Source organism: Scardinius erythrophthalmus (genome assembly GCF_964197995.2).
Source record: "Scardinius erythrophthalmus genome assembly, chromosome: 11".
Taxonomy (NCBI): Eukaryota; Metazoa; Chordata; class Actinopteri; order Cypriniformes; family Leuciscidae; genus Scardinius; species Scardinius erythrophthalmus.
Genome location: NC_138231.1, coordinates 28,833,976 through 28,906,064, shown reverse-complemented (window position 1 = coordinate 28,906,064; position 72,089 = coordinate 28,833,976).

Here is a 72,089-nt window from a genome sequence, read left to right as displayed (position 1 = left end):
AGTATGAATTGAGAGCGTGAAAAGCCTCTTATTTGTTCAAAAACATTTTTTTTTTCATTTTTTTTTTTCAAAATGAACATTTGAATAGTGCGTCAATACATCATCAATCCTTATTCCAAAACGTTATTTTGTCTTACCCTGATTCACTATGGTAAGGCCGTTATAAGTGTTTATATGTTAGACCAAGTGGGATGCTTTTCGTGCAAAACTGTGTACATACGTCACTTGTCTGTGCGTGTCTCGTCATATCTAGGCTATATATAGAGAAAAGTTTATCCATCTATTTTGAAGCTTGTATGGTGTGGGAGTAGCAGAGGTTTGGTTTCACAACTAGCAATAAAGACAGGGAGAAGCTAAATCTGCAAACTCCAGGGAATCCGAAAAACGAGACAGAGCTCGTAATAAAACAAGAATCAACATAGACTTGGCTTTTCGGAGATGATGGAACTGAGGGATTTATAAGGTTGTAATAGCAGGAGATGTTGTTTTGATTACTCAACAGATGAGTTGAGTAACCTGCAAATGACTTAAATGCACATCTATTAAAAAGCTTTATTTAAATTTTGAATTAAAATTTGTTTTGATATATTTGCGAGCATTACAGTTTTTTTCAATTGCTTACACACTAAAATTAAAACTTTCCCACAATTAGCAAAACCTTACACTCACGGAGCAAAACACTGGCCTAGATTTGCACGATTGTAAGCACATGGTCAGCTTCACACTTTTTGCAAAACATTACACACAGTGATTTGCAAAACAATAAACACACTTGTATACATTTGACATAGAAATGTTTGGTGATGTAATTTCCTTGCAATTTCAAAGCAAAGGCTTTCAAATTAACACACCCATGAACCAATTGGTTAAGCACAGCCACCAGGAGTGCACACACTGGTGCTTAATTGTAGACACACCAATCAGGTTAACGCACTATAAAAAGGCAACATTCGGTATTACTGTATGAAAACTGGAAAATGTTTTGTTATGAATGTTTTGCTGAAATGTTCAGTATTGGCTAACTTGAGTACATGAAAATAAATAAATATTTTCATTGGTCTGCACAATTGGTGTCTTGTGGTGTTTACATTCTGTCTGTGTAAATGCTAAAAGTGTTTTAGGTTCAGCACAGGAGTGTTTAACTGATTCAAACAGAATTAGACCATATGATGGTTGTGTTTATGGTATGACAACAAAATAAGGTTTTATAAGACATTGTATAGTTTTGACGAAAGTGTTCCATTTTGCAAATGATCTAAGGTGTTGTGCTACTTTGGTGTAGTGTTGTGCTAATTGTGTGAAGGGGTTTGAAAAACCGGGCCCTGTTTTCAAAATTGTGCTTAAGCAATTGAAAAAAACTAGCCTAGAAATGTAGACACACCCTACCGGCAACAGAATTTATTTTGCAGCCAGGGTAGTCTAGCAACTCTCCATTGACTTTTGGAGCTGTAAAAACCTAAATTGGGTCAGGCCAATCACATCGTGTATAGAGTAGGCGGGGCGGGCTTAACATTATGACGGCAGAGTTGCGACGGTTCCCTGCTACTTGAAAACAAAGAATGGCTGCTGCTGCTGGCGAACAGTCTTTTGAATCGGCTTTGGCCGCGACTCTGGAGGACTTGGAGTTAAGTTTTTCTTTGAGAAAAGAGCAAAGAACGGCACTTAAGTCATTCTTAAAATAGGAAGATGTGTCCGTAGTTTTGCCGGCCAGATTCAAAAGTTGAATCTATAAACTAATGTTAGCTCCGCTGTTGGGAAAACGCTCTGGTTGGTTGAAGTGCTGTCCTATTGCGTGCAGAGGGAATTTGAAAGACAGCCATTTATCCCGCCCCTCGGATTGAGCTGTGTCTATGGTGATTTGCCAGACCTAACATCTTGATGTAGGTCTGGCTTGCCAGGCTAGAAAAAAACTGTAAGTAGAACAAAAATTAATTTTAACTAATATTTTAACACAGTATATTTAACACTTTTAACATCTATAGGGCCAGATTTACTAACAGCTGTCACCAGCACAAACCCTCTTTTGGCATTAAAAAATTACTGTCAGGATTGACTAAATACATGCAGTGAAAAATTAGGGCTGAAAATCCATGGACAGGGTTATTTTTTGGCTCAACTTATTACATATTCATTTGTTGGAGTTTCCCTTTCAGATGCAAAATTTAAATGAATCATGCAAGGTGATTTACGAAGGTTTGCGCTCGTCAATTTATTGGTCTTTTCGACATTGTTTACCGCCCCAAAAAGCACGTCTTAAACCAGACACTAACTGGTAGATTGCGTTGGTCATTATGGAAATGATCCGGCTGCGTCTGTGTTCTTTAATTTGAGTGTCGTCAATAGATCACGCGCTGAACTTTACACTTCCATCAGTGCTTTTTTGGAATTGCGCTTTGATGCTAATTTGCACTGTTTAGTAAATCTGGCCCATAATATTTTAATAAAACTGCATATTTTGTCCAACAAATCATACTTTTTACCTTGAAAAGAAGATTTGAGATGTGCACACTCACATGTTCAAGGTGTTAGGAAACATTATATGTATATTATTGCTTTTACTTGATGGTATATCACATTTTTGACATTTTGATGGTATATGAGTCATTTAATTGAAACTTTTCTTGACAATGGTATATATTTGTGTTGTTATTGTTCAAAACCACATGAAACCAACACAAATACAAATATATATATATATATAAATATATATATATTAGGACATATATATATATATATATATATATATTTCTAATGAATTTTCACATATGAGTTTTCTTATTGTGGACACTCCTATTTGTGATTGAAACAGAAATGGCTGGATGCTTGGTTTAAAATGAACATTCCACAATCATTTCAGACTTGTGTAGCTCCACATTTCTGCTGGTCACGGGTGCTGTCAGCTCTGGCATCCTGTCCATTCTTTCTGTCCATGATAAAGAGCTTGTTTTCTCTGAACATGTGCTCTGCACGCCATAATCCTCAGCAGACATGCTGGGCTGTGTGTTTTATCCAGGGCTCATCGCCGTGTGATGGTGTGAGACAGTGGGACGTGTCCTGCTGACCTCAGCCTTGCAGGGATGGTTGATATTGTGATCCTGTCATCAGTGCTTTTATTCCACAGCCGTCGTGTAGACGTCCATCAGGGACCATGTTGACTGCATGGAAAGCGATTCATTTATCTTCAGATGCTCACAGAGAGAAAACTGCCTGCAAAACATTTTTGAAGCAGAAGCATATTCGTATTAGCATTTTATTGCACAGATCAGAATCGAGTATTCAGACATACCATAGTGTAGTTAAATTGAATTTTTTGGAAGAATAATCTAAATAAATATGAAGACAAGGACAGTTTGTCAAACGAATGTCAGACAGACAGACAGACAGACAGACAGACAGACAGACAGATAGATAGATAGATACATAGATAGATAGATAGATAGATAGATAGATAGATAGATAGATAGATAGATAGATAGATAGATAGATAGATAGATAGATAGATAGATAGATGACAGACAGATACTGTAGATAGATGATACAGACAGACAGACAGATAGATATATGATACAGACAGATAAATATTCAAATAAAAGCTTTTTCAAACTATTAATATAATACTAAATAAATAATACTAAATGATAATTACACTAATAATTGGCACATTTATTCAAGTAATGGAGACAGACCCAATATAGGTTTGCTAAAATGATGCTAACATCCAATTATCCAATAGCACAAAATTACATGAGCAAACAGGGATTTTAAATCAACAAGAAGTTATTACATTTTGGTTTGAGAATAAAGTTAATATGGTTAATTTTCATGTCGACTTTAGGTTAGTAGCACTGCTACTTAGTTAACTTGTACTGAACACAGAATGTTAATTCGTTTAAAGCACGACGTTTCTCTTTTCTTTACAACTACTCACTAGATGCCTCATCAGGTCTCCACACACAGTCTAAACTATCTCATGGGATAAAAGGACTGCTGGCTCCAGGTGTCTGAAAGTAAGGAATCAATCTCAGTCTTTTCTAAGAACCGTTTCCCCTGATTTCACTGCAGAACTCAAGAGGTCACTGTAAGACAAAGGGGTTAAATCCCTGCCAGTGTTTTTTTTTTTTTTTTTTTTTGATCAGTTCACAATTTGTCAACTGCAAGTCTGTGGATGCCGGTGTGTGCGGATACAGCTGGGGATCATTAGGAGAGAAACGGAGACCCACAGTGGAGACGCCCATTTATCTTCTCCTTTTCCTGCTCAAACACAGGAGCCAAACTCCAGTCCAGCTCAGCCTGAGACGGACTGACAAAGACCTGCGCCTCACAACTCAGGAGGAACCTTCTGCTCTTCATCAGAACAAAACCCAATCCTTTTCATCACTGTCACAGTCTTTCAGTGCTCTCTCATCACAGCCGTCAATGGGGAATCTGTAACCGTGTGGTTCCTGAGGCCCTACAGAGCGTTGATTTTCTGCTTGTCTGAGTTCTATCTATCATGTGTCTTCTTTCTTCTTATTGTAATGTGTGTTTTTTTCTTTTCTTCTCCAGTTTTTCATATGTGAGACTATTCCGGTGAAGTGTCAAATGAAATGTTCTCAGAAATTCACAGCCCTATAATATGCAGCAGCAGAAAACAGGAATAAAGCGAGTTTTTGCTTTATAGGGCAAACCTGAGAAAATGGCACCATTTGGTAATTAAAAAAAAATAAAAATAAATCTTGGCCTTGCCAAGAGAGTGAATGCCTATTAACAAAGACTGTATCCTTTTATTGTTAAATGGCCCTGGGATAAAAGAAAATGCAGTTTAAATGGGTTTCAATGGGAACATATTTTTTTGTCCTTATGGTCCTAAGTGTAACTATTTTGTGTTAGTGTAAAATAGATTTATTAAAGGAAATGGGGGTGAAATTGTAAAAGTTCAATAAAAACACAGTTGCGCCAAAATGTATGCAGCTGATTCACACAGGGAAAATGATAAAAAAAATAAAAAAATAAATAAAATAAAAAAACCTGACAAAGAGAAAGGTTGCACAAGGATTGAGCAAGTATGCATTAGATTGCAGTAAAAATTACTGGGTCAAACTCTCACTGTTAACTATGAATTTTGCCTCAATAAACTCCTAATTACTGCTTATTATGGTTGTTAAGTTTAGGTATTGGGTAGGATTAAGGGATGTGGAATATGGTCATGCAGAATAAGGCATTAATATGCAATTTATAAGTACTCATAAACAGCCAATACCCTAATATGCATGCTAATAACCAATACAGGAGGCAAGGGAGGCAGTGCCTCCTCAAAAAAAAAAAAAAAAAAAAAAAGGATGAGAATATAATCCATATTACATAATGGATGGAATGATAATAATCCAAAAAATAACACAAATATTACAAATTGTGACATTTAAATGTAATGATCATGTATAAAAATTTATAAATCACTTTTTTTTCTTTTTTTTTCCTCTAAAATAACATCAGTGTCATGATTCCTGTCTTGCGTTCCACTTGTTTTGTGTGTACTTTTGTCATTTCCTGTCTTGTGCTGAGTCTTGTAGTCCTATGTAGTTTGTCATGTTGATTAGTCTCCCCAGGTGTATCTTGTTTCCTCATTTCCTAGTTAAGCTTGTTTGCCCCTGTGTATTTATAGCCCTTGTGTTTCACTTGTGTTACTTGGTCAGTTGTTGTACATGTATGGTTGCTTCTAGTTCAGTCATTCTCGTGGTTCTGTTTCTTTATCCCTGGAGTTCTTTATTATTTGTTCGGTCCCACTTTATATTAAGTGGCGTTAAGTACTTAACGTACTTACATAAAAAAATAAGTACAATGTACTTATTGTGTTCATGTTGTATTGTAAAACACTTTTGCTGCTATTGAGGTGTGATACGGGTAAGGTTAGGGACAGGTGTGGTGGATTGGGTAGGTTTAAGGTGTAAGGGAAGGGTCAACTGTGTAATTACAAATGTAATTACATAAATAAATTACAGCTGTAATTACATGCAGGATTTTTTAAAATGTAAGTACAATGTAAAAACATGTAGTTATACAATAAGTACATTGTATCAAATTATTAATTTCAATGTAAGTACATGTAAGTACATAGTACTTAAAGCCACTTAATATAAAGTGGGACCATTTGTTCTATGTGTTATTTCATTAAAACCCTGCAGATAGATCCTCGCCTTTGCCTGCTTTCTCCAGCACGTTACTATCAGCCACACCAGCCGGTAAAATTACAGCGGGACGCAGCGCGTGTCTTGCCTCCCCTATATGTTAGAGGTTTCGTATGGCTGAGTGAGGGTGATGGATGACAATCATCACATGGTCTCATTCTTTGAAGTACAAGTATGAGTGAGATGTGATGTAATGATCCTAGATCTTGTGAGAGGCTTTTTAATGTAGTTCCCACAGAGCCTAATACAAGAATCTTCTATCAGTCACATGCAGCTACAGGATGAAAAGGCCTGGGTGAACAGATGTGCTAACTTTATACACACTAAAACTATTATTATTATTATTAATAAAAATGCTTTTATATGCCATATTTATTTGGCCTCATCTAAAAATATGGTAAAAAAAATGATTAAAGAAATCTGTGCAACACTCAAATGAAATCATTACAGAGAAACAATGGTAGGTGTAATACTATACACTCGTGAGATTGCTTTCCTTTGTGACGTTTTTGAAATGAAGCCCTAATGAAAACCAAAACTGATTACATAGCAGAATGAAATATATTTACACCCTGTAATGTAATACACTCTGTTATATTGCACTCTTTACAATATTAAACACATAATCACATATCTACAGATGGCACAATTGTTTGCATACTAATTTCAGTCTAAACAGTAAAGAAATTGAGTACAAGACAAATTATTTTTCATACAAACTAAAAGGAGACATTTATAAACTATTGAACATAAAGGTTAAAGAGATTTGATAATACATATATTTGGCTGATCCCTACTGTGACTCTTAACTTTTTTTTTTTTTTTTTTTTTTTTAGAATTTTACAAGATAATCTTTCATCCATAAATCTCTGAGAGTGTGAGTTACAGCCTTAGAGTATATTTTATAATTATTATAAACTAATGATATTAAATACTAAATGTGTATATTTGTTTTTTATTTGGTCAGTTAAGTTTCTGGCCGGTGTTGTATAATATCAGTGAAAATACACATCAGTGAGTGACAGATATTTTCACAGTACTTTGGCATTTTCTATTAACCAAAGTGTATTAATAAACCCCGCAGTCTGACCTTCCCCATCTGGATCTTATAAATCAGCCACTGGAACCAGCCATCAGTCCATATTTGATTAATGACATAAAAACTCTCAAATTACTATATTTCAGACTGTAATCTTGTTCAATTTAGCCAATTTGCACCGAGGTTCACTGCTGTGGCTGCTGAGATGCACCACAGGGCAAGAATTATTTAATGGTTTAATGATCATTTGGTAATTGTGAAAAGTGCCTTCCTGCTATCACCATAGGGATGATAAATGTGAAAGATCACTGTATTCATCACTCAAGCAAAGGGGACATGGGTAGGCTACATCTTTGTCACAGCGGATATATTGCTCTCTTTACCTCTCTCTTCCTTACTCTTATTGGACTTGGCATTATTTATGTGGCTTGGATTGCAACAAATGTAGTCATAGATTCCCACTACTATAACACCACCATTCAAACACCATAAGCAAACGTGTAAATGTCAATGCTTTGAATTTCTGGGTGTGAAAAGAAAATCCATTGGATGGGTATCAATCTCTCTATTAATGACTGTTCAAAATGGATACAGAAGGACTTATATTGGCCAGTAACAGAGGTCAGTGATTAACTGAAATGGAATGAATGAATGAACTTAAATAAATGAACTGAACTGAACTGAAATGAATGAATAAATTAATCAATTATTTGGAATTGAATAAATGAATGAATTGAACGAATTAATGAATGAATTAATGAATGAATGAAATACATCGTCATTAATACACACTGATCTTCACAGTTAGAGTATTTAATTTATTTATTGCACTTGTAAAAATCATTAATCCAATTTTCTCTACATTTCATTGTAGAAAAAGAAAACTCTATTAAAGGAGCCAGTGATTTCAATTTATAAATTCAAAATGATTATTGTTTCAAGGACTATTTATTTATATCACCATGTGATCATAAGACTTCCTCTATCCCTGTAAATTCCAATTTTTTAATATCATGTCCCAGCTCATTTAAATGTCTAGCTACACGAGAGGTTATGTCTTGATGTCTAATACTTGATTTAAGTTCATTATGTTAATTCATTTCAATTGTCGTGATGATTTTCCATATATTGGCAAGGATACTTTAGCATTTAGATCACATTGCGAGTAGTACAGATTAGTACAGATACAAGATTTAATTTTTTTCCCACTGGGCATACAATTTGATTACATTTTATCATGATCTCTTAAAGGTAAATAATGGGCGATACTGAAATTGATAATTTAAAGCAACAACATGTAACTTTTCAACCTTCATAATATATTTCCAAGACCCTTGTGATAGTACATCGACTTACAATAGGTTGAATGAGACGTCTGCCAGAGCCTGACGGGGTCTGTATCGCTTTTACTGGCACTATGTAACTTCAGGGTGCGGGTAGTAACCAGCGCTCAAAAAGAACTACAAAATTCGACTGCTTTACGGCATACGTCACTTTGCCCACCACTTCCTCAAATGTGGCCAACCAGCGCGTTTGTTTTCGTACGTCTGTTTTCGTCATGGCTGAAGCAGCAGCGAAACGTAAGAAGTCCAAGGTTTTGTCGGAGTAGAGTCGAAAGAGGAAAAGGGAGAGTGATAAACTGAAAGGCAGGACGAGGATCAATATGGGTCGAGCGTTTGCTCGCTGGCGTTAGCTTATGGAGGAGGAGAGTTACCAGACCGATGCTGACTTGGCCGTCATGCTGTTGAACTAGTAAGTAACTGTAAATTGCTTGCATACTATCTTTAGTTTTTCTAATCTGTTGTCTGCCTGGCTACGTTATGGAAACTATCTGGTCCTCCATTTATTTATCTTCATGAATCAGCTAGTAGATGAGCGAATTATCAATCTGGTAGCTAGTAAACACTAACATGGTAGTTTTAGATGGTTAGGATGCTATCGCTATCATTCTCGTTCAGATTTGAGCATTGCAATCGACATGCAAATCGCAAATGTTTGAGTTAAAATGTTTAGTCTACTAAACATGTATAAATTATGAAAGGGGGAAGATTAATAATATTATCATTGCCCATATGAAAAAAAACCTGCATGCTTCATATACAGTAACCGTAAATCATTTTACGACAGCGGTAATGGACAATTCCGCTTCCAACCTGTAGGGCGACTGCAGAGGAAAAGTTCCATGTTGTTGCTTTAATAATTCATCAGATGATAGAGACTGCCTTCGTCACGCTGTTGTGACGCAATGTGGCCTTAGAAGGATTCATTTTCAAGTAGTTTGCTGAGATCTTTGAGGATGGTATTTCAGCTCTAAATATGCTGTCTGATATCATAAATGGGTGGAACAAGTATTTTGAGATTTTTTATTAATTAAAAGAATTAATAACACCAAAAGTGTCATTACAAGGTTCAGCAAAGGTCAACTTTGTGAACTCGTGCAAAGGGTATAATATTTCCTTGTTACTAGGCAATGCCTTATTTTGAGAGCATATAGGCGAATGTTCAGGATATGAGACATACAGGACACATGAATTATAGGGTGTAAGAGGGTCAAATACAACCTGAGGTAAAAAGGTCCTTTTGATGTGATGTTTTGTCCTCAGAACACTAATAGCAAACAAACGCAACACTCACCTGTTTCTAACTATACACCTTTTTCTTGATCCATGAGTTCATTGAATGCAATGACAAAAGGTGTTTTTATGAGGTTGATTAAATCAAGTTTCTAAGTAATTAAAAGGTGAAACAAGCAATAATGGCAAAAAGCCAATGACTGCTGCAATAGATCAAATTTACATTGTCCATTTCCTAAAAGTAGAATACATTTTGTCAATATTTAATGTAATATTTTTTTTAAATAATATAATATAATTTAATAAATGAAGAATAAAAAGTGATTGAAGCACCATTTGCTCAAGTGAAGTAATTAAATGCTACTTAAAATATGTTGCTATATCCAAAAGTATTTGTATATGGTGACAAATTTAGCCATATCACTATTGCTTGTATATTAACTCTATATCACTTCTCCAGCCTCGGGGACCCTTTACCCCACAATTTTGTTTACATGATTTTTAATCAAAACAAACATCTTTTACCATTTAGTTTTACACAAATTATGTTGCTCCATCAATTTTCAATAAAAATACACTATATATAAATGATGTTGCTCCATCAATATTCAAAGCGAATGCAATTAAATGTAGTCCTTACGTTTTTATTTTTATTATTTATGTTTTTAGCACATTTCTAACCTACTTTATATGATTAAAATAAAGACGACAAGCTTAGATGGGTCTCTGCTGGAAATACATGTTGCCAAGATACAGTAATTAGACTGAAACTGCACATGGGGTGAATGTCTATTAGATCTATTAGATTACATATTGAATTCAAGGAACAGTTTGAGGCTTATTTGAGCAGATGAGCTGTCATTCCTATCCCCTGACACCGGTGTAAATATGCCTCCAAGTCAGCGTGTTTTGCATATCTAAAGCAAGAGTCCACATCTTAAGAACTCAGACTATGGTGAAAAGTCCAATGTAAATATGAATTATTCTATTCCATTAATGTGAGTCAACATTAAATCAATCCACGTAACACACTGTCTTAATGAGGGAAGTCTGTGCAGGCTTAACTTGTTCTGCTTTGATTAGAAATGCTGGTCAAAAGAATGGGTTTCCAGCCTCCAAACCGGCACAATAAACTTTAATTGCAATCACTGAAACCAGGAATGAGGCTATAATCTACTTATGAGCAAAACAAAAATGTGTGGATGTAAATTCAATTAGCTGCGGCCTGTTGTCAGACTCGATATTGAACATTTTGTAAGACAAACAACAAATCGTGTTTTAATTGATTTCTCCATTGGGGGCAAACTTTGCCCCCTCATTACAGGGCAGGGGAAACAAATGGGAACAAACAGTGGCACTTTTGTTTCAAATTGTGCAGTTTCATTAACACCCATTGTATAGAAAGATGCTCCCTGACTACTGTTTTCACACCGCCAACTGTTTCTTATTGACATCAATGTAGGAGGTTAAACAGAAGGCTTATGGGTGAGAATGAAGTGTTGCATAATATGCACTAGTCCAGTGCATCAGTGCATAGCATTGTAAATTTACACTTGAACAAACAGTATGCAAAAAATAAAACACGTAAAAGTCATGTAAACAATATTTGGGTCAACAGCATACAATAAATAAAATGTCTAAAATACCATTTTTAGTTCATGTTGGTTTCATGTGGTATTGAAAAAAAAAAAAAAAAAAAACCTAAAAAAACTAAAAACTAAAATGAATGACTCTAAAATGTCATGGTGTAACCATTAAGTAAAAAAAAAAAAAAAAAAAAAAAAAAATGAGCATCATTAAATCCACTTATGTGTAATGGTTTACATAAAAAATAAAATAAAAATAAAAATAAAAAAATAAGGTAAAAAGTTTTTTTATTTTTTTATTTGAATGATTAATTCATAAATATCACCACACAACATTTTACAACCCAAATACTAGCCTATTGTATTGTCATAAAAATGATTAGTTATTTTAAGTGATTTTTGCTATATTATCCTTTCTATATTATTCCCTGCATACAACTTTACTGTGGTGGACAAAATTATTCAAAATTAAAAATATCTAAATTGATTTTAATACAGAAATTAAAAACATGCTCATAATTATTCTCATTCCTCACGCTAAACATCCTCATAAGTATTTGTGTTAAAGTCATTGTGGCAATTGCATTTCAATGTATTTTTGAACTGAACTCTTTCCCCATCAGCGTAAAAAAAAAAAGAAAGAAAAAAAAGTTGCCAGCCACCGCCAGTGTTTTTGACCGTTTTCACTAAAATGGCATGGCCCCCAGAATATTTTGTTGTATGAATATCTGAACATGCAATATATCAAAAGAAAGAACAGACCTAAAAAAGCTTCATGCATTACTTATTTACCAACGCTTGAAAGTTTCATAAAAAAAAGCACATTTTAAAAATAATTTTCTAAAACCCATATGCAGAGCAATTGGACATCAGGATTGTGTTTTTCTGTTACATATGGACATCTCAGCCTTGAAAAGGACAGAATGTCTCTGAATATGACCTTGACTGCCTGGTGTTTTTTTCACTAGCAGAGAAGCTTGTGATGTCATTGTGTTCTTCAGCCATGAAAGGCTCTTTCTCTCATCTGTGCTGATGGAGGGAGATTGAAGGTGGGAAGGTTTGTGTCCTGGGTCTCTTTGCTCAGATGGGATGCCTCCACCTGCTGTTTTATCCATTACATGTGTTCTTCTGTAATCAGTGGTAGAGCGGGTTCTGAGCTCAAATTGAAGCTAACAAGAGCGGGGCATTGATGGGGTGGTGAAGGATTCAATGGTCAATGTGCCTTGATTTATAGGTCTCCAGCAACATGTGGTGCAGCTCATGAGGCTAATGTAATTTCCATGCTATATCTGAGCACAAAAAAAAAAAAAAAAAAAACGTAGTTTTGAGAATAATTTTTTGGTTGTAGTTTTTCCATTAATATTCAAATAGTCTACCCACAGTGGCTGCTTATGACAGGTACATTTTATATCTGTCATTCTGATACTTTATCTTAAAAAACAAAACAAAACAAAAACAAACTCACTAAAATTGAAAATTAAGGGCCAGATTTACTAACAACTTGCGCCAGCGCAAACCCTCTTTTAGCGTTAAAAAGGATTTACTAAAGACACGCAGTGAAAAATGAGTGCTGAAAAGGCGTGTATATAGTTATGTTTGTGGCTGACCTTATTACATGCATTTGTAGGAGTTTCCCTTTCAGACACAAAATGTATGGGAGGAGAGTATTTAAATTAATCTCTCAAGGTGATTTACTATGGTTTGCGGTAGTCACTTACTGGTAAAAAGAAGTCACTTTCCCAAAAAAAGAAGAAGCATGTCTTAAACCAGACGTTAATCTACGCTGCTCTTGGTAGATTGTGTTGGTCGGAAATGATCCGGCTGGTTCTGTGTTCTTTAATTTGGGTGTTGTCAGTAGATCACGCACAGAACTTTACACTCCCATCAGCGCTTTCTTTTAATTGCGCTCTCATGCTAATTTGCCCTGTTTAGTAAATCTGGCCCTAAAAGTGATAGTTCAAAAACTGAAAATTTTGTTAATTGTGTTATAATTTACTCAGTCTTGCCATCTTTCTTTCTTTCTTTCTTTCTTTCTTTCTTTCTTTCTTTCTTTCTTTCTTTCTTTCTTTCTTTCTTTCTTTCTTTCTTTCTTTCTTTCTTTCTTTCTTTCTTTCTTTCTTTCTTTCTTTCTTTCTTTCTTTCTTTCTTTCTTTCTTTCTTTCTTTCTTTCTTTCTTTCTTTCTTTCTTTCTTTCTTTCTTTCCATACCATGAAAGTAAATGGGGTCCAATGTGGTTTTGGACCCCACTGACTTTCACTGTATGGACAAAAACAATTGAAACATTCTCAAAATGTATACATAATTTTGTGTTGGCAGAAAAAACAAAGTAAGACATGTTTGGAACAGTATGAAGGTGAGAAAATGAGGACCGAATATTCATTTTTGGGTGAACTATCCCTTTATGTTGTATGTGAAATCAAAGTAGATACTTTGGAAAAGTTGCAGTGGTAAGTTCACTTCTTTTCCACTTTAAATTGGCTTAGTTTTAAAGAACATTGAGCTTAAACTAGGCTAAATAAAAAATAAATAAAATAAAATAAAAATAATAATTACAAGTTAAACAAAGACACAAAGAAAATTTTACGTTTAATTGAAAGAAAATACAGTGATTTGTTTGTTTTACTAAGAGTAAAATTTCAGGTGTCTGTATATAAAGTCAACTTTCTTGGAATGTGTTATGGCAACTAAATGCATTGTTTCTCTGTAAATCCTTACACTTGGACAATAAAATGAAACCACAAACACAGTTGTGGAAAATATAAGTGGGCTACAAAAAAAAAATAAAAATACAAAAAAATAAAGAGAATGAAAGAAAAAAAAGCAGGCAGAAAAGTAGAGAGAGCAAAGGCAAGATGAAAGTCTTAGATCTTCAGTGACCCGCTTTGCATATAAAAGAAATGGGGATGCGAATAGAAAGATGATTCATCTTCATGTGTGTATATGTGAGAACTAACACAGCAGATCTGTGATCATGCGTAGATAGAAGAGGCTTTGTACTGTTGCTTCATTATACTTCACAGTAAGTACAGAGTTAAAAAGTAGTGCTATGATGCAGAAGCAGTTTTTCTAACACCCTTCTTTTTAATGTTGCTAAATTTGTGAGATAATGTTAAGTGCACACATTAAGTCAACCAGTAAGCCGATAATGCCTATAAATCAAACAAATGTCAGTCGTGTTTCATAAGTCTTGTCTAAAAAAATGTAATCAGTCACTGGCATATCATGATTCATCCACTCCAATCGTTTCATGTCAACTAATCAACTGGTGTCATGTCATCTGTTGTTCATTCAATAGTCACCATGTTTCATTCCTAGAGTGATGTCTTCAGTCATTCAGCTGTCCAGCAATATTTAGATTATCGTGTTCATTCTAGGAATCTCATCTATTGTTTGTCAGTTGCTTGTCATAGAGCTATAAAGCTTGAATGTCTGCCCTCTCTTGTGTCAAAAACAGTATCCCAGGGGAGATTTCACTGTCAATGAATTTTATTACAAACTTCACGATTGTACAGCATCACTCCACTTGGACTGGCCCTTTTAAAACGTCAATTTTCTTACACTGCTTCAGCACATTCTTCTACAAATGGGAGGTTTCATTAACGTTCTATTGACTGGGACTTGTCTGTTGTTGCCCAAGTGGAACTGTTTTTTTTTTTATTTATAATGTCAATCAAATGCTCAGACCGTTGAAAAAAACAAAAACAAAAACAAAAAAACTGAAGGATATCTGGAATACAGAGGATAAAAAGAGAGGCCGAGGAGGAAAGCATGACATGGTTGGTAAAAGCTTTTAAATTGATCTTGGAGGTTTTCTTGAAAAGGTAAGTGGACTATTTGTGAAAGGTCAGGAAATGACATTTCTAAGTGCTCACTACAATTAATGACATCATGGACAATTTATGTCATAATATGGGGTCTGTCGTAATATGAACTGCTCAGGCCGTCTGAAATATTTCTAATGAAAACTACATTAATAAACTAATAAAAAAAAAAAAAAAAAAAAAAAAAACCTTCTATACCAATTTAGCATGTTCAAACCTGCTTTTAAAATCTTTTTTTTTTTTTTCCCGACACACACTTTGAAGCTTCAGTGTCAAATGTAACATCACTACCCTTTGGACTCCACTACCCTGCTCACCTCATCACATCCTTTGTATTCAATAAATATCACCATTCACCATCATTCTTCCTCTCATGTGTCTCCATACCGTAACACTAACATTTACATAACTTTTAAAGAACACTAGTGAAAATTATGAACGTTCCTTGTTAGCTGATTGAACCTAATGCATTATACCAATAAATCAGGACTTTAAACTTACAGCATTTCATCTGATTCTGAAATAAATGATCTTATTGTCTTTCTACTACTCACAGCTCTGCACGTGTTCCATTCCACGCCATTTTTAAACCAAACATCTTTGTCTGTTACACTCTTAGGTCTCTCTTCAGCCTGAAACATCACCGTAAAATGGCAATGTTTGAAACTCCGTATGAAACAATTTTGGGGTGTTTTCTTTTTCTATTGTGTTGTTTTCCACATGTCTTGTTAGATTTGACTTGTGTGCTGTCTAGTTGTATGATTGAATTTGTGTTCTTTGTCCCCCTTGTTTAACTTGGTGGGGGTTGTGTTTTTGGTTAGAAAATGTAAGCTTTTCTCTTTATGATTCCATGTTTTGGACTGTGATCTTCCCAGAGATTTACACAGTTTAGTGTACAACTACAGTAAAAATTTGAATCTTAAAGTAAAGTCTTATCTGTTATTTTTGTATTCAAATATTTAATGCACTTACTTAATACTCTGGAAAAATCTGTCTTAACAGTTTTTTTTTTGTACTTAAAAATTCTGTGGCTGTAAGAAATTAATTGCTTACATTTAATATATTTTTATCACTTGAATTTATATAAACATAAATATAAACAGGGATAACAACCGTATCATTTTCAAAAACTTGCACTTTGAAACCAGTTTTCATTTTCAGGCCCCTAAAATGCTGTTGTTGTGTATATGTACGGCAGAAATGCCTTAAAGGCTGTCTGTTTTTAGTTGAAAACAGAGTCGTGTAAACGGCCCCTAATAACTGTGCCCACTTCTTCACATAAAAATCCACATAATTAACCAATTCTTATTCAGATATCAGCCTAAGAATAGCTTACTTATAATTGTCTCTTCACATTAAGTCTCAGATACGAGAATGTCAATACAACAGAGACAAAATAAGCACATCAGCTCTAAGGACTTTTAGAATCAAAATTTATGCTAGCACTAAGGCATTCGATTGACTTCAGTCATGATGAATTCAATGTTCCAGAAGCATTCACATTAGCTTAAAATGTGAATGCCTCCTTTGTAGAGATGGATGGCAGCCATTATCATTTATTTGTGCCCCTTTGAATTTGTTTGTAGCAATTGTAAAATGGAAATTGTGAAAGTCTCTCTAAAAGCAAATTGTGTTTTACATGATGCCTTCAGTAATTCAAGTCTTCAGAATGCAACAAACAAGGAATCAATGAAAAAAAAAAAAGTGTATCTTTTTGCTCTGTAGCTTTGTCTATTTTATACTTCGTTAATGCCTGGTTACACATTTTATGTTTTTGAGCTGTCCCAGATGAAATATGACCAATCGTGGTGATTTCTGTGGTCGAGGCTCGGTGGTCCTACGTCGTACACTGAGAGTGGTTCAGAGACGGCTGTTGTCATGGTCTTGCGACCAAAGATAGCCTGCAATAATTTTCTGACAGTGTCAGAAATGTATCATGATCATCTCTCAGTGTGTTTGTTTACTGCTACGACCAACGTCTACTGACTAGCCAATAAAAATAAAACATTAAAAGGCGTATTGATCAACACGAGATGATGCTAAAACTTAAAACTACTTTCCTTGAGCTCCATTTACAAAATTGGTATGCCAAGATGGCCTCTTTTCCTTAGCCATGACATTGTCCATATTCTCTTCTTTTTCACTTCTCCTCTTTTTTCAGCACACATAAAAAACACAATTGCCAGAGTGTGATTCATATATTTGTTTACCACTAGCACATGCTGATGACGTTTAATTCTTTATACTAACTTGCATCATAGCCTACAATTCAATAGTTGTCATCATCGTACCGTACCGTCTACATACGTGCCCAAGTTTATTAGATCCATGTCGTACAGTGTGATTTGCAATGATCTTATAGGATAGCTGAAATCACACAGTCTGTAGCAGGCATACGAGGCTTATCAATTATATGATATTTATACATTTTATATCAGTGTTTCTTTGTTTTATATATTTTTATTTGTTTATTTCCAGGTTTAAATTAGATTTTTATTAAGGTCTCAAACTTTCAGGCCCCACTAAATACAGTTCAATACAATAGGAATAAGTGATTACAGCTTTGATTACAAGTGAAACATGATTTATTTTAGTACAATGTGTTGCCCTTAGACTGTCATTGAGTCTCCTTTTATATTTTGCAAAAATATGATAATGTTGCAGGCTACAACTTTTTCCTCAAAATGATGTCTAAATGCTCTAGCTCATGGAGTCTGAATGTACTGTAGTTACTTCATTCAATACAGAATCTGCTGGCTCAACCTCAGTATGAGTTCAGACATTCTCTTCTTTTATGCTGGATCAACTGGTGTCCTGCAGAAGTCATTTTAAAAACAGCTCTGCTGAATGTGGTAGGGAGATAGATATGTCGTAATACATCCCAATGAGAAGATAATAATAAATAATAGCGAGTTTCTTTTCTCTAGCATCCAGAGCAAGTATTATGTGTCATGTCTGCTTTTGGTTTATTGTTCTAGTTTAATGTGGGACTGAGAAACTGCTCTCAGACCAGTTCAAAAGTTTAACTCTAATTGAGAGTGGAGCCATTGTTTGGACAATTTATCAGAGTAAGAATAAAAAGGTAATTTGATCTAATATTTAATTGGTTTTAAAATGTTATAAGGTGTATCATCTATTGAAGATCCCTACAATTTGCATTTGTTACAACCTACACTCTTAAAAGAAACCTAAACCTTTATAGACCCGGTCAGACACTTTATATATAGAACCTCTCAGGGGTTCCCATCATGGGATAATTTTATGGATTTAATTTCAACCCTCAAATGCATTAATTGTTTGCCAATCATTATTACAAATTTTTCGGGTCTTTAACGACCCATATCTATATCTAACAAGGATGGATCTCTACTTGTCGCAATAATATCAAACTCTCCTGATATTAGAGTAGCAATTACAGAATAATAAAATAAAGCATATTTTGTTAACTTTTGGAGCTTGGAATAGTTCAGTTTGAGTAGATGTTTTATACCATCATTACTGTCCTCGTCAGAGCTCATTTCCCAGTGCATTTAGCATCTGGCTCATTTTCGCAATCTCAAACATATTCTCAAAACTATCGTTTTCAACATCTTCAAAATCAATATTTGGATTGCTGTCAGTTTCTTCACCAGATCCACCATCAAGTGACAGTGACAGTAATATTTGATTGTGTTCAGTACTTGCTCTTCAGTAAATCAATGAGCCATTTCAAGTTTTGCTGATGATCGTTCCTATTCTTTTGTTTTCTGCCTGCAGTAACTATGAGTGAAACGTCACTACATCATTGTGTATTAGACATTGACGCCTTGTGGAATAAAGATTGAAGTCATTGAAGATTCAATTATTGATGTGCAGAAAAAAAAAAAAAAAAACTGTTACTGTTACACACCTTGGGTCATTGGGTCATTAGCGACCCATACAATTTTTTTTACAAAAAATAAATAAATAAATAAATAAATAAATAAATAAATAAATAAATAAATAAATAAATAAATAAATAAATAAATAAATAAATAATTATAATAATAATAATAGGAAAACAGGCATTATTTTATAATTTTTAATTATATTGTTTATAATGAATTGATTGAGGAAACCAATAAGGTTGATGTCTAACTTTGATATATATAATATTAAACATTTCATATATAGTTCATAGCTCATATATAGTTCTCTTTATAAAAAAAAAGAAAACTATCATAGATTATACCAAAATTACCATAGTGCATGATTTGTAAACTAATAATTTCCACGCTTGCATCATATAACTAAAATTTTAAATCTAAAATAAAATTGATCATCATTTTAGAATATCACACATTTTGGGATATAATGCTTCTCTAACTTATTTTAAATTTTCATGATTTTTTTTATCAAATCCAATTTTTCCTTGAGGGAGACTTTTAGCACCTTTGTACTCCTACTTTACGCTTCCACAGCAGCTAGTCAAGTTATAGCCTTATTTTCATCACATCCACACAGACAATTCAGCATGACAGGCTTGAAATAGTGTTCAGAATAGTGTGAAGGAGGAATTAAAATTCAACTTCCTGCATTCCATTTCTTTTATCCACCTAGGTTGTTAACATACTCGGTCCTCCTCAACAAGAGCCAGCAAGTGATGTGGTAATTCCATCCTAATGAACAGAATAACATGTCAAGATTTATTTACACCTCTGATACTGTATCTTGTACATAATCTTCAGATATGACAAACACATTTTTTGTCTGTATACCTTACTCTTCTATATTGTCTCTTTTAATAAATAACTGGATTGCCATAAGAAAAAAAAGGTTTCTAATCAGTGGCATGTTGCAGTTCTCCTTGATTATCTATATGTCTGTTTCAAAGAATTGAGGAAACCATATTGAAGTTCACTTGAAAATATAGCACAGAAGTATATCCATAGCCCATTTTCTTTCATTTGTTTTCCGTCATGGTAAATACACAACATCTGAGGCAGAGAAGAAGAGCATAGTATAATTATAGAGTTCATTATTAAGATACAATTTAGGGATGTTCTCGAAGCTGAATACTATGTTCATAAAGGAAATGACGTACGGAGCCGTGGTGATGGAAAAAAAATACTGGCCTATTTCAATGCCCTTGCATTCTCTCGCAATTATATAGTTGGGTAATTATATTGTATATAGGCCTAATTTGCAGACATCAGGGAGCCGCTATCAATATGGAGGGAATTGAAACTGCTTTTGAATGCAAGCTCGCTTTATAACCCACTTCCGCTTTCAAATTCGTGATCACATCTGTGTATAGGGAGCGGCGGTATTGACCAACATTTTACAGTCCAAGATGAGATATTTATCAATGATCCTCGGGATCTGTTGTGCAATTCCTCCGCCATCCTCCCGTCAGTCATCTCTCCTTACTATCTTCATGTGATAAGTGAAATCGGATATACTGTAATGTAGCCGACTACCTCGGCAAGCCTAACCAGGTCCCTTTAGGGACTCCTTAGAATGCGCTATTCATTTTCCTTGCCTTATGTAGTTCAGAATAAGCTTTGGGAACATCCCTAATCTCATTTATAAGAAATTTTATCTCCACAAAATATGATGCAATGCAATAATCAGCAATAAAAAAAAAAAAAAATATATATATATATATATATATATATATATATATATATATATATATATATATATATATATATATATATATATAGTTATTGACATTAACACCAAATACAATGAAACTCAACCTTCAAAATTTCAACCTTGCATTATGTAACCTAATGCAAGCAGAGGAACTCTGGGCTTGCCATAATCACATGTTATCTAGACACTAAATTATAGACAGACAGCAGTGGCTTCTAGGATCATTCTGAATCACATCGTAATGATTCATAAAACATTTGATGTATTGAACAACTGATTGAATGGAATTTTACGAGGCTCTTTTTCTTATTTTGTTTCTTCCCTTTGTGGTTTTTGCAGTCTTCTAACAGGATTACATCTACCTTCCATATGAACAGGTTTGTATTTTCATCCCTGCTTAATTAAAATAGCTCATCAGTGTTTGATGCCAAAGGTTTTGTTCAGGTTAACTCTGGTAATTTCAAAGCACCATCCAATGCAAATCACAATGGGCTTCCTGAAGTCTACCATTTCTTTTATATCCGACTTATCCAGGTTCACCATATACCCCAAAGAGGAAATTCACCACAAATAAATTGTGCTCACTAATATCATTGTTTATTTGCATGCACATCTGTCTGCATTGTTTTAGCACCTGATCCACTAAAGGAATTATGTAAATCAGGTAATTAGTGTGGAATGCAATTTGCTTGGTGCAATTCCCTAGCTTGCAGGCAGGTTCTGATTATCAGGCTGTGAAGGATGCACCAGACTCCCATAATCTGGCATACTTTAATTGAAGTGTAAAGCATCGATATATTGGTGACCTCTGAATCAGCTCTTCGACATGCTGAAAGTGCACTCTAAACACTACAGTTTAAAAGTTTGGGGTCAGTATTTTTTATTTTATTTACTATTTTCATTCTGCAAAAGTGATAGTAAAGTCAAAAATGTCTATTTCAAATACATGCTTTTCTTTTGAACCTTCGATTCTCCAAAGAAAGAATCCTGAAAAAAAGTAGCACGCTCCACAAAAATACTAAAAAAAAATTCAACGAAAAAGCAAAAAACAAAACAAAAACAAAAACAAAAACCAGCTTTGCCATCATACACTATATCACATATAATTTAAATAGGATTTTTTATTTTATTTTATACTGTAATTGTAACGTATTGGTCATTGTTGAAAGCACACACGATGACGACGAGAGTAAAACACAAAATTTACTGGTTAAGTTCAGGTAGAACAGAAACAACCACATCTAACATTAACGGAAAACAAAACAGGGCACAAATAGCATTAAATTACTTGCTATGAAAAAAATAATGCTTTTTAATGACATCAAGTTGTTTAAATATTATGAAATAACATTTACTGAACAAAATCAATTTTATGGTGTGAGTAATACACTGATGAGTCAAAACATAGAAAGGCCACATATCAAGAACTGGGCAGATTAGATGGTAAGCAAACAATTAGTTCCCATAATCAACGTGTTGGATACAGGAGAAATGGGCAAGAATAGAAATCTGGGTGACTTTGACAAGAGCCAAATTGTTATGGCAAGGGTCAGAGTGTCTCTGAAATGGCGAGGCTCGTGGGTTGATCCCAGTCAGCAGTGGTGAGAATTTGCCAACAGTGGTCCGAGGAGGGACAAACCACAAACCGGCAACAGGGTGTTGGGCATCCAAGCCTCATCGATGCACAATAACAACAGTTACTAACTAACTAACTAACTATAACAGATAGATAACATCCAACAACAGCATTAATTGCTTTGTAACCGGTTGCAGAGAGTATGTTTGAGCCGCGTGTCTTGCAGCCTCGGCAGCTCGTAAAAAGCAGAATGCTGTATGAAAGCAGCAGTATTAAGCACAAAATATGGGACTGACAACCATAGTGCTGTGTAAAAAAATCACTATAATAGTTTCGTTTTGAGGTAGGAAAGCCTCGGGATGTCTTCTTTTTAGATGTTCTTGCGAGTGTGCAGAGCACCATTCACATCATTCAGTCTCTGTTGTAAAAATGTCCACACTTTAGATCAGGCTTTTTGTAATAACCGCTGAGTTTCAGCATGCCAGGGAGCCGAATCAACGCATTCCAAGCAAATCGACAAATTTACGTAATTCAAGTCAAGTCACAGAAAACTTTAATGGTTTTAAACACAATGCATCACACTCTGCTGCGTATGGGGCTGTGGGTACATGTGTAGGCCTGTCACGATAACAAATTTTGCTGGACGATAAATTGTCCAAGAAATTATCGCGATAAACGATAATATTGCCGTTCTGAGACCATTTTCATTTAATATAATTATAATGGCATAATAATGCAGGTACACCTTTTCAACGATCTATAAACTTTTATTTCTAAAGAATATTAAACATTGAAAACGGAAAACATTTTAAATATCCAAAAAAATGAACAAAACAACCAAAAACAATGAAAGCAATGGACTCTTAGTGTCTGTTAACAAAATAAATGTCTGTTAATAAATAAAATTGATGTAAACAAAATTGCACTTCAAAAAATATTAAACATTAGGCTTTAGACATTAGGCTTAAATAGTGATACATTCCATAACAGGCAAAACTTACAGTTAGGACCTTTGTAAACAAATAAAAAAAAAGCCTCAACAAGCCATATCGCACAATTTTGCACTGTTACTCCTGTTACTTTGTCCTCCTGTTACTTTGTCAAGTGATTGTGTACTGTCGGGAAGACGGAGACGCACTTTATTGCGTGTATGATACGCACTGAAAATACTTGGTTAGGATTAGGGGTGAGGAGTGTGTGCGTATTACACGCCATAAAGAGCGTATCATATGCACGCAAAAACTAGTTTTGGCGTATAAATGGCACGAGAAATAACATTCGTGGTATAGATACGCATTTTCATGTGATAGGGCTCGCTGTCGCAACTCACAACTAGCGTCTTCTCTCTCTCCCGGCAGTAGCCGCAAACACTCCCGCCGGCGCTTTCCCATACAAAGACCATGTGACTGACAAGCGCCGCGGCGCCGCCTCCCCACACAAAGACCATGCAACTGACAACAAGAGGGTTCATTCCTCCTATACGCTAAAGAACCGAGCGAGAGTGGTCATCCAGTCTCTTTGGTAGAGAGAGAGAGAGACGAGGAAAACAAACAAGCATGCAAATGGAATTATCGCGGCCGGAAAAATTATCGAGCTCATTTTTTTTATCGTGCGATTAATCGACTTATCGACTATCGCGACAGGCCTATACATGTGCACTGTTTAACTGGGGAAGTGATGGAGCCAGGATAAACTGTGGGACGACGACAAGCCGTTGATGTGATGCTCTGGGCAATGTTCTGCTGGGAAACCATGGGTCTGGCCATTCATGTGGACATGAATTTGATAAGTGCCACATACCTAAACATTGTTGCAGACCAGGCACACCCCTTCATGACACTGGTGTTCCCTGCTGGAAGTGACCTCTTTCAGCAGGATCATACACCAGACACACTGTTTACATTGTTTAGGAATGGTTTGAGGAACATGATGTAGATTTCAAGGTGTTGCCCTGACCTCCAAATTCCCCAGATCTCAATCCAATTGAGCATCTGGGGGATGTGCTGGTCCAACAAGTTCGATCCATGGCGGCTCCACCTCACAACCTACAGGACTTGAAGGATCTACTACTAATGTCTTGGTGACAGATACCACAGGACACCTTCAGGGGTCTTGTAGAGTCCATGCCTCGGCAGGTCGGCTCATTATTGACGGCATGCGGAGGACCAACAGCATATAACAGGCCTGCCCCAACTAAAATTTTTCTAGTCGACGATTCATTTGAGCCATAGTCACCTGCCTATAACCACACGTTTATATAATTATTTAAAATATACTGGGGGGTGGAATATATAGTCTATTCTGTGGTCAAGCACACGCATAATCTTGCCATTAAGCACTGGAAAAGTATGAATTATGGATGTGTCTGGAAAAAATTATAATAGATAATAGATATATAAAGAGATAATTTTAGAGTTTTCTGAGTCAGTGTTGGCTGCAAAGATGAAGTTGACGATGCTGACTCACCATCTTCAGTATAGTGAACACACCTTTTGAGAGAAATGCACCTTTCATACGGATTTACATAATACGAGTATTTGTTTTCAAATTGGTTCATTTAAAAGTAGACATTTCAAGCTTTTATATATATATATATTTGTTTGTCTGTGAGGCAAGTAGCCTGTACGTTGAGTTTCGATTCATTTTTGTGACTTGCTCCAGTTCACTGAGGCTGAGACAGCAGAACGTGCAACCTGTTTGTTTTCTTTATTTTACAAAAGCACAATGCTGTTATTGTGCATTTACATAAATACAAGTAGACCCTGTAAACCCTAGACCCTGTTTCAAATGGTGTATTACTCTTGTCTGTGTGACCAAAAATGATGGAGTATTTTAAGTTGTTTCTGCTGTTATCAGGAAGTGATTGCACCAGTGTCTTCAAGTCCTGCAGTAAGTATGCTAATAATTTAGCTTATACATGGAGTGAATTCTTGGATATGTGCCTAATAATAGCCCACATTTATATAGGTTAATGTTAGAGTGAGCGGCCAAGTAAAGTTGCTACTAATTACGTTTCAAATTATAAGCCATATTTGAGGCCGATGGATGATAGGTGAACATTTGGATCTGTCTATCACGGACTGCATGATTTTGCCACTTCCTGTGGAGTTTTTTTTTTCTTTTTTTTTCTGAGACTAACCGACTAATACAATTTTGGTCGACTAAGCCTCTTCTCGTCAACTAACATTTAGTCGACTAATAGGGGGCAGCCCTACATATTATACAGGTAGTCATAATGTTTTGTCTCATCGTTGTATACTCCTGCTCTAATGCAGACTGCATCAGTTGTTGCAAACAATGAATAAATGCAAACCAATTATATTATGGCCCAGGGGTCTTGTCCTTGTGTTCAGGGACCGAACTGCACCTCTGCCTGCGTGGGTTAGTTTATCACAGCCCTCTACCTCTATTCATCATCCTCTTATTGTCACATGATAGACAAACAGGACCTTGGTGTTTTGATTTTGTCCTCATAGTCAAGAAGTGGCTATTTATTTTGATTCACCTTTGGACGTGTGGGCTGGTTTCTCTCACTATGACATAAATATTTCAGTGTGTCTGTCAAGGTCTCAGCAAAAGTGATGAATTCATCTCATAAGCCTCTCATCCTCATAGAAATGTTTGTTAAGGAGGCTTTATTTCCCCAGACTCCAATCCTACACTCCATCACAGACATAATTGCACTTTATGAAATGATTACATCAGTCAAGAGCTCAGACTGATGGATTTTCCAACCGCAGGGACCTTGTTTATTTTCTCAACGTCAGAGCAATGAAGTTAGGAATCATGTCATTAACTCAAGACTACAGTGAAGAGCAAATTTATCCTTAATTTCCCTAATGGTTGGCTCACTAATTAATCTGGGAAAACAAGTAAGCTAAAGGAATTAAATCTTTGCTCAGCTCGCTATAAATGTACTCTCCATACTATTACCTGTCTAAAATACATATAACTTTGGCAAACAAACAAACAAACAAACAAACAAACAAACAAACAAACAAAAATTGCATACGAAATTCACAGCATACCACGGTAACATTTTACTATAGTCTCATGCATCTAGTTTAAGCATTAACTAGCATGAAATAAGTTAGTAACACTTTATTTTACAGTGTCCTTGTTTGTTACACATGTGACATGTAGCTACTTTAGAAATGACTATAAATTATGCATAATTACAAGCAACAAACCCTAAACGAAACCATAATCCTAACCCTGGTTTACTATAAAGGCTACATGTAGTTAATTATTATTACACAGAACTTAAATGAATAACTACACTGTAACACTGTAAAATAAAGTGTAATCAATAAGTTGTATTGACCTTTGTGTACTTTGGTTAATAAAAAATGTTCATGTTAATTCACAGTGCCTTAACTAATGTTAACTTTCTTTTCAAAATGTATTAGTAAATATTGAGATTATGCTGTAGAAATAATGTACATTGTTAGTTCATGTTAGTTAACAAATTAAACTGTATTGTCAAGTCTTACCACCACATTTTTCCCTTAACAATCAATATGCTGCTGCTAACAACTAGATGACCACATACACATTTAGCTTTTTTCTATTGATTGTTCTGTTTTTGCTTATGTAAACAGAATCACAGATAACCAAATCAGATCGGGGCAAAGTAATTGGCTGTCATTAGCCAGAGTAGATGCCATATTTTATTTGACGCGAACACAAATGAGACCACAAGGGACCGATAGTTTGTTCAATATGTCATATTGTCCAAGGTTGTGTATTTTCCAGAACTCAGGTTTTTTTTTTATTTTTTTTTTTTATTAACTATACCTCTATCCCTCACAGTGAGGCTTGTCTCAAATGTAAAATGGTGTCAACATTGACTTAGCACTATACACAGGACAAAGAATTTGCACTTCTTAAAAATGAGAAGTGAAAAAAGAAACCATGCTGAAGCCGCTGCCTTTGTGTGGGCAGTGAGAGTCATAACTCAACACATTATCCCCTTTTTTCTCCTGATCATTTCCTGTCTGGCCAAAGCTCTCTCTGTTTTGCTGTAGCTCATTAAAGCACAACTCTGCCTCAGAAGTCTGTCCAAAATCAGTTTCGTATACCTTCACGTGCAAATGCTGCCTGCAAAGCCATTGCCTGATAGGGCAGCAAGGCAACAAGACAGCTAACTATGTTTTTTTGGACACAGCCTCACTCAATAGCTAGAGAATACCCATAATGCACCGTGAGGGTCATGTCAAATTAATTCCCGCGTCTCGCCAGAAGATGGCTCCTGCAGCTGAATCATCTTTCCATCCATTATCCTCTGGTCCAATGTGGGTACAGAATAACATCATACAGGTATAAATTCACTTTTAATTGATTATTCAATTGTTTAATTAAGGTTTATACATGCTAGTTTCCATGACAGAGTTCAAGCTAAACATTATCATTACTACTGAAGCTGACAGTTTGTTCAGTTTCAAATGATTATTAAACAGCAAGCACAAACTATGCAAAAGCGGCAGCCCCTCTGGCGCACTCAGTGTCCAAATTTGCTCATTCACTCCTTCAAGTGGACTATATTAGTGGAGTAATGTAGGGAATAGTGACTGATTTCAAACACAGCTTATGTTTTTAAATCTTCTAATATCTTATTTTTCTACAGCCTTTGTGGAGTGATGGAGATTTACCATCGTTTAACTTCATCACACCCCCAACGTCAGCAGTTGCAAATCTCCGTGGGAGTCGCCTCCCTGATGATGTGAGAAGCAATTATTGCGTAAATTGAGACAAAACTGCGGGAGAACTGTTGATAGGAGCCGCTGCAAGTGTCTGAGAGGAGTTGGAGAAGGCTATGGGAGGTGACTCCCACAGTCTCATGATGAAAAGTTGCATGATGATGTTAAATGCCCTGGAATTTTCTAGAACTGATGGAGCCACTTGGATAAATAGCAAAACGCCTGCAATAAATGGAAAGGCAGACGCTCTAAGAATACAAGGTGTCCTAAATGACTGAGAATAATTATACAATAATTTTGCAATGTTCAAGATGCTGGGGAATGAAAATACTGTAATTGATAATTAATGCTCAATGCACATGAAGTTGTACATCCATTAGATACAATATAGTCATTGACTTGAAACAACTTTCGAAATATACAGTTACAGTGTAGAATTATACAGGCTTATTCATTTGTCCAAAGCTATGAAAGAAAGTGTCATTTTCATCTTTGCATGGCCAGCTGTTGATGGCTATACAGCTATTAGAATAATTAGATAATGAGATTGCCTGGTAGATCAATAAAATATGATTAGCATTAGTGCCACTGGTGTTCTATGTGAAACTAAACTGAAAATCAGTCATCTTCATATGAATTTATGCCCAACAGGTTGCGCCAGATGCCCGGAAAGACAGCTAAACTGTTCAGTGTGTTACTGAAGCAAAGGAAGCTCTTATGTTTAATTGCAGATTATTGATGCTTCTGGTCAGGCCTGAAAGAATGCATCAGAATCCAAGTTTATATCATGATGTTAAATTGGCTATTTAGGTCAGAGGAGTGTGATTAAAGTGAATAAATTAAAATAAATTATACAATATGGGGATTCGGCAAGAGATTCAACTTTTTGAACAGCAATCGACTGTGCTCATTTTAACATGCATGTGATTACCTTTAGTATTTTCTGGTCGATTTTACCAGCAGTAGCTATCTTCAGGCTGTGATTCTACTTGAAGAGTATTTTACGTAAATCCACTGTTGCTCTGTGCTAATTCACCTGTGAAATACAAGACATATTGGTCAGGACTGCAGATAGATATTTCAGAGCTGACCTCTTCATCACCTTACATTTGCTCACACTGTCCACAGACATACACATGTTCACTCACTTCATATCTTGTCATGGGGAAAAACACATCAAAAGTGCAGTAAGAGGTTTACTAAGAAATGCTGTTGAAAGTGGATCGGGCCGAGCAGCACAATACACTTGTAGCCAATCAGCATTAGGGGGCGTGTCCACTCATGATGGGGGAGAAGAGAGAGTGAGCAAGAGGGATATTTGAAGAAAGACTGTAGAAAGAGTGTCACATATGCTGTGTAGATGATCGACACAAACAAGAGGAAAGTCTCTTTAATTAATCCACAGTCATAAATCCAAAACAGAGAGAGAGCTACTCACACACACGTAACATAGATAATATCCGACAATGAACACAAACAGAACTGAACTTAAGTACATGTGATAACGAGGTAGATAATGAGTGCACAGCTGAACATAATGAGTGACCAAGACAACAAACGACTAACTCAGGCAGAAGGTGGTGAAACACAAAGTCCAAACTAACAGAACTGTGACAGAACGCCCCCTCCCAGAAGGTGTGTTCTCGCGCCGTAGAGAGAAGGAGGCGTGGAGGATGAGGAGATGGTGAAATAGGCAGAGGATACAGGAGGCGGTTCTGGAGGTGGACGGCTGACCGGGAGGAGGCAGAACAGAAGAGTCCAGGGTGGTGATGACGGTGGAAGGATCCATGGGATGGCCTTGAGCAGGGGCAGGTAGATGATACCCCAGTGCACAACCAGGGCTGCACTCCACAGCGGCATAGCTGGAGGGAGGAGCCATGGGGGAAGACAGCCGAATGGTATCATGGTGACGACAGGAGGCGATGACAACGTAGGAGGTGGAGCCCACCACGTAGCCGGAGAGCCAATGGAGTGACAGGACACTGATGACCTAGGCGACCGCGACGGTGCCGCAGCGATGACCCCCCCCAGGTGGAAGCAGGAATCTGGAGGGCTGAGGTTGAGCAGGAGCGACCGAGGGTGGAGGTGGAGCCGGAGGGAGGGTGAAGCAAGCCGTGGGAGTCAGGGCGTCGGGTCGAGCTGGAGACGGAGCCATTGGCTCCCCACGCCCAGGATGAGATGGCTCCCAGCAGTCCAGCTGTGAAACCATGCCACTGACAGGCTGAGGATGATAATGGGGCAAACAAGTCAAATTCTCCAAAATAATGAAAGTTTTCCCGTGCTGGAACCAAAAACTCACTCTCAGTGGCGGGGTTCACTTCCATGCCCTCAAATTCCACGAGAACACCCTTGGCCATGGATGGTGCAGTCATCGCTCCCGTGGGCACTGGCTCAAACGTCACGGTGGAGTCTCCCACGTCTGTGGTGGGCTCTTGCTGATGGCTTGCACTGGGTTTGCGAGTGGGGCTGGTGTCATCGTCAATGGGTCCGGCGGTGATTGGTGATCCACATGACGCCAGAACCCACTCCACGAAATCCTCAAAGCTCCCCTCAAAGCTCCCCTTCAAAGGTCCCTCCCCAGACAATTGCCCCTTAGTGGTGGTGTTTAGGCCTGCATACAGGAATGTGCAGAGGCAGTTATACGGGAGGTTTGACAGATTGGCTAGAAATATATAGTTCTCTAAATGTCTCTCGAGGGAGCGATTTCCCTGCTCAAGGCATATAAAAAAAAAAAAAAAAAAAAAAAAAAATCCAAAACAGAGAGAGAGAGCTACTCACACACACACACACACACACACACACACACACACACACACACACACACACACACACACACACACACACACACACAAACAAACACACACACACGCACACACACACACATAACGTAGACAATACCCAACAATGAACACAAACAGAACTGAACTTAAAGGGCACCTATTATGCAAAATTCACTTTTACATGGTGTTTGAACATAAATGTGTGTTGGCAGTGTGTGAGCAAAACCACCCTAGAATGATAAAAATCCACCCAGTAGTTTTTTTACTATCTCAATAAATCATAAGTACTGTCTCAGAACGCCCTGTTCTAGATTTCCCTCACTGTGACGTAGAAATGAGCTAAGCCCCACCGACGTGATTTGATTGACATCTGGTTTTGGCATAGACCCCGCCCTCGGTGATCTGCATCCTCCATTGTTTCAACGACAGCCGGTAATGTCTCATAAGAAGTGTAGATGTTCTGTTGTGGGATGTAAGAATGGACATAATAGTCTTCACTGACATCAGAGCCACTGAAAACGCAGCGGATGGATTTTATTTATAAAGAAAAGACACCACTTAAACTTCCTAAATACGAGATTCATTTTCTGACTGACTGTTATGCCGAGTTCAGACTGCATGATTTTAGCCCCGATTTTGGCTCGCCGACAGGTTTTGAGAAATCGCCGACAAATGCCCGAAATCACAGGCAAATCGGTGCTCGTTCACGCGAGTGACAATCACGCAGTGTGAATGAGCAAAGACGCGATCTGAGAGAATCACAGACGAGTCGCCGACGCCCGTGAGATATTTGGCATGCTAAATATCTGGACCTGTCGGCGATTCAAAATCCTGCTGTGTGAAAGTGTTCTGACTGAAAACTACATCGGCGATGACCGACAGCCAATGAGAGAGCCAGATACAGAGCAGCGGGGAGTTCGGGGAGGAGTTATAGACCACAATATTAGTATTTTAATAGATATATTTACAATTATTAATTACAGTAGGCTATATAAACGTCTATCTCCCTCCCCTTAAGAAAAAAATAAATAAATCGTTTGTACTTAGCAAACGTTATCACAGTAGTGTGTGTGTGTGTGTGTGTGTGTGTGTGTGTGTGTGTGTGTGTGTGTGTGTGTGTGTGTGTAGTTTCAAAAAATTGCGCGAACGTTATCACAGTTCGTGTGTGTGTGTGTGTGTGTGTGTGTTGCACATCCATAATGGCAAAGGGGACGCGATTAAAACTTTGTAAGTACATAAATGTATCAAATAACCATTCCGAGACGTTTAGTCCATTCTCATTCGTGTTTATTCTGTGCCGGAGTCTCTTCATCATCTGGGTCCAGCAGCAGGGCGGGGATATGCAGCTCATTTACATTTAAAGTGGTAGACGCCAAAACAGCTCTTTTTAAAACAGGCCCCAAAAATGACATTTTCAAATGGTTATAATAAATTAACTGTGGGGTATTTTGTGCTGAAACTTCACAAATGCATTATGGGAACACCCAAGACCAATATTACATCTTCTAAAAAGGGGCATAATAGGTGCCCTTTAAGTACTCGTGATAAGGTATATACTGTAATGAGTGAACAACTGAACATAATGAGTGACCAAGACAACAAATGATTAACTCAGGTAGAAGGTGGTGAAACACAAAGTCAAAACCGTGACAGAGAGATGGCTGAGAGACATTACAAAAGAGAAAAGATCAGAGGAATATCACAAGAGCATCAGACATGAAAATATCCAAATGATGTGTCATTAGTAACCCCTTGAAATGATCAGTAATTTTTTTTTTTTAATTTTTATGGAAAAGTGTGTGAAAAAATTGTGTCATACGGTCGGTCACAACTGTGACAGGTGGGATAATGTGTATACTGAAATAACATATTTCTGCATTCATCAAATTTGAATTTGTTGTCTCAGCCTAGTTATTTTAAACTCTGTTTCATCACATTCTATTACTATTATGTATAAAATCACATATACATCACAGATAGGAATACTGAGATAAAAAAAAAAAAAAAAAAAATCAACGTATTTCAAATTTGTCATATATTTATATTAACATACTTTACTAACCTTTTGTTTTGGAGCTTCGATGCAGCCATCATCTTCTCATGGTGCAAACAAGAGGTAAACTGCTCTGGTTATGCAACACTTACCATGCACTAACCATGTGACACTGCACATATTTAATTGAGACCCGTTTTTTTTTCCCATATTTGCCAGAAATGCACTAAAACACCAGTCAGTACAATTTTTAGAGCTTTATAAATGAAAACATTCTTTACGGTCACAATTTTAAATGGTTAATATTAGAAAAGCTTTCCAGTGTTGAAGAGAACTAAGTGGGAAGGCCTGAAAACACATGCAAATGTTGAGTTGTTTCTGCTCCACACGCAAATAACTTTGGTTCCCTTTCGAGGGAATTCGAGCTGTGTCGATGACGCTTTGTGAACGTGTCTGCGTGAAAGCAGGTCCTTCCTCAGGGGAATAGGCCAGGGAGGTGCTGTCGAGAGGAGTACTAGTTCTGAGAACCAGGTGCGGTTGGGCCGATACGGGGCAACCAAAATTACCTGCTCCTCGTCCTCCCTGATCTTGCGCAAGGTCTGCGCAAGAAGGCTCACTGTGGGAAACGCATACTTGCGGAGGCCCCGCGGCCAGCTGTGCGCCAGTGCATCCGTGCCGAGGGTGCCCTCGGTCAGGGAATAATACAGGTCGCAGTGGGACGAGTCGTGGGAGGCAAACAGGTCTACCTGTGCGCCCCCGAACTGATCCCAAATCAGCTGAACCGTCTGGGGATGGAGTCGCCAATCTTCAGCGAGAGGCCGAAGCCGAGACAGCTCGTCGGCCGCCTGGTTCAGGTCTCCCGGGATATAAATGGCACGAAGTGACCTCTGATGCTTCTGACTCCATATGAGGAGGTGGCGGGCGAGTTGTGACATACGGTGGGAGCGCAGACCACCTTGACGGTTGATGTACGCTACAGTCGCGGTATTGTCCGATCGGACCAGTACGTGTTGACCCCTGAGCAACGCATGGAAGCGGTGCAGGGCAAGACGTACAGCCAACAACTCGAGGCAATTGACATGCCAAAGGCGCTGGGGTCCTGTCCAGGAGCCCGCGGCAGCATGTCCATTGCACATGGCGCCCCAGCCCGTGGTGGAGGCATCTGTTGTCACAACAACATGCCTGGACACTCGTTCCAAGGGCACTCCGGCCCGAAGAAAACTGAGGTTCGACCACGGAGTGAAGGTCTGACGGCAGGTCGGAGTCACTGGAACTCGGAGCGTGCCGTGGTGCCATGCCCACCTCGGGACTCGATCGCGAAGCCAAAGCTGAAGTGGTCTCATATGAAGCAACCCGAGCGGCGTGACAGCCGCTGCGGATGCCATATGCCCCAGGAGCCTCTGAAATAGTTTCAGTGGGACCACACTCTTGCCCTCGAACTGACGAAGGCAAGTCAGCAGTGATTGCGCGCGCTCGCTCGTAAGCTGCGCGCACATGGGCGACCGAGTCGATCTCCATACCGACAAAAGAGATCCTCTGCACGGGGCAGAGTTTGCTCTTCTCCCAGTTGACCCGAAGGCCCAGACGAGCTAGGTGCCGGAGCACAAGGTCCCTGTGTTCGCAAACCTGGTCTCGAGAGTGAGCTAGGATTAGCCAGTCGTCGAGATAGTTCAGGATGCGAACCCCGTGTTCCCGAAGGGGAACAAGGGCTGCCTCGACGACCTTCGTAAAGACGCGAGGAGACAGGGCTAGCCCGAAAGGGAGAACCGCGTACTGGTATGCCTGCCCCTCGAAAGCAAACCGTAGAAACGGTCTGTGTCGAGGAAGAATGGAGACATGAAAGTAGGCGTCCTTCAGGTCGATCGCTGCAAACCAATCCTGCGGCCGTATGCACTCGAAAATGCGCTTGGCCATGAGCATCTTGAACGGCATCCTGTGAAGGGAGCGGTTCAAGACGCGTAAGTCGAGGATTGGCCGTAACCCACCGGATTTCTTCGGTACAATAAAGTAAGGGCTGTAAAAGCCGGACCTCATTTCGGCTGGAGGGACAGTCTCGATCGCACCCTTCGCCAGTAAGGTAGCGACCTCCGCTCTCATAACCGGGGCATTGCCACCGACCATAGTGAAGCGGACTCCCCTGAAGTGGGGAGGAGACCGCGCGAACTGAATCGCGTAGCCGAGCCTGATGGTCCTCGCGACCCAGCGGGACAGCCTGGGAAGCTCTAACCAGGCTTCCAGGAACTGTACCAGCGGGGTCATACGGACCACAGACGTACCCTCGGTGGTGCAGCGAGGCGGAATGACCGGCTCAGGCGTTGGTGGCATAGCGGCCCGGTGCGGGGGCACGGTCATTAGCCGTGTCCTGCCAGAGGAGGCCAGGGGAGGACCAGCGTCCCACTGGGGCGTGCTCTGGCAGGGAGCTGGCGACAGAGGGGGACGAGAGTGGCGAGGCTCGTGAGCGGCGCGCACTTTCATCCGAACACTCTGTGTGCTCAGAGATGGGGGAGTGAGTTCTTTCTTTGACCACAAAAGGGTGCTGCCCGTCGTGGGACGAGCAGCGGGCTGGGAAAAACCAAGGATTCTCCCCCGCCCTCCACCGGGGAAAGGAGCGGCCCTGCTACCGGCTCCTGGGAAGAACTCAACGCCATCTCTGAGCAGCCCGTCTCAGGAGCGCTGCTTGGCCTGGCGTTTAGCGGGGCACGGGGCGGGAGAGGGCTGTGGCGCCTTCCTACGGCGTCCTCCACGACGCGACCCGGATGGAGGCTGCTGCTGGGGCCGTGCGGGAGGGGCGGGAGCCGTAGAAGGGCGCCCTCGGCGGCGAGCAGACTGAGGCACATGTGCCGACGGCTGGGTGGAGGCAGCAGCTGGCCGTCGGGGCAGGACATGTCTGAGAGCCTCAGTCTGCTTCTGGGCGGTCGAGAACTGCTGGGCAAAGTCCTCAACCGCACCGCCGAAGAGGCCAGCCTGGGATATGGGAGTGTCGAGGAACCGGGTCCGCTCGGCCTCATGCATATCGGCCAGGTTGAGCCACAGATGTCTCTCCTGGACCACGCAAGTGGACATCACCTGACCCAGGGAGCGTGCGGTCACCTTCGTCGCTCGGAGAGCAAGGTCGGTGGCGGGACGCAGCTCATCAAAGAGCGCTGAGTCAGTCCTCCCCTCGTGCATGTCACGCAACATCTGGGCCTAGTAGACCTGGAGTGTCGCCATGGCATGCAGTGAGGAGGCCGCCAGCCCCGCAGCTCTATAGGCCTTCACCACAAGCGTGGAAGAGAACCTACAGGCTTTGGAGGGGTGCTTTGGGTCACCACGGGAAGAAGCACTCTGAGGACACAGCTGCATCGCAACAGAGCATTCAACCTGGGGAACCCCAGTGTACCCTTTGGCGGCCGCCTGATCGAGAGGAGGCAGGGCGGAGGAGGTCGCCGAGCGATCACGAGAAGACAATGGTGCCTTCCAGGACCTTGTGACCTCCTCATGCACATCCGGGAAGAAAGGCATTGGGGACGCGCGCTGACGGGGATCAGCGGCGGCACCCAAAAACCAATCGTCCAGCCGCGAGCGCACCGGACCAGGTGGCGGGGACCACTCAAGCCCAATGGCTGCGGCTGCCCGGGAAAGCATGGCAGTCATCTCGGGATCAGACTCGGGCAATGCTGGCACACCCGAAGGTGGCAGCACAGCCGAATCCTCACTTCCCGAGGACTCTTGCCCACCCTGTGATGCAGCGATCGGCATTGAATCTTCCTCTGGAGCGCCAAATGAGATCCGCGGCAAGTCAGAGGACTGTACTGCGGGCTCATTTGGACCACTCGCGGGTTGCACGGCACTAGAGGACGGTGTGGAGCGTGGAATAGTCGGCGCTTTGTCCCACACCGTAACCCTCAGGTCACCCGGCCGCCAGCCGAAGTACTAGCTCTCGCGGAGCCCGTAGATTGGGGTGCGGATGAGGGGACTCTACCATGAAGGTCATTGAGTCTCGACCGTAACCGTGCGATGGGCATGTTCCCGCAATGGGAACATGACTCATCCACAAACGCTGCCTTAGCGTGCTCTAAGCCCAGACACACAAGACAGCGATTGTGCCCATCAGAGTCAGAAACAAATAGACCGCAACCAGAAGTGCACAGGCGAGGCATCTTTAAAAAGACGTGCCGCGTGCAAGCTCTTTTAGAAAGGAGATTTCTCCACAAATGTTGAAGCGACCAGGGAGAGAACACACAAACACTGGCAAATCACTGCACAGATAAGCAGGGAATGTGCACTCGCTGGAACTCGCTGTCACACCAACACTTGGAGAGAGGCTCGTCTATGGCGTTATTTTTTAGTCAAATGTTATGAGCGTGTAAGACATGCTCACGAGCACATTATGTTATTTCACACGCGCAAAAATGAACCTTCAGCTGGCATGATAAAAGTACTCGCGCACAAATTCAACAACCGAGAGGTGTACAGGTAGCTGCGAGCGAGCGCCTGGCATACTCTCATAGGTTAACTCTGCTTGTACAGTGGAATCCTGCTCGCGCGCAGCGGGCTTCTGCTCGCGGAGTGCTGTTTTGCTCGCGCAGTGGATTTCTGCTCGCTCAGCTGATTTCTGCTCCCTCGAGTCTACATGACTTTTGACAATTTGGGGGCGGAAACCAAGGAGGGCACTGACCATCTTATGATTGGTCACTTTCATCATGGAAAATCTTGGGAAATCCTAACCCCGCCCACCTTCTGACGCAGCGCGCGTCACTCTCTGCTACTCCGGTTATCTCTTTATATATGTGTATATTTTAGGCAACGAAATATGTGATAAAACACCATACTAACTATTTTCGTTTTCATTTAAAGAAATCTTAAACATGATAGCCACACAAATGTGGTTCAGGCAACGTGTATTGATTATATTCACTGCACATAACGTTTGCCTATTTATAAAAAAAAAATATATATATATAAAACACAAACCTGACTCTTTTCGTTTTAAATATAATATAAAAACATTAAACATTTTAATATGGTCCAGGCAATATGTGCATTTGTACTAAACAACAGATTTTGCAGTAAACAACATTACAGTTTTAATTTTTAAAAACAATTATTACAATTTAAAATGACAAAACTCAACCCAGTCTCTCTTTGTTAAATTTCAGTTTTATCAATATTAGCCATTATAAAAGTATAAGTAAAAGGTATAAGAAGCTATACAAATAAAGCAAACAATTCAGTCAAACGAAACATACAAAGTCAGCGCTCTAGTCTAACCATACAACAGTAAAGTTAAATAGCTTATAAAGTTATGAAACTTCCCCTCAGCCAAAACGATTGGCCAGGGAATAAATTATAGATTCACGAGACCAAAAATCACCCGTTAGATATACACAAGTCGAATTATATCTCATGTTTAACCACTACAGAGACGCCAGAGAAAGCGGCGAACGTCAGAACGACTATAGCCGAGGAAAGGCTGTTCCAGGCGGGGTACATGAGCGCCGAGCTCCCGGTCATGGTTGAATGGTTAGCCTAGAGCGCTGAGTTTGTATGTTTGACTGAATTGTTTGCTTTATTTGTATAGCTTCTTATACCTTTTACTTATACTTTTATAATGGCTAATATTGATAAAACTGAAATTTAACAAAGAGAGACTGGGTTGAGTTTTGTCATTTTAAATTGTAATAATTGTTTTTAAAAATTTAAAAACTGTAATGTTGTTTACTGCAAAATCTGTTGTTTAGTACAAATGCACATATTGCCTGGACCATATTAAAATGTTTAATGTTTTTATATTATATTTAAAACGAAAAGAGTCAGGTTTGTGTTTTATATATATATATATTTTTTTTATAAATAGGCAAACGTTATGTGCAGTGAATATAATCAATACGCGTTGCCTGAACCACATTTGTGTGGCTATCATGTTTAAGATTTCTTTAAATGAAAACGAAAATAGTTAGTATGGTGTTTTATCACATATTTCGTTGCCTAAAATATACACATATATAAAGAGATAACCGGAGTAGCAGAGAGTGACGCGCGCTGCGTCAGAAGGTGGGCGGGGTTAGGATTTCCCAAGATTTTCCATGATGAAAGTGACCAATCATAAGAGGGTCAGTGCCCTCCTTGGTTTCCGCCCCCAAATTGTCAAAAGTCATGTAGACTCGAGGGAGCAGAAATCAGCTGAGCGAGCAGAAATCCACTGCGCGAGCAAAACAGCACTCCGCGAGCAGAAGCCCGCTGCGCGCGAGCAGGATTCCACTGTACAAGCAGAGTTAACCTATGAGAGTATGCCAGGCGCTCGCTCGCAGCTACCTGTACACCTCTCGGTTGTTGAATTTGTGCGCGAGTACTTTTATCATGCCAGCTGAAGGTTCATTTTTGCGCGTGTGAAATAACATAATGTGCTCGTGAGCATGTCTTACACGCTCATAACATTTGACTAAAAAATAACGCCATACTCGTCTCGAAGAGAAATGAAGAGATGAATCTCAGGATTGGCTGTGGAGTGAAGTACATCAACTTAGCTCCGAAGCGAAAACATATCTGCATGTTGCCAGCGACTTCCTTATATACCCCCAGGGTGGGGCGGAGTTACGCTATGCAAATTCCGCAGACCCATGGCATTTCATTGCCATTGGCTCGTTTTATATACTCGAAGATGATAGAATTTCTAAGCGAAACCCCATTCGTTGTCATCCGACGTAACTCGGAGTGACAACGAAAGGGAACCCTAGTTCCCTGAGTAGGGAACGAGACGCTGCGTCACTTTGCCATACTGCCTACATCCCTGTGATCGACTTACTTCGGCCTTATCGAGGCTAACGGCGGTCAAACCGGATGTGCTTTTATCCTTTCCTGGTCGTGACGTCACCCGCCCGTGATGTTCACTCTCGCCATTGGACTAGTTGACACGTGCTTCAGACGCAATCACGCAGGGGTGTTCCCAAAGTGTCATCGACACAGCGGAACTAGGGTTACAATTGTAATTTGAGACGTTTTGCTGTTTCACAGAACCAATATGTGATGTTGTTGTAATGTTAGCTATAGTAACAGAACAGTTTTGAGTGTTATTGTTGGTCTGGAGCTGGTGAGCTGCTGGCGACCAACCAACTCTTGCTTGTGTACTCTTGTGTACAGTATGGTCATATTTTATTCTTCCGTGTGCTTTGTTCTTCATCTTCTCTTTATTTTTCACAAAGCAATTTTTTGCTTTGCTTCAGCTATGATAAAGAGACATTGACTCTTGCATTGCATGCCTGTGCATGAAGGGTGGGATGTGTTTGTTTTAGGGTTGATCAGAAATCGCTTACTGCACCTTTAACTGGACTATGCAGTTGCCTAAATTCCATTCAGCACCTAAAAGGAAAATAACTTTTACTCTATAAGTAGGGAAATAATGGTTTCAGATATAAATATAAATATGAATAAGATACATGTACTTTCCCGTTTTTTTTTTTTTTTTTTAAATCAGGTTATTTGTAATGCAATAGATTGATGGAAGCGTTTACAGCTCAAATATTTATTGAAAGACCCTGTGTACAGTATTTTATTAATATATACAAAAATATTAAAATAAATAAATAAATAAATAAATAAATAAATAAATAAAATAAAATAAAATTGCCTCCACTCGCCTGCTAACCAACATTAGTGTTGATATAGGGTTTACTGTAGCTTTTGTAAGCTCTCGCTTTTGTTAGGCTGTTCACCGCTGCTTAGGGCAATTAACCATGGTTTTCATCGAAACCGGAACTATATGGCGAGTTCGAGCCAGACTGGGGAGAGAGTTGGTTTAATAATGTAAAATATGTCAAATATAATGTTTTTTTTTTTTTTTTTTTTTTTTACAATCAAGTTTGAAAGCATTTTCTAGTACACACCAAACAGAAAATCCAGACTTCATAAAATGGCATAATATGACCCCTTTAAGTGGGCATATCTTAAAATAAATAAATAAATAAATAAAACCTTAACACATCATAATTTTGTTACTTATGTCCTCACCAAAATAATATAAATAGCAAGGGAAAAACTGTGACTATTAGAGATAATCCTCATCCAAATCAATAAGACAATTTTACTAGGCTTATTGTAATTACAATCTGCTTAGAGCCACATCAATAAGAAGGAAAACACACTTTTCCCCCTCTGCAGCTGCTTAGGGAGTGACTTGATGTGTTTTTTTTTTTAAACTGAAAGCCTAATTGCAGTACCTCACATTCTCCTTTACTCTCTCAATAGATATATTGTTCATAATTAAGACCAAATTACGTGGGAAACTTTAAGGTTGTCAAACATTAGTGGACCATGTTCACAGTTAATGTGATGTACTACACCTGTGTTACTGACGCCTGTGTGAACTTGAGGAGAGCTGACTTCTTACATCCACTAAAATCACCTTGAAACAAGTTGGCTGAAACTAGTTGCAAATCTATTTTGGATGAGGATTGAATTGTTATTGCCTTATAAATAATTAAGGATGAAAACTGGATTTCTTTTAAACTTCCAACTTCTATTTTTCCTGTTGTCCAACATGGAATATGATTAAATATGATTAAAAACGTTTAATATGATTAATGTCATGTATTTGTAATCATGAAGCTACTATTTAGTACATTTAAAATACATTAACTGTAAATGTAATATCGAATAACTTATCAACTAATCAGATACTTTGCATGTAGTATAATAGACAAGACAATAAATGCTAATTACAGAGCCTAATTTATAATGCCTAACACTGAATATGGAAAATTGCCTTCCTCTGAGTTATACATTCTTGTAGAAGATCTCACATCAGTATAGGATCAGCTGAAGCTGCAGTCAGTAGGCCCCGGATCAGACGTGTAAGAGTAGGCATGTAACTTATTGACTGCATTGAGTGCAGTCGAGACCCGGAGCACTCATCTGAGACCTATCTGCCAAAGTATCCTGGGGCATCTCATCTCCTCCAACCTGACTGCAAAATACTAATCGATAAGTAGAGGCCAACCAAATTAACTATTTCACAGGCACTGGCCAATAATCTGCAAATCCCCTGAAACCCCCTGATCTTCAATATTCAATGTTTCGATGTTGTACTCAATGAAGCATCAATGTCCATACACTGGAAAGGATGATGGTTACACTTTACAAAAATGTCCCATTAACATTAATGCATTAACTAACATTAATGATTAATACATTTGATTACGGTATTAATTGATGTTTTGTTAATTATTGTTAGTTAATAAAAATACAACAGTTCAATGTAGTTGATGTTAGCTCAGGTCCATTAAAAAATAACCTTTGATATTATTAGTGTATTAGTAAATGCTGAAATACACATTAAATAAGATTAATAAATGTGTTTATTCATTGTCATTAGTGTAGTTAACTAATGTTATCAAATTGAACCTTTTTGTAAAGGGTTAAACGATTTTTCAAAGTTGTAAATAAAACAGATTATTGGAGTACATTTTACATTCAAATACTATTACAGTTTTTCTACTTCAAAATTTCACATTTATTTGAATGTTATTTTCCGTTTCTTTGCAATTGTTTGTGAAATTTACTAGAAATTTCTGTGTAAATTGTTCCCACACTATTTTTTCCCCCAGGTTTTGTACTGCAAAATTTTACGCTTCATTCAAAGTGTTACTTGCTGTTTCTTTAAAATGTTTTCTACATCTATTTTCCCCCTCACACTTTGCTGTCTGTAGCTATATCACAATATATTATTATATTATATCACAATATATTATATCATTATTTGTTATGAAAAATACTAAGAAGTATTATATTTAATTTATAATAATTGAAGTATAGTTATTAACTAAAAGGATATACAGTACATTTGCATAACAGATCATAAATGTATTACGTACTGATAGCTATAGCTAATTTGACCCTATATTGCAGATTTTAGCTTATGAAACATTAAAATGCATTTCAAAAGTATTATTTTATTCTTGGATCAGTTTTCTATGAGATGTAATCCCTCCGTAATGCAAATAAACAATGTATGGTATCTAGTATGCCTTACAGAAAACGTATTTTTGATGATATGCTACAGTATATGTAGGATGTTGTGGTAATCAGTTTAAATTTTATGATGTTCAATAATGGTGAATTGGTTAATCTTTTTGAATTCTTATGTTTAATCATGTAATGTTTGTCTAATGCAGGGCTGGGTAAGTTACTCTAAAAAAAAGGTTATTGATATAGCTACTAATTACTTCTTCAACTGTAATTAGATTAATTACTAGTTACTTTCTTTAAAAAAATTGCATTATTTATTAGTAATTACTTTCTAAATCCCATATGAACCTAGACCAGCCGAACAATACAAGAATAGACACAAAACAAGCTATTTTAATTATTTCAAATAAATAATATAAAATTGCATAAATTATTCTTGAACTGACGAAAGTGCATGTTTAAATGTTAAAAAACATAAATTTTAACATTAGACTTTACATTTTTATATTAAATCCACTATTGTTTTATATGGAATTGTTCTATATACAGAATTTATTACATCAGAAGTAACAGAGAAATTAAGAGTAATCCCTTACTTTACTTTTTCAGGGGAAAGGTATTAAATAACTGTAAGTTAAATGCAACACTGGTCCAATGAGTGAAAATCTTCAAATGTCTTCTCAAGGCTAAGTACAACAGGGATGTTAAATGGATTGCTCACTTAGCAGTAGACATCCCTTTTGGATTGACATGTCATAGAGTGTAACATGTTTCTCCCGAAGGAAAACAACTGCTATAGCACACGTATGTCCTCTGGGCCACAAGCCATCCAGTAAGACAGATGTTGAATAAAGATGCCGACTAGAATTAAAGCTGCCAGACAGTGCAACATTGCAGGAACTTCATGCAAAAAATATATTCACCACATAAGTGAAGACCAACAGCATGGGCCATTGGTATGAGTCACTGTGAGCCATATGACATCTCTTTCAGGAATACCAAAAGACTTTAATCTGACTTCTTATTGGTCCTTATAATATGTCAGATGAGATATAAACAATATTTTGAGAATTGCACTATAAAACTGAAAAGTACCCTGGGGCAATTCACTAAGCACTGTTTATTTGCATATGCTGTCTTGCATTTATGCAAATCAAGTAAAACCACAGACATGCCCACAAATTTTGAGCTGAACCCAACTTGTATGGCTTGCAATATTGAGGGTGAGTTTTGCGTGCTACTGTAGGTTGTGGAGGATACAAAAGATTAGGATACAAAAGATCTGGGTCACAATCTTTGTGGGGACTCTCCTCAGACGTAATGGTTATTATACTGTACAAACTGTACAGTATATTCTCTCCCCTTACACTAACCCCACCCATAAACCTACCCATCACACAAACCTTTCTGCACTTTTACATTTTCAAAAACATCACTTAGTATTTATAAGCTGTTTTCCTCATGGGGACCAAAAATTATTTTGGATAGTGTCATCTTTGTGGGGACATTTTGTCCCCATTATAGGCTATACCTGAACCACACATACATACCTGTAAATATACAGCGTATCATATATTACTATTACTGGATTGTGGGTACTTAATTAAAATGAGACAAGTTTTTGACAGTCAGTGTGATCTGTACCTCTAAAACAAATGGGTGCTTGCAAAATCCTGTGGTCATCCTCACACCAAAATGTGCACATGAGTATTTGGCATGTAATGGATAACAGCTTGTTTCAGAGTGCCTGTGGGTAATTATATTTACACTGCTGTCTGCTGTGTACTGGAGGGACCCAAGCAGCATATGGAGAAACGGAATACAGAGGCGCTGTTATGACAAATGATGCTTCTCCTACCATACCAGCTGGAGGAAAGCCCTTGTCTACAAGGATAAAACATGTAAAATGCACCTTGCATCCAAGATTTCTTCTTAATGATGACTGCCTTTCACATTTGTTGTGTTTTGCTGTGTAGGCTGCCAACAGCCTTTGTGGTTAATGGTTGCCAATAAATAGCAGCATATGTAAAAAAATGATTTTTTTTTTGTTTTTGTTTTTTTGTGCAATATGACCATAAGTTGGCTATATGACAGTTTGTGTATGGCAGTTTAGGTTACTGTCACTTTGAAAGCTTAATGCTGGCTGGATGCACAGCATAAACACAATAAAGATGTACTTCAACACCTCGCCAGTACCAGTTGCACAATTTTATGGATCATTGATCATCATGTGAATAGTTGTTTGCTTCTTTTGGACAACTTTAAGTTTAGCCACCAATTATTACATTAATAGACACCTTCGAGAAGCATGTTATAATACTGTTTCATAATTAATAGATTTTAATTAATAAACCATTAATGAACTAATGCAGGATAAATTAGTACATTAACATTTTAGTCACTAAGTAATTGAGGAAGCCCTAATGGTACGTGTCCACTGGTGTCGAAGAAATGCCTGCACGGATCTGCCGCCTTGGAATGTACTGGAAAATTTAAGGTAGAAACCGTAGAATACTAAAGGAAGTTCCCACCATCTGTTTCTGTTTCCTCTTGACCAGAGATGCAGGCTACTAATCTACATGTAGTTTACACATTGCTTGTGTGTGTGTGTGTGTGTGTGCAGTTTTATGATAGCTTTCATTACACAGTCCTTAACTTCTTGCAGTTTGGTAAAGGAATGATGGCTGCCGGAGAAACTGAAGAATGTTCGTGTTTCTAGTGTCGTCATTAAAGCTGCAGTCGGCAAGTCTGGCAGATTGGTTGACTAGATAGATAGATAATTTGTTACATATATATAGCTATTTTATGCACTCAGATAACTTTACATGGAAGGGGGAATCTCCTAAACCACCACCAATGTGCAGCATTCACCTGGATGATGCAAAGACAGTCATATTGCACCAGATCACCCATCACACACCAGCTTATTGGTGGAGAGGAGACAAAGTGATGAAGCCAATCAGTGTATATAGGGATGATTAGGAGACCATGATGATGGACAGAGGCCAATGGCAAATTAGGCCAGGATGCCGGGGTTAAACCCCTACTCCTTTTTCGAAGGACATTCTGGGATTTTTAATGACCACAGAGAGTCACGACCTCAGTTTAACGTCTCATCCGAAGGACGATGCTTTTTGACATGTTTTTTTCAAAGGGATACTAATGACACATGATTTGGATATTTTTGTGTCTGGGAAAAATTTGGGATTAAATGGGTTAATGTAGGGCTAATTTATTCCCAGTTTGTAGAAAGTGTCTTTTGTGCCTTTTGTAACAGCTTTGCCTCTTACCCAGACAAAATCTGTTACTGTACTGTCTACTGTTCTTGATGTTCACTTTTAAATAATGGATAATCTAGCCACCAGTTAGAAAGGTAACTCTGCATTTTTGAAAGTGGCTCCTCTATGTTATAAGAGAAGGTGAGGATGTCGGTTTCTTGAAACAGTGTTGCTGGTGGCATCTCTGCTGGTGCTTACAGAAATATGTTTCTCTATTGATTTTGTCTGCAGATCACCGAAACACTGATTATGCAGCACTGATGTTGGGTCGATAAGGTCAATGAGTCTCAAAGAAAACAGATTGACAATTTTAACATGCACACAATTTTGTAACATCTTTTCTTATGAGAGATCCACAAGGGGGCAGTTTTTCATGACCTGCTTCCCACATGAGGGATGATGCTTTTTTAATGCCCAGGGGCTCTGACGGGCGCCATCCAAGAACTCCCACAGAGGTAATTGCTTCCATTCCTTCTCCTCCAAGGACTGTATTTGCTTTCAGAATCCCATTCCCAGCATCCTTTTACAGGATGGACTTAAAAATCTACAATATGTGTTATTGCCAACGTAGACAGAATGGTTCACAGGTGACTGTGTACCAGAGTAAATACACAGTTGTATTCCCTGTAGCACATTCATGAGACTTCAGAGGTTTGAATTATTTCTAACTTGAAATACAGACATTCTGTTCCAACTTATATATTATATATAAAGTGAAATTATAAAATGCACTATTCTGATTTTTTTATGGAATATTGCTGTTCATTTTAAATGATTTATCCATCCATCCATTGTTTATGTATGTATGTATGTATGTATGTATATATGTATTAATGTATTTATTTATTCATTCATTCATTCACTCATTTATAATGTGCTCTCGTACTCTAGGTTTGAGTGGGAACTTCAAAATAACGTCTCCATCCCTCTTGCAGCGTCTTTTTTTCAGCATCTTATGTTCAATAAGCTGTTTTACTAGAATATTAAATATTTTTTTAACTATAGTATATCGATTCTAAAATGACACTGCTCTGAATGGCTCTCTAACTAATAATAATAAGTTATGTATTGTGATGGAAATTATTTTCATGTGATACATTTTGAAAAGGTTTCCGTTTAGATTATCATATTACATAAAAGTCATATTTTAGGAATGAGTCTGGCTTTGCACCATGGGAAAAATAATAAAATCTATACATAAGTGGCATTTGAAAAGCAGTAGGCTACAAATATTAAGATATAGTAAAAGGTCTTCCAAGAAAACAGTTTTGTGTTATCTCTATAACAAAAAGAAAGACGTGTCTTTAGTTTTAATAAAAAAAACAAAACAAACAAAAACACCCCACTTAGTCTCTCTCCAATTTTAAGTAGAATAAAACCATTAAATTCTGGGAAAAACAGAACATATCATTTTACATTATCTGTCTGGGCACTGGTGGTTTGCAGCGGAGTGTGAAGCGGCTGGGATAAGAACCAGCACCTCCAAATCCGATGCCATGGTTCTCAGTCGGAAAAGGGTGGCTTACCCGCTTCAGGTTGGTGGAGAGTTCCTGCCTCAAGTGGAGGAGTTCAAGTATCTTGGGGTCTTGTTCACGAGTGAGGGAAGGATGGAACGGGAGATTGACAGGCGGATCGGTGCAGCTTCTGCAGTAATGCGGTCGATGTCGATGACGAATACCGGTCTGTCGTGGTGAAGAAGGAGCTGAGCTGCAAGGCGAAGCTCTCGATTTACCGATCGATCTACGTTTCTACTCTTGGTCATGAGCTGTGGGTCAGGCCCGAAAGGACAAGATCCCGGATACAGGTGGCTGAAATTAGCTTTCTCTGCAGGGTGGCTGGGCACTCCCTTAGAGATAGGGTGAGGAGCTCGGTCACTCGGGAGGAGCTCAGAGAAGAGCCGCTGCTCCTCCACATCGAGAGGAGCCAGCTGAGGTGGCTCGGGCACCTGTTCCGGATGCCTCCTGGATGCCTTCCTGGGAAGGTGTTCCGGGTGCGTCCCACCGGGAGGAGAGCCCAGGGAAGACCTAGGACACGCTGGAGGGATTATGTCTCCCGGCTGGCCTGGGAACGCCTCGGTATTCCCCCGGAAGAGCTGGAGGAAGTGTCTAGGGAGAGGGAAGTCTGGGCGTCTCTGCTTAGACTGCTGCCCCCGCGACCAGGCCCCAGATAAGCGGAAGAAGATGGACGGATGGATGTCTGGGTTACAACCACAGTCATGAGAACAGAACAGAGAAACAGAACACTCCTGCAGTTTGATCCTTATTTAGTTTCAAATCAAAACATGATGCTACACATAACAGAGACCATAGGACCTTAAGTCCGTTGGCGTGCACACACATGCACACAAAAGATAAGTATGCACACAAGTGGCCTTGGTTCATCTATAGTCTAACCTGCCTGAAGTAAACGAGTAAACTTGACTGATTTTAAAGACAGTAAATCATGTCATTAATCAGGAACATGTGCATTAACAGCACTAATAGCTACTCACCTTCATTGGTGTGTAAGAGCATTGTTGGGAAGACTCTCTGATTGAAGTATCACTCATTCTTTAACCGGAGAGCCTGTGAATGCTGCCCTGTGTACCTCTTTGTATCAAGTGATTGTGATGAGACCACAAAGGCTACATGCTCTTTAAAAACACTGAGCTCTTAAGATATCATTTTCAAGCTTTATCTAAAGTCTACAGGCTTGGAGCTGTTGATAGCAGACTGCAAATGTGTTTATACAAAGTATTAAAGTCATGTTTAAGTAGCACTACCACAGTAATATATTCAAGAGACCAGGATATTTTATTTATTTTTTGTGAAGTATGTGGAATGCCCCCAGGTGCTACGATATGACTCTGAAAAAAAAAAAAAAAAACATATACAGTATATATAGTCACATGTGTATGATCCAAAATGCTCGATGCAGGTACTATAATATCTTTATATAAGTATTTAATCCACACAGAGAATCACACAGGAGAAAAAGCTCTTGCCTGGTCATAACCATTCTTTTTCCAGTGATATTCATCTGACCTTTTCTCTTTTTTAATGTTTCTCAGCCATCTCTCTTTATACATTCTTCAAATCTCCCTCTTGCTCACTTGCTGATTTCAACACAGGTGTATTATGCTGCTCAGTCTGATATTCAACAGCATTTCTCAGAAAATATCTTACTGCATCTTACTGCACCTTTAATGTGATAGAAAAATAAATAAATAGATAAATAACAGCTTTCTGTTGTGTGTGTAAATTAACCATAATAAGCTGACATTAATGGCAATCTTGATTTGATTAATTAGCAGAAGTTATTACTTACACCACCTGCGTGTGATGTCATGATGACAGTTGTTGAATCAACCATGTTACTATGGTTTCAGGAAACAGTAGCAACTAACTAATTCTCCAGTGATGCATCGTGGGTAGTTAAGCAGCAAATGGCATCATTGTACACTCAAAAACATTTGCCGCTTGTTCAATTTACTTAAAGAAAACAAATTAATCCAACAAATTAATTGTTCATCCAGTTTACTCGATCAGTTCAAGTAGCATACACTGGGAAATAATTTTCAGTTCCCAACATGCTTTGCACAGGCCTGGATAGGGAGTGTATTGTTAAAAATACAGTGTAGAGCATGTGCTTTGGTTGAGGGAATGGTGAGAGAAGAAAAGTTAAATTTAGCTTGCTAGTATGGAAACATGTCCAAATAAGTTGTACATTCAGTCTAGTTTACTCAATTCAGTTAAGTTCATTATATATGAAGTATTTGAGTAGAGATAACATGTTTTCATTGTGTGGAATCATAGTCCATGATTGAAGTCCAGTCAAAGAGTGTATGTAAAACAAAACTCTGAGTAGCCCCCCTCATCCCAGGGCCCGGGACAATACTCCTTGAAATGTTCCATGGTGATTGCCTGACATAACTTTGATGAAAGTGCTGTGCTTGAGACTGGTAAGGAATTAAGTTCGAAATCAGACTGATGAATCCTGGAAACCCCCTACTTCAATATTTTGTTTAGAGTTTAACAGCATTGCAGGCTGGCCAAATTGAACAGGCTGAAGCCTGCCATGATGGGTCCCCAAAGAAGCCATGTTTTCCTGGGATTAGCTTGTGTTTTCACCCATGGACGTAGCCAATCATGCTTTGTTTGTTGTTGCATTGTATCTTGCGGATGGAAAGGGGAATCTGGACTAGCTAAATATAAGGTCCTCATGCACAGAAATGACCAGGAACCATCAAGTGAAGATTTTCTCTGCTGTCGTCGAGGTTCAATGAAATGTGACACCAAAGTTGCCTCTTTGTTCCCAGAAAGCCTTGGCTAACAGTGATTGGCCCTCTGGAAAGGAAAGGGATCGGTGTTTTTCTTCATTAGTGCCAGCCATGATTTGACTAATTCTGTTTGCTCTCCTGTCGAGTGGAAGGTGAACTGAAGCAGCTGGGCACAAGCTTTTCATGGTTCAGAGTTTCCTGCTCCATAAAACAGATGTTCACATGCTAACATGGCTAAAATTATACTAAAATTATTCAAGTTCAACATTGCAAAAAGTATTATACATTTTGATTGCAGATGAGCTCTCAACCTTGATCTGAGAGCAGCGTGAGGGGGCAGAGAGGAGATAACCTAGTTAGCCAAAATCTAGTGAGCTGCCTGGTTGCCTATACTGCCCATATAGGGAACTAGCATCCTAAAGACTCAGTCACAAAAAAGAACGATAATAGCTGTGTCTTATTTCAAAGGTTGCGTCCTCCAGAGGTTGCATTTGTCAGTCGCATACATCATAAAGGATGTCTTATTTCAGAACAGTATCCATTATAAAATTGACCATTATTTCTAGTGAACAGAGCATATGAGCGGAGTGGAGCGGTGAGAATCTCAGCTCGTCGCTCACGGAACTGTTCACCCCTCCTAATGAGCTAATGAGCAACAACAACATTTTTCAAATAGAAATGTTTTATTACAAATTAGGCTTATGTATGAAGGAATATAGCCTACACAAAAAGTCCTGTAAAATTAAACAAATAAATGGGCCTAATTAAACGAATAAATGGGCCTAATAATATAAATAAAAATTATATAAACAAAAATATACATAAAAGTTTTAAAAGTAAATGAACTATTAGGCCAGAATTTTGATAAGTGACTTTTTGCGCAACACACACGATTCAAATTTAAATTGGCTTATATCAATTGGACTCATAAACTGCTGTAAAATTAAACAAATAAATGGGCCAAATAATATAAATATTATTACGGACGACACAAATTAAATAAAACGAACCATTAGGCCTACTTGAATGACAAAACGAATTTGTTTGAATATTAGGCTACGCTATATTTAACACTTTTACAAGTTGCCGTATTCAATTTGCTAACCTTTTGCTTTCTTCCCAGCGTAATCACGTAGCACACTTTCATGTTTTCGAGAGAAGGGTCTTTTTAGATTCCAAAATGAATCTTTACTGACTGAAACGATGTCTCCACATTCGTTTTCTTGTACCAAATTATCATTGTTAGTTAGTTTTATATTAATAGTACACCTGTATGACTTTTCATTTTCCTTTTTGAAGTACTTTTTGAACTGCATTATTGAGCCGAGTTTTGACTGAAAATAGTCTACTGTTGATGACTGTGCAAGACAGATGGATTCTGGGTCAGGCTTAACAGAGCATGCTTCAGACTAGTGGTGTGAGCGGAGAGAAATTGGAGCGGGAAATAGGGCGACGCTCCGTCCTTTTAAAAATGCCGCTCTGCGCTCTGTCCAAGATCCGCCCGCTCGCGCTCCCCGCTCGCTCCCGCTCCACTCCGCTCACATGCTCTGCTAGTGAAGCATACATTTTTGTAATTTAATACATTTGGAATGTAGTGGTCAGTTAACTGAAATGAAGCTGCCTCAATGACACAGCTAATAACTAATAATTGATAACTATGTTAGCATCCACACCAATAGATGATAATGTTCTGTTTATTTTAAGTGTATCACATGTGTTTGCTGGAAGGCAGACAAAGGTAGATGAATAAAGTTCCAAACGACTCAAGTTTAATAATAAGTCCAGACAGGCAGTAGCAAACACTTTACATAACGGTGACCGGACGAAGAGTGACTGTGAAGGTACAACTTAAAAAGCAAGATGATTGATCAAACACAGCTGAAACACAGAACTCATAATGATGGTGACCATAGTAACTAAGGGTATGATTACAAGACAACGATATGCCTAAAACGGAGAAGTTTTTCCTTTGAGTTTTCTGCGTACAGACGACACCATTCTCAAAACGATCCCCATTCACACGGATCTGCGAAAAAGACTAAAAACGCTGTATTCTGCTGCCAGGTCATTAGATGGCGATGAAACACTATAGACTGAACATGTAATACGCATGTGAATGACGTCATCGTTTACACGGAGAATTTCAAAAATCAAAAATTTGTGTTTTTAGCCACCCAAATGCTGTTGTCGTCTAAACGAACGGCCAAAACGCATAAAAAGTTTTACGTTTTTAGTTGAAAACGTGTCATGTAAACAGCTCCTAAAGAGTGGCGGGAATTCAAACAAAGGAAGGCATGAACTGAAGAAATACAAACTAAAAGTCCTTGAACTGAACTAAACTGAACATAATGGTGATGGTGACAAAGTGCATGCTGCCATTGTGTTTCTTAAACATGCTTTAATGTGAGAAAGACTGATTGCTGTCAGTGTTATTCATCAGTTGGGAAAAATTGGTCTCCGTTTCATTCTCCGTTACATTTATGGACATTTCGTTTAAACCTAAAACACAACACATTGCAATGTGTAATTCAAAACACAGGTAACTCCTGTGGAAAAATCTATATGGAAAATTCCTTCATAATAAAAAGTACATTAGGCCCTTCTTTTACAGATGTTTCTTAGAGTGTGCCACCACTGGCAGCTAACTATAGAAGGTGTAGACAACAAACAGTTCCTCTTAAATACATTGTAATGTTTCCAGTTGCACAATTTAAAGGCCACAGGGGGATGTAATGAAAGGCTGGAAACTGTGACATAATTTCTGTGCTAATATGAAATAATGGGCCTAATACTTGGTTGGGTCTGAATCATTCAGCAAGAGTTTGTTTGGATTTGTGGTTTAGGCTTGTGATCATTAGAGAAATTTTAAGCTGCTGTGCTTCACGCCACTTAAAAAAAAAAAAATAAATATAGCTGCGAGCAGCGATTACGGGCCCAAGCCGGTGGCACCGCAACCCCGGTGCCTTTAGTTACCTAAAGGCACCGGGGATGGCGGTGCCACCGGCTTTGGCCCTCCATCGCTGCTCGCAGCTATATTTATATATATATATATATATATATATATATATATATATATCAGTGGCGATTTCTTTAAGACTGCAAGGGAAGCTCGGCTTCCCCTATAATGTCAAAAAATGAATGGTCAAATATGTACTATTGTATTAACATTTTATTGACTAAAAATGCGTTAGAAAACGTTCATCTCAAAGACGAGTTCGTTCAGAATCAGTTACATACAGCAGGTCGGCTGACTCGATTTCCTTCTCATACACTCCCGTAGCGTCAGTGCATTTCCCTGTTGAAGCCCAGCTTCCATTGACTTCAATGGGGCTGCTTCGAACAGTTTTTTTCAGCGCTTCGAAACTAGACGGTCATTGGATAAATGCTGCGATTATGTCCCGCCCATGGAAGCTCAGCTTCTCTGGGGGTGAACGGGGAGTGGGCTGGCCTGGACTCCGGGCTTCCCCGTGATGATTGGAGGGTCTGTCGAAAGACTGCATCTCCTTTTGATTGACAGCGATTTCATACAATAAAAAGTCGCTGATGTTGAAGCTGTTCGAGCTCAGTCCCATCGCGGATTTTTCAAAGACAAACTGCTGCAACCTATTTCCTATAACCTATTGGTATTTGCTTGTCGAAATTGCTAGCCAATTTTTATAATACATTTCACACAATTATACATTTATACCTTTATTATATTATCACTTATTATATATTTTTATATTATTATTATTAGTAATAATTCAAAAATAATTAGTAAAATAATTAAAAACAAATCTTATTATTAGTAGCATTATTATTATACTTTATTAAATTATTATTTATACCTTTATTATATTATTACATTCATTTTTCACAGAGCATTTTCTTGAAAAGGAACGTAGAATTTACGTATAAATAAATGAATAATTTTTATGATGTAGGCCGAAAATGAGCTTCCCCTCTTTGAAAGACCAGCAGCCGCCACTGATATATATATATATATCTATCTATATCTATCTATATATATATATATATATATATATATACACACACACACACACACACACACATATATATATATATATATATATATATATTTATTTATTTATAAGACAGAAAATATTACTTGTCTTACCTTATTCTGATTTTATGATACACTCAAAATATTCCACAACAAATCCTTTAAATTTAATGTAAAAATAAAAACGAAAGTAAGCAGTGTTGGTCTCACGTAACCCTCTCATTAGAATCAAAATGTTTCAATATTTGAGATGTATTTGGATGCTAAACTATTCTTTATTATAGGCTTTGTACTTCACTCGTGTTCCAATATCGATGGAAAAAATCATCCTCTTCACACGCGCAAAAATGTGCTTGGAAACATCACAGTGGAGCTCTGCTTACTGTGAATGGTACAGATTGTACTACTGACTATTTAAACAGAGCAGTGTAATTCGTTTATGTTAGGTTGACTATTTTTATTATTATATTGTATTAGGGCTATAATGAACAGGCTGCGATGTTAAGATTGCAATTCTGGAATGTGTGTGTGTGTGTGTGTGACGCGGTTGCGGTTGAACAGTGGACACAAAACATAAATAAAATGTTTTAGTTAATTCCTACATCCATAGGAATACATTGAAAATGCTCGCTCTACTCCGCACCATTATCAATGTCTGTGCGGACGTCTGTATTTTACTAGTATATAGTATACTATAGTTAGCGATTTAAAAGCCCTCAGCGGTGTCACATGTCGATTAACCGGTGGAAAAATTTTATCACAGTCACATCCCTAATATATTTATATATAAATACAATAGGCCTACCTGAAAGAGAATTTTACTTGCCCGACCAGAGCATAGCCTGTTTAGAACGTCAATAACAAAAAAATAACTTGGGAATCACTAAAACGAGAGATTATTCTAATTTTATTACATTCATTTTAAGTTGCAATCAGCAGTTAATAATAAATGTATTACTGATCAATGGTAACAAGGTTGCACTGCTGAGGCTCATGCTGCTTCTCCAGGAGAATTGTAAACAAATGAGCGCAGCACACAAAAAAGCAACACAGTTAACAACATACTGACTATAAAAATTACAAATATGGAGTTTTTATATATTTTATAACATATGATAGAGTTAAGCAACCTCACTTGACGAGTAGGCAACTATTTCCTGAATACAATCACGATTGAAACTGTGACATTGATTTCATACAACAGGTTAATAAACAGTTACAATTAAGTCACTTACATTTTAGATGCAATATTGACTGTTTTTGTTCTGTTTCAGCAGCAAAAATAGTTAAACAAAGATCACAGCAGAACCATCGCGCATCTAGGGATGGCTCGATACCACAATTTTGGTTTCGGTACGGTACCAGAACCTAATACCTCGGTATCGATACTAAATCGATACCACAGGTGACAAATAACCAGCCTCAAAATTTAAGTGAATTGAAACAGTTTTATTAAAAAACACTGCTTGAAACTCTGCTGCACCGAATGTGCAAACAAAAAGTTATCAAAATGTAAAAAAAAAAAATGTAATAAATAAAAAACAGTCAGGGAACTTACAGTAGGTTAAATTTTGATTTAAAAAAAAAAAGAAAAAAAAGAAAAGGACACCTGAAATGATACAATTAAAATAGGTTAATATCTATTATCTATAATAATTGATTAATATAGAATAATAATAGAATAATGAAATGAAATGTAAACCATTAGCTGTCATGCATCAACAGAATTATCAACATTTATAGCATTTATTCATCTTGGTTTGATTACTGTTTGGTTTGGGTTCATATTAGTTTAATGCATAAAGTAATGTTAACATGCTAAACATGTATTAGTATATTTAAATAATAATTACGGATTGATCTATTCTAGATTAATAAATGCTATAATACTGTCAGGTCAGGTTACCTAATGAATGTTGACAAATGTAGCTTAAATGTAAAGTGTTACTCTAACATTCATATTAGTATCCATATTACTACTATTACTCTCTCTCAGCTGATTCCTCAGTCGGTCGCCACAGCAGCAGTGATAGATATGCCTTTCATTTTACTATCACCAATACTAAAATTAATATCACTTATCTCTTTATTCATTCAAATTCAATTAATATATGATTGTTTGAAAGGGCAAAAAAATTATGAGAACTAAACTTCATTGGTTCTAGCGTGTCATGAAAGCACATTTGAGCTTTCGTGTTTACCATGTCATATTTAATTGATAAGCTCTATGTGCGCTGTGAATAAAAGTCTAAATTAAATCAGTTGAATGATGGACTCACGTGTCGATCTCTGAACTCTTTGAACAAGTCAGGATGATCAAGTGACAAGTGGTCAACGTTAGCCAGATTTGATGTGTTGCCTCCCGTGGCAAATTTAAAGCAGCGTTTGTACAGTGGTGCATTGAGGTCTGTTGCTTCACCTTTCTCATTACTTTTGTAGGCAAAGTAATGCCATATTTCACTCCTATTGCTCTCTTTATTTATTAATTTCGGGCGTGTAGAATGAGCTTCATCTGTTTGATCCATCGTGTTCCTCCGTTGTCACCGTTTGCCGGTTTTGCGTGACCCGCGTCAGTTTGGGTAGCGCACTGCCGCCGAGCGGTGAACTTCGAAACAGCAGCGCATCAAATACCGAAGTGAGCAAAATTATGATATTGTACCGTTTGAAATATAATATATACCGGTATTTTTGCAGTACCGGTATACCGCGCATCCCTACGCGCATCTCACCGCAACTTGTTTTCTCATTACTGAATGATTCAGCATTTTGAAACGAATCGCTTGACTCAAAGATTCAAGGGTCAATCCATAAACATCTGTCTCAATCATGAATGACTCAGTCATTGGAACGAATCGTTTGAACGAATGAATCAATGACTCGCTCATTAAGATGGTCGCCTGGCGACACCTAATGGCGGTTTAGTGTTATGTTTAAAAGTATCATTTTTTCCAACGTGCACCATTATCAATGTCCGTGCGGACGTCCGTTTTTTTACTTTCACTTTTATATTAGCGATTTAAAAGCACCCGCTTGTGTCACACGTCGCTTAACCGATGGGAAAATATCCTCACAGTCATATACCTAATAAATTTATATTTAAATACAATAGGCCTACCTAGTAAAACGTTTTATATACTATTTTGATATCCTTTTGGACACAAGAGGGCAGTATAGCCCTATGTTTGCTTTTTTGTTGAACCAAATAGCACTAAATAGCCTGTTTTTTTACTTTTTCATACTTCTTGAATTGCAAAAACAGAATAAAATAGGTTTAGTTCTAATATTTGTATAATTTTATATAAAAATAAATGGTGTATAATTAATTTTTTTAAAGATATGAGATGTTTTCTGATTCCTTTTTTGACATTATTTTAATCCCTCGCCATATCAAAACCGTTTGAGATATTCAATATCCGTTCACAATTTAGCATCTTTAATGTATTTTCATCATGTTGAAAAAGTTTGGTGTGAATAAAAAAAAAAACACTTAGCAGGAGTGGGTAAAAAGCAGAGGCTGAATTTGCAAATAAATCCACATTCAAACCAAAATATCTGACTTCCTATTGGTCGAAGCTAATAACTGTATATTAGAAAGTTGTCCGGCTCGATGAGACCAATGTACATACTGATTTTTAAAACTGTGGGTAAAACTAACCCCCCCACTTTTGTCAAAAGCATTTTGAAAGTGACACACTTCCTGCTGCCAGTTGGTGGCGCTATAACTTTGACTCACAATAGTTACATCCATCTGATCGGCCTCTTACCACGAACACACTGGTGAAGTTTCATCAAGATCCGTTAATGTATGCAGAAGTTATACCACTTCGTGTTTCTCTTTTCTCGCCATAAATTCGTTTCCTCGCCACGGCCAAACCGTTCGAGATATCAAAAATCCGTCCGCAATTTAGAATCCTCAATGTCTTGATTTCATGCACACCGAGTTTGGTGGGGATTGGATGAATTCTCTAGGAGGAGTACTTCGCATTCCACAGCAAGCGTTCTCCAAACAACCCATAATTGCCGACTTCCTGTTGGGCTGGCGTAAAACTTCGAGCACGAAAGTTGTTCAGCCCGATGTGATCTATATGTGTACCGAGTTTCATATCATTACATGCAAGTGTGTTTGATTTATGGACAAGTGTTCGGATCCCGTTCCAGGGGGCGCTGTTGAGCCCCCCTGCCACGCCCGGGTACCAGATTCAGCCCGGCCCTGATGGCCGCGGGTTCTGACCTGTGTGCAAAGTTTCAAGAGTTTTCGAGCACATTAAAGGCCCCAAAAGCCCCTGAAACCTTGAAAAACAGGAATTTTAAACAAATCTCACTCAAAAGACAAATCCCCCCACCCCTCACACACACAGAGACGCAGAGGCAGAGAGAGAGAGGGAGAGAATTCTACAAAAAATCACATTCAAACCAAAATATCTCACTTCCTGTTGGTCACAGCTTATGACTATAAATTAGAAAGTTGTCCGGCTTGATGAGAACAATATACATAACGATTTTTGTGACTCTACTTAAAACTAAGCCCCCATTTTTGACTAAAGGTGGCGCTACTGAGCCCCTCACCACGCCCGTTTCTGAAATTTTGCACATGTCTACCGGCTAATAAATGTGATGTGTCTGTCGAGTTTCATCCAATTTCAAGTATGTTAAGAGTCTCAAAAGCATCTGAAAAGAATATTAAAGTTTGATGCGTTGCCACGGCAACAGTATTTAAGATATCAATAAACCTTTCACAGGTCTACATCTGCCGTGTGTCTACATTATACACATAACGTTTGAAGCAAATCGGGTAAAAATAAGAGGGTGATTTCAAAGCATTTTGAAAGTGACACACTTCCTGCTGCCAGTTGGTGGCGCTATAACTTTCACTCACAATAGTCACATCCATGTGATCGGCATCTTACATCGAACACACTGCAGAAGTTTCAACAAGATCAGTCAATGTATGCAGAAGTTATAACACACTTCCTGTTTCTCTTTTCTCGCCATAAATTTGTTTCCTCGCCACGGCCAAACCGTTCGAGATATAAAAAATCCCCTGGCAATTTTTCATCCTCAATGTCTTGACTTCATGCACACCGAGTTTGGTGGTTATCGGGTGAATTCTCTAGGAGGAGTATTTCAAATTCCAGAGGATGCATTTTTCAAACAACCCATAATAGCTGACTTCCTGTTGGGCGGAGCTAATAACATAGAGTGTGGAAGTTGTTCAGCCCGATGAGATCTATATGTGTACCGAGTTTCATATTATTTCATATAAGCGTGTTTGATATATGGACCAAGTTTTCGGACCCCGTTCCAGGGGGCGCTGTTGAGCCCCCCTGCCACGCCCGGGTACCAGCTTCAGCCCGGCCCTGATGGCCGCGGGTTCTGACCTGTGTGCAAAGTTTCAAGAGTTTTTGAGCATGTTAAGGGCCCCAAAAGTGCCCGAGAAGTAGGAAAAAATAATAATAATAATAATAACAAATAATCCTACCGAAAACAATAGGGCCTTCGCCCTTTCAGGGCTTGGGCCCTAATAATAAAAGAAAAAAAGGTCAGCATCCACTAAAAACAGACTTTTTATGTATGTAGTATATCATCATTCTTAACAATAAATGAAAAAAATATAATTTAAGGCTTATAGAAAAGAGGTAATAGATGAATATTCAATACAGCTAAGTAAAATAGTTGCTGAAGACTCAGACCAGACTATAATTCTTTAAGGCTAGAGTTTCCCTGCAAGTGAAATTTTAGCTGAATGAAACACCACAACATCTGACACACACACAAAAAAAAAGAGATGCAAAAAGGTGATGGCAAAGCTCTGTTTCCTCTCAAAGAGAATATGCCTCATTCTGATCTCTACAGATCTGAAAGAAAATTATGAACAGCATAATGCCATAATGATTCCTGTGCAGCAACAGTAATGAGGAAAATTCATATCACACAAAGTGAAAGTGTACGACTTGAATGAGACATCAAAGCATTTTGCAGGAAAAAGTGGAATGGAAATGTCTTGCGATAAAAGGCACATTTCACATTTCAATCCTTTGTTCAGCTCTAATCTTTTTTTTAAATAAATATTTTTACATATTGAAATGAAAAAATGTTCACATTAAGGGTAAGAAAGAATGTTTGAAATTGTTAGAAAAAAAAAAAAAAAAAACATTTTCAACTCAAAGTTGAAAGTCCTGCAAATGAGAATGACAGTCTTCTAGCAGAGAGCTAGAATGACACAGAGTACTAAAAAGTAATACAAATAATATATAATGTGAATGCGTACATTTTTGTTTGAACTATCTCTTTAAGGACAGCTAAATAAATAATAACAATATTCCTATTGTTCAGATAAATCTCACACCTTCTTTCTATCCAAATAGAATATTCGGCATGAAGTCAATAGTGTCTGCTTATAAAGTGCAATTAACATTGTGCTGTTGCTGTCTGAGAAAAGCAGTGCACAAAACTTTTCCACACTAAATATCTATTGCAACCCATTCTCATCCTAGGGCGTCAGATACTGAAGCTTTTGACATTTCGTCTACATCAAATGCACATGGCACCCTTTAGCGTCAATATGAGACGCACAGAGCTTTGTTTGGTTATGGGTAGGCTTAGGTCTGGGGTAGGGTTAGGGTTAGACCGCTAGGAGGCGCCTTCTGGCCCATATCTATCTGCGTCTCATAATGACGCTAAAGGGTGCCATGTGCGTTCGATGTAGACGAAATGTCAAAAGAGTCAGTATATGACGCCTTGGGATGAGAACGGGCTGATCTATTGACCCTCTGAAATCCTCATTTGCAGTTTATGAAAGGCTGTGAAGAATTGTGCCATGTAAAAGACTGTTTACTGCCGTAACTGAGCTCACTGAGAGCCGTAAAGGCCGCTTGGCAGAACTCAGTTGTAGGTAACCCTGACTTTGCAGTCTTGCCACCATTACACATTTCACTTTAATTAACTGTGACGGCCACAATTTGTGCACAGACACATGCAGCATGAAGGGTTAGTAAACAAAATTCACAAATGACCGTGCTGGAATATAAGAGGGAGGAGAGGTCAATGTTTCATGAGCGAGGCCAAATAATTTTGGCAGGGTGCTTTTTAACCGGTTTAGAGTGTGGCTCATTTACTGGCAGATTTTAAACATGTTTAATTAAAGGAACCGTCTTCAGTGGGAGTTCCAAGTCTTGTTTTTTTGACTTGCATGACACATAACCTTCCTAAAGATAATGTTAATCATAATAATTCATTTTATTTATGATTTTACTTCATAAATAAGCCCTGAAAAATTATCAATTCTTGTGTCCTATCGAATCGATTACTTAATTATGTAACAAATTAGCTCAAAGGGGAAATATTAATAATAATCCATAATTAATTAATTAATTATGATTAATTATTAATATTTGGGTCAGTTAATTAGATTAACTTTGAGGTAAGCTAAATTAATATTACAATCAATTAATCAGTTCCAACGAACTCTTTGATTATTCATTTATTCTAAGAAAAGTGTATCTTCCATGGTCACCGAAAAATAATTATTTCTTAGCATGCACAGCGTTTAGAGCATGTAACAAGAACAAGATCGTAAAAGGGACTAAACTAAATGAACATACATACATTCATACATACATACATGCATAGGTAAAATGGTGAGTGTGGAACCGGAAGCAGTAAATAGAACTATGGAAGAGATCTATTTAACGATGAAAAGAACCATCAGTTTATCATTTTCAGAGCACCTCATTAAATTGATACTTGCATGGTCTGTGCGGTGGCTAATTTGTGAAGTGTTTGAAAATTGAGTTCGTCGATGGGTCCGTGAGTGTCAAATGTCATGGTGCAAGTTGCCATTGTTTTCTCCTCTGCTGGATGGAGAAGATGATGATGAACTTGCATGGTGGTTTCGACGCTGTTGTGAGTCGGAGCCTGCAGCCCGGGGGCCTGCTGAGGCCACGCTGGACAGCACGGCATCTTGAAGTGCAGAGAAGGCCAAGAGTTGATCGTTGCCCTTCAGTAATGGTAAGGTTGCAGTTTTCTAGTTGAAGAAAAGGCAGTCTGACTCCCCTTTGGGAGCGGTGCTCAGGCCTGCTGGGGCCAAGGGAAAGCTGATCTGGTGATCAGTGACTTTAAGAATGAAGATGCCACATACTTTAGAGGTGCAAGAGTCAATGAGACCATTTTACGACCATTGTCTTTGAACATGTAATCTGATTGGATGTTTAACACAAGAATCTTTAAGATGCTTATAATACTAAGGTGTCACAAAGTTAGCAGAATATAATGTAAATTAACAGAACGGGGACGAAGATTGGAGTTTATAGAGACCAAACATGCCACACATATGATTTTAGTTGACCATAGTATGCAAAGTCTGAAATATTAACCCAATAGAGTTTAATACAAAAAACAACCACATAAAAGGAAAATCATGAGGTGGGAAAATTAGATACATGTTTACACATTTATCAAGTGGTTATATATAGAATATATAGGATCAACAGGGTTTATTTCTCCTCCTCTGCAAGAATTTAAGTGAGATTCACAGCTTTCTGGACATTCCTTTGGATCATAAAACTCTTATCAGTCTCAGTGTGTCCTGTAACAAGACACCGCGTCCTGCTAGTGTGTTAGCTTCATTTGGGATGTTAGTTTTTGGGGGAAGTTTCACAGGCCTTGGTTGGGAGAGTGAGTTTGCTCGATTATTCATTAAATAAATTAATAATTTGTGTGTGTCTGATTGGTCCAGACGCTACAATTATTTTCTCTTTTCTTTTTTTAATTTTTTTGAAGAAATCAAAGATGTAGACAGGTGAATTTTGCATATTGTGTCTACTCAAGTGCTTGAGGACTAAGGTGCAGGCGAGTACTGTATTGCAAGATTAAGTGTATATGTTACCGGCAAAGTGTGAAATCCCGGTATTGTATAGAATGCCTAGGCAATGTATAGAATGCCTGATGGTTTTTGGCAAAAATACATTACCTAATTCTATACATTACCTAGGCATTCTATAGAATGCCGGATTACACACTTTGCCGGTAACATACAGTATATGAGAACCTGAGAGTGCACACATAGGGTGCTCTATGAGGTAGTGGACCAAATTGATGAAAGGCAGGGACAATGTAGGCAGCGTCTGACTTGTACTGACTCATGGGTTTGCATAGACAGTCAGCAGCTTTCCTAAATAACAAACAGAGACAATCTGACCAGCCGGCCTCACAGCATGGTTTTGCATAGCAATGAAGGTGCTTGTCAGCTACTGCTATATGTGCCATCCATCCTGGGAATAAAGGAAACTGAGGATCCATGCAAAGCACCTGTGTTATCATCAAATCCACAATTCATCAGTCAATTCATACAATGCATAAACACATAGGGCCCTATTTTAACGATCTAAGCGCATGGTCTAAAGCGCACGGCACGGCGCAAGTGCACTTAGGGAGTGTCCAAATCCACTTTTGCTAGTTTCACGACGGGAAAAATGGTCAAAAATGTAGTACATGGCGGAATTGCAAGCAGAAAAACTGAATGCTACTCCTGAGAGGAAACAGATTTGCTCATGCGCAAAGTTAAAGCACGCAAGCAGAACATCTACGGGACAAAGTGTACGCGCGTTGTGGACCCACCTATAGGCACATATTACTAATGTGTAGTATGAAAAAAAAATAAATTAAAAAAATTACAATGCGCCTGAACACACCTCGTTTTCAGACAAATGGTCAACGTGGTGCAGGATGTGAAAATGATAACAGCGTTGGGCTGAAACTAGCATAAAACACTTGCGTCCGTGTAGTATATGTATGTTGATTATTAATGTGTAAAACATGTAGTTCAGCTTTTCTATCACAGGAATTGTTTACATTTTTAAATATTAAAATAGAAAACAGCTATTTTAAAATGTAACAATATTTCACAATATTACTGTGTTTGAACAAGTAACTGTAGCCTCAATGAGCATAAGATACTTTTTTTCAAAAACATATACATATATATATATATATATATATATATATATATATATATATATATATATATATATATATATATATATATATAAATGTTTCCAAACTCTTGACAGGTACTGTGTGTGGAAACATTACATATTTTTATGTAAAAATAAATAAATAAATAAATGCTTACCAAAAATGCATTTATTTTTTTATCAAAAAATACTGTAAAAACAGTAATATTGCGAAATATTACACACGGAAATAACTGTTATCTATTTGAATGTATTTTAAAATGTAATTTATTCCTGTGATAAAAGCATCATTACTCCTTTTTAATTTCCAAACTTTTGACAGGTACTGTATATATAGACATTTTGCACTGGAAAGTAAGTCAATTCTGCAACAAAACCATACCATGGTACTTTAAAATATACACACATTATGCGAGAGGATAACTGAGTACTCTTGTGTGGAACTCAAGTTACCTCTTTTTACAAGCTTTTTAACGTTTGGTTTAAAAAAGTTATACTAAAGTTGTAATAAAATAGAAATGAAAATGTAATAAAGTTCTTACATAAAACTCATGCTTCGTTGCGTGCCTGTTTTAGGTACAGAAATACACTTGACTATTCCCAAGCTAACTAAGGCAGTGCTGTAATGAGGCATCCCTGCTGCTCTTTAAATCATGAGATGGTGAAGTCTGTAACCAGTGTGAGTTCCTAATGAATGACTTACTTTAATGTATTTCTCTCACTTGATGAGACTGATATAGAGCGATCTGGCAGTTTAATCAGTTCAACTCTAATTTTGCCTTGAACTGCATGATTTAGTCAGAGGGTGATTACTTTTTTTTAACACAGTAATAGAATGGTGTCATGCAACTTTCATTGTTCAAAATGAATACTGTATGTAAATGAAATATATGCTGAACTGAAGACTGATTAGATGTTCCTGTCTGAGCCACTCAAGCACAAGAATATCAGTAATTAAAAGCAATTCAGAATTAAACATCTCAAATCTGAACAGGATGACATCAAATGAACCAAATCTAATCCCATGGATCTGTCACCACTTTTCATTTTACTGAGAGCAGGAAGTGCTAGCTCCCATCTCAGTGTGTATACACATAATTAAATTATACAACAAAACTGCAGACTTTTAAAAGTTCTGGTGAACTGGGTCTGCTTAGCTGAGTTGGAATAAAAAAAAAAATACAAAAAGGCAGGAAGCTCATTAAGACTGACTTTTATATTTTTAGTCATCTGAATTGCTGAATAGGACAAACACAAAGACATGGTGACTTGAAAGGAAGTCTGGTAATTAACAGACACAATCCAGCTGATCCTGTGCCTCCATGCAGGGCAACATCTTCCCTTCATTATTACCAACATGATTTGAGTGTCTGTCTGGTACAGGAACTGTAGGCTAAAACGCTGTTCTAATAAGCCTTCATAATTTAAAAGTCACATTTTTATGAAGTGAAGTATGAGTCCTCTTTCTATGTTTTTTTATATTTTGGAGACAGACAGACAGACAGACAGACAGACAGACAGACAAATAGTTATTTAGTTAGTTCGTTCAAGGCCAACATACAGTAATCATGTTGTCTCCAGACAGTGTGTCTAGTTCATCATGGTGGAAATGATACAACATGTGCTGCTGGAGCACTTCCAAAGAAACACGTCTCAGGAGGAGGAGGGGAGGAGGAGGAGGAGGAGGAGGAGGAGGGTCCCTTGTCTGTAACGGTCAACTGTAAAGGTCAGGATGTGAATAGATGGCTGACCTTTTCAACATCTGTTGTCATAACAACACACTATATGTATTATAGCGGGTTCCTGTGACAATCTCCCACCTCCGACACATAGTTCCCTGCTTTAAATGGACACGGGAAAGTGCACTGGGACAAAGCTGACCTCTGGGACTAGTGTTCGGGTAGGAGGACAGGAGGTTGATGTTTTGATAATAGAAAAGTGTGTAGGTCACTCTTTAAGCCCCAAGCACAGTGTGATTGTGTGAACTGTTCTACCAGGTAATATTCCACTATAACCAGTGATGTAGTTGTGCCTGGAGAAGTGGGTATTCTCTTTATGTATGCCCCCAATATTTCTTTTAAGCATCCCAGCAAAGGATGAATGCTCTGTGAACAGTGACATGCAAGGCTAGTCTTGCATATTAGTTCACCCCAAAATGGGCCAGTATTTGCACATTATCACTTAACTTTTGCTGATTGACTTCACGGAGAAAGGATCATTATGAAATTAACATTAGCCACAGAAGAGGTGCAGTTTTTGCAATTAATATTGGCCAACAGACAATAGGAAGAGACAACTAAATAATTTTGAATTTTGAGTGACTATTCCTAATTCCATCCACACATGAAAATTGGACAACTATTCTCTCACCGTGCAGGTAGTTTCTTTTGTGAACTATCTCTTAGAACAGCTGATCTGCAACAGACAGTGTAAACTTATAATTGGTAGCACACTCTGGCCTACACTATCTGTTGCAAATCAGCTGTTCTAAGAGATAGTTCGCAAAAGAAACTACTGGCGCAGACTACTTGCAAGGTGAGAGAATAGTTGTCCAATTTTCATGTGTGGATGGACTAGTCACTCAAAATTCATAATTATTGAGTTGTCTCTTCCAATAATCAAGGGATCACTGTCTTTACTGGGTGTTTTTTATTCACATGAAATTGGATTAGCTACTAAATGATGCATATCAGAGGGGATTTAGAAGTGGGTATATGCAATGATCCAAGTTTAAATGCATCAATTCACTTTCAAATTATACTGTATTATTAGACTACATTATAGTTTTGTAATAGATTTTCTTAGTAAAGAATGGCACAGTTAACACAACACTGTAAAATAATGTTTTCTCAGGTAACCTAAAATGTGCTTTATATTTAGCAACTTCTTAATTAACTGCTTGTTGTCAGCAATATGATTTATCAAGGGTCTCAGAGCCATAATGCATGCATACTGAGACCCAGCAAAACCAAACCAATATGTAACTGTAAATCAGGTCATCAAACCGAAATAGCCTATATGATGTATTGTTTATCTGCACTACTGAGCTGGAAGTTCATAATGCAAAGAAGAAAAGAAAATTTCTTATTTAAATTTTATGATAAGTATTTGAATTTTATGATGAACTGTTCTGAAAGCGGAAAAATATAACCATTTCAGGGTAATGTATTTGACCTTTTTTGACTCCCCCCTACACACACTCACACTGAAGAATATATATGCCCTTAAATGAAAAACTGAACCTGAGTCAAAAGGACCGATCCTGCTGACTTTTATTCTCCTATTCGCTGGACGTCTACAGAAATAGGATTGAGTTTAATGGGATCTGTGAAAAGTGCTGTCTGTGTCACTGTGACAATGATGAAGTGTGGCACAGAGACAGCAACTCAAAGCTTTAAAGTTCTGCCAATGATTCCCTATAAAAAAGCTATCAAGGCATTTTAAATTAATCTATTACAAGCAATCTATTACATTTCACACAAATAAACACTAGAGTTAGCAGTTAGCTGATATTGTATGGGACAAAATTAGGTTACACTTTATTTTAAGGTGTCAGTGTTACAGTGTAATTATCTATCTATAAATTACACAAACGCCTGTCTGTCTGTCTGTCAGTATGTCTGTCTGTATGTCTGTTATTTGCATATCTCTCGAACCATTAGTCCGGTGGATTTCAAACTTGACAGGTGTCTTGCTACGGGCATGAGTAAGTGCAGTGCCAAGTTTGACACTGTTTGGATGAGAAATGCAAAATATATCGTTAAATATATCGGTAAAAGAAGCACTTAGAAGGTTGTGGTTTAAAAATAAACATTCAGACATTAGAGAATTGTATCGGTCAAAGAAGCCCCAAGAAGGTTGTGGTTTAAAAATAAACATTCTGACATAAACACTCTGTCAGCTACACTGTTTACTTCTGAATATTATAGTTTGGTTCCAAAACGTGATAAATACATTTTGATTAATTTGAGTAAAAATGTGTTCCCTTTCGAGAGTACTCTCGGGTTGCGTAAGCCTTAGCTTACGCTACGGGAAAGCCCATTTTCTCGAGAAGATTGAAGCCAAAATTATCCTATAATTTGTAATAATTCAAAACGCACTTGCTGCAGCAGCAGACCTAAGCGAGGCAGCTTAGCGCGCTTATTGGCTGCCCTGCGGCAACTGCTGCAACCTATGGAGAGGCAGCGGTGACGTACTGACCAATGAGGGCGCTTCAAGCTCTTTGCACGTCACGGCCCGCCAAAACGGGTGTGGCCGAGGCTATATAAACCACGCCCTACCATTGGTGCTTTGATTTCATCTCCTTTCAGCGTAGGATTCTTCGCTGACTCTGGAAGAAGCCTCGCGCCGTCGACACAGCAATTCAGCGGGACAAGCCACTGCACTGCAGGACTGAAGAAGCCGGCTTAGATACCTCTACGTCTCAGCTGCGCTATCCGGCATGCACATATCTTTTAACCCTCTGGGGTCTGGGGTGTTTTTGGGGTCCTTGAGATGTTCTGACATGCCCTGACATTTGTGCTTTTTTTCAGTTGCTTATAAACATATCAATGGCAAAGGTGTAAATTCACTCTATATAGCACAAACAGGACTTCCATAATATGTGAGCCACATGTATGTACATGTTTTCATTTTTGAGAGAATAATGTTTATGCATGGTTATCGAAAAAAACTAAAAATTAAAGTTTCTGAAATAAGGCCACAAAACACATACTAAATATGTGTCAATAAGACTTTTGACTAATGGATGTCATCGCCTAGATTTTTTTCTTCAAAATGATGTGAAAATCATCCTGCCTAATCATTCACATAAAACGATACATTGATCTTAGTTTTGTGAAACACTTTTAGTTTGGAAAGCCAATATGCAGATGGGGCGTAAACGCTCCAACAGCATCATGCATATTTAGTAGTTCACACCTGATGAGACTACGTCCCTGCATACTTAATGAGCCATTCATTCAGGTGTGTCATCTATAGCTAACTTAAATATACAAGCTTCATAAAAATGATCATTCTAGGAGAAAATTTAAGATGGCATTTAGAGGTTTTTGCATCTGAACTCTTCATATATACACACACATATATATATATATATATGCATGCACATACATACTTTATAATCTTTTCAAAACTAGTCAACGTCTTTCAGAACTAAAGTATACATTTTATCATACGTATTTCAAAGTAAAGGATTCATTAGTTAGTTGATGACTTTATTTTTGACAAAACACATACAGTATATATTCCTCATCTCAGTATAGCAATAGAGTTTGCTAAAAGCTGTTCATTCAATACAGCAGTATTTGAAAATTGATCATATTTTGTAAAATTACATTTATATTTGCATTTATGTCAAAACCTAGACACTTTTAAACATCAAAAGGACATTTATTAAAGGCGGGGTGAAATGCTCATTTTCACTCAATCTCCTGTTAATCTTGAGTACCTATAGAGTAATATTGCATCCTTCATATCTCCAAAAAGTCTTTTGTTTTATTATATTTTTGAGAGAAAGATAGGCTGTACCGAGTCTTTCCGGAAAAAAACGAGCGGCTGGGGGCGGGCCGTGTGGGCGAAGCTTAGCTGTGCTAACGCGCCGAGCTAGTGACAACACACAGAGACATTTGTTCAACAGTTTTACTCACCGTCCGGTTCCAACGCACGATCGTGAACCTTTATCATTGTGACTGCTCGATCCTTAAGCATTAGACGATCTGCAAATCCGTCGATCTGGGCTTTGTTTATAAAACAATCATCGTCGAAATGCAGGGAACAACAGTCTACACAACTCCGTTTATGCTCAGGAAAACAAACTCCATCCACGGGTTCCTTAACGCTGGGTTCTTTGGGAATCTGTGCAGGGTTGTCTTGCCCTGGCAACCAAAAACACACTTCTTTGGTGACAAATAAACAGATTTTCCTATTCATTTAAATCATCTAAATCTACAACATGTATGTTAGACCCTATACCGACTAAGCTACTGAAAGAAATATTTCCAGAGGTCATAGATCCTCTTCTTAATATCATTAATTCGTCTTTGTCTCTAGGATACGTACCAAAAAACTTTAAGCTGGCTATGATTAAACCGCTTGTTAAAAAAACGCAACTTGATCCTTCAGAATTAGTCAATTACAGGCCGATCTCGAATCTACCTTTTCTGTCAAAGATATTAGAAAAGGCAGTGTCCTCACAACTGTGTTCCTTTCTTGAAAGAAATGATATCTGTGAGGATTTCCAGTCAGGATTTAGACCGTACCATAGTACCGAAACAGCTCTCGTTAGATTCACAAATGATTTGCTCTTATCATCCGATCGTGGTTGTATCTCTCTATTAGTGTTACTCGATCTTAGTGCTGCATTTGACACCATCGACCACAACGTTCTTTTAAATAGATTAGAACATTATGTTGGCATTACGGGAAATGCACTAGCATGGTTTAAATCATACTTATCTGACCGTTATCAGTTTGTAGCAGTAAATGATGAGATGTCTCATCGATCACAAGTTCAGTATGGCGTACCACAAGGCTCAGTACTAGGACCGCTGCTGTTCACTCTGTACATGCTACCCTTAGGAGATATCATTAGGAAACATGGCATTAGCTTTCACTGTTATGCTGATGATACTCAGCTCTATATTTCTTCAAAACCTAACGAAACTTATCAATTCACAAAATTAACGGAATGCATAGCGGATATAAAAAATTGGATGACTTGTAATTTCCTACTTCTAAATTCTGAAAAAACAGAGTTTCTAATTATTGGACAAAAAACTTCCTCACGTAATAATCTAGAATACTGTCTAACACTTGATGGCTGCTCTGTTAAGTCTTCGTCGTCGGTTATGAACCTGGGTGTGCTCTTTGATACCAATCTTTCATTTGAAAGTCACGTGTCTAGTATCTGTAAAACTGCATTTTTCCATCTTAAAAATATATCTAAATTACGCCATATGCTCTCATTGACAAATGCGGAACAATTAGTTCATGCGTTCAAGACCTCAAGGCTAGATTATTGTAATGCTCTACTGGGTGGTTGCCCTGCACGCTTAATAAACAAACTACAGCTGGTTCAAAACGCAGCAGCTCGAGTTCTTACCAGAACCAGGAAGTATGACCATATTAGCCCGGTTCTGTCAACACTGCACTGGCTCCCTATTAAACATCGCATCAATTTTAAAATATTGCTGATTACTTACAAAGCACTGAATGGTTTAGCTCCGCAGTACTTGAGCGAGCTCTTAACGCATTATAGTCCGTCACGTCTATTGCGATCTCAAAATTCCGGCCAGTTGATAATACCTAGAATATCAAAATCGACTGCTGGCGGTAGATCCTTTTCCTATTTAGCACCAAAACTCTGGAACAGTCTTCCTACCATTGTCCGGGAAGCAGACACACTCTGTCAGTTCAAAGCCAGATTAAAGACACATCTCTTTGACCTAGCTTTCACATAATACATTATAGACTTCTATAATTTAATGTTAGGCTGCATATAGTAGGTCAGCCGGAACCGGGAACACTTCCCAAAAATCCTGATGTACTCGTTACATCATGAGAAGAATGGCATCTACGCTAATTTTAGTGTCTGTGTTTATCCCGAGGTTTTCCTGCAGCCTGCCGGATCCAGGCCGTATCCAGATCTGACGAAGGACCTTCGCCTGGACCGATGACAACGCAGTGCTGAAGTGCCAACTAGTCTCTCCCTATGGAGGATCCCACTACCACTCTACAGATAAGGCGTTGTCGGGAAAATTCGTCTCGCGGTCCTACCCCAAAGCAACAAA